This window comes from Apodemus sylvaticus, chromosome 23 (assembly GCF_947179515.1).
Source record: "Apodemus sylvaticus chromosome 23, mApoSyl1.1, whole genome shotgun sequence".
Taxonomy (NCBI): Eukaryota; Metazoa; Chordata; class Mammalia; order Rodentia; family Muridae; genus Apodemus; species Apodemus sylvaticus.
Window position 1 is genome coordinate 14,340,544 of NC_067494.1, and position 60,948 is coordinate 14,401,491.

A 60,948-nucleotide genomic window follows, 5' to 3' on the forward strand; every position below is an offset into this window, starting at 1 on the left:
CTTGGACATCATTTTATACTACATGACTACTGGATTGCTTCCATTTAGAGCAGGAACCCTGTCTGGATTGAGCACTAAAGTAATGCAAGGAAAATACCAAATACCTTGCAATCTCTCTAAAGACATAAGGAGCACGATAAGCCTCTTATTAACTATCAATGCAACGCAGTGGACAAAGGTACAAGACCTCCTAAGCCATCCATGGTTTCAAAACTTTCACATTTCATTAAAACAGAGACACTGCCTTCACAGAACCTGACATAGAGGGGCCATGGAAAGTAGTGGGTTTCATTCGCAGGAAATATGAGAATCATTAAAACATAGTTTAATGAAACTATGGCTACCTACTACCTCATGAAAACCTAGGCATGTCAAGACTATGGCAACTATATCCAAACAAATTTAATTAATTATTTAATTTAATTTAAAGTGACACCTTTCCCTTGAACAGCAGATCATAACATTTTCCCTCTGCCTCCCAGAAGAAGGGCCAGGAAACCTTTCCTTAAGATATTAGTCTCATCTACAGGAAAACATCCTCTAAAACAAAGTGGGGAGACAAATGTCCCTCTTCCACCCACGAAGGTGCCCCCCTAGGGGAGCCGTCACCAAAGATTAATGACAGCCCCTTGTGTTTTTTTAGGAACTCACACTGTGGTAGAAGTGATAGAGGTACTAGATAACAGCTTTTGCATTATCTTTCAGGCCGAAAAGGCCTCAAGTGACCCAGAAAGAAGGAGACCTTTACTTCCAAGATCCCCGCAGCCAAGGTGCTCTGAGAAATGGAAGAAGAGAATTTCAGCATGCATCCGGGCCATGTGTTGCTGCATGTCACTGACACAAGCAGTCGGAGGAAGGTATTTCCCCAAAAGCATGAGGACAACCCTAAGATGACAAGAAGTACAAGGCATGTTTCAGGTACATTTTTATATTTGCTTTATCTAGTTATTTTTACTAATGTTTTGGATATAGACAGTTCATGATTACGTTCTTGAAGTACACTGACTTATATCTAGTTATGTCTAGATAGTTTCGGATGTGGACTCTCATACAATTAAACACAAGTGCAATACTTTCTTAGTCCAGAAGTATAGAACCAGAAAACCATTGAATCAATTCAAATCAAATCAACTTTGATTAAAAAGAACAATATATTCCTCCTTAGCCTCCAAGGTCAAGTAGGATTGAAAGGTATCTCTTATAAAGTGTTATTTGTGTGGGAGGAATCACCGTTTCTGTTGTTCAGGGAGGCCGTGAGACTCCACCTGGTATTTTCTAACCACTGTCCACTCTACAAGAGGACAGTCCATACAGGACCCTCTATGGATCTTTCCTCCAAAGGAAAGACATGGCTAAGCATGGACTTAGAATTATCCTCACATAGAATGAGCACAGTTGTAAAAGAAGCTTAGATGCTCTCAAGCTCAAATAGCCCCCAAGGATCATATCTTCTACCAGACTTGATATTCAAAACACATAAATATAGTTAATTTTGTCCACCTGAATTGTCTCAAACACCCAGCAGAAAATTATAACCAAAAAATAAAATGATTGGTGTATTTCTTGAACAGTTTAAAAGACCATACTCCCTAGACATTAGATTTAAGACCACATGAGATGTTGTTCAGACAACCATTTCTCATTAGTGATTTTCTTCTTGATAAGAAAAATGCTGCCCAGATATAGAATGTCATGACCTTGGCACAACTCAGCACTGCATTATCTACCTGCAACCAAGAGAGATAATCCCCCTGGTTTTAACTGTCATTTGATTCTTAGGTTAAATTGATTTTCTTTCTCCCTCTTTAGAAGCCATGTGAAAAAGACCTCAGTGTGCGTCTGGTCATCCCAAGAGCTACCAAAGTGTCTGAAAGCAGATCCTGGGTTCATCACTGTTCAGACCAGCCTTAGATCAGTTGCTACTACAGGCAACACTTCAGGAAACAGTCACCTATTTTGTTTGTTATGCAGTGTCCTCTAGTTTTCTCCTCCTCCCCCTTCAGCCCTTCTACTTCTACAGATGGCCCTTTAAATGGAGCCTCAGATACATACTGTGTGTCAAAATAGGACCAGTTCCAGAACACCTCATGGGAGTCCCACCTCTCTTGGACTGACACTCCCATGGACTATGCCCCCTCACAGCATGAAGCAGCTAACGTGATCATCACCCCCTTTCCTGACAACACTTAGTGTCAGTCTCTGAGATGGGGCATGAAGGCAGTTTAGATGGACACAGGTGGACTAGAAAAGTGACAACAGGCTTCCTGACATAAGCCTTCTTATTCCCAGAAGACATTATGAGACTCAGTGTGGGAGCTGAAACTATAAGGGAAGGGAGGACACAGGGGCCCTATAAAATGCCTAAACCAGAAGCCTTTTAGAGGAATTCTAGCCTTAGATATCACCTATACTATATGAACCAAGCTGTTATTTTTACTATCTCCGTGGTTTCTGTCTTTCTGAGTATTCAGTTATTGTTCATGCAAGGGAACAGCTCAAGCATCTCCTAATTATATAACTCATCAGCCTCAATATCGAACTCATATATGTAACCTCCATGATGCTTCACAGGAAGTTTGTAGTTTGTCAAAAAATTACAATGCTATTTATTTTAATTTTATGCATCTGAATGCATGCATGCCTGAATGTATTATACTAGATGTATACTTGGTGCCCATGAAGGCTGTAAGATGGTGCCAGAACCCCAAGAATCAGAGATAATAGTGAGCTGCTGTGCGGGTGCCAGGAACCAAAGCTGATAGAAAGAGCAAGGGTTCTTAACCAGAGGGACATCTCTAGAGCCCTGTGAGTAACATTTTGTCTTACTTGGGGTATTGTTATTGTAAAGAGACATCATGACTAATGCAATTCTTACAAAGGAAAACATGTCCTTGGGGCTGGCTTACCATTCAGAAGTTCTGTTGATTATCATCATGGCAGGAAGCATGGTGGCATTCAGGCAGATATGTTGCTGAAAAAGGAGCTGATAGTTCTACACCTGGATCAGCAGACAGCAAGAAGAGACAGTGAGACACTAGGCCTGGCTTGAGCCTTGGAAACCTCAAAGTCCTCCCCCAATGACACACTTCCTCCAATAACGCCACACCTACTCCAACAAGGCCACACCTCCTAATAGTACCACTCCCTGGGGCCTATAGGGTCATTCTTATTCAGAACACCATACCTTTGTAAGAGTAAAGTTAAATGAAAGAAGCCAGATGTGAGAGAATCCACTGAATTATTCAAAGATGAGCACTGTTAACTGGATATTTGCTGTGGAAACATTATTTTGGCTTTGCATGGCCTTCTACAATGCTTAGCAGCAAGTTCACTTTGTGAGGATTTGGAGAACTACAACGACTTTGCTCTTTTTTCTCTTTGTATGTTATGCTTCAAGTTACAACTCTCTTTCAGGGCTGGGATTGAGCAGAAGGCTTTATAAAACCTAATCAAGCTTTTCTGAGGGATGTGGCAGACCTGTACCACATCTGGCATGGAGAGGGCCAAAAAAGCTTATACTCTCTCGAGAACCAACAGGAGCATGGCATTAGGTAGGAATCACTGCCCACCCCCTAGACACAAAGAACTGCTCTGCTCTGGGGACTTACTACCCAGCAACCTCCAGATCACAACTCCCCTACACCCCTTCTACCCTTCCCTCCTCCCCAGTCACTGTTCGTTTCTGTCAGATATGGTAGACCTGGGCCACATCTGGCACAAAGAGGGCCCAACTTCCTGATACTCTCTAGAGAATCGACAGGAACAGGGCATTGGAGAACTGACAGGAGCAAGGCATTTGAGTATTGGCAGGAGCAAGGCATTTGAGTATTGGCAGGAGCAGGTCACTTGAGAACTGGCAGCAGCAGGGCATTCGAACAGGCCGAAGTGGGGCATTCAAGAACCAGCATCAACAGGATATCCAAGATCCATTAGCAGAAGATCATTAGAGAACTAGCAGCCTTTAACGCATTTGACCTTAGCCAAGTCAGTCAGAGGGGAGATCCCATCACCTGATTCTTCCTGGAGAATAAGCAATTTTCAGGGCACTGGACAGAAAGAGAATCCCAGGAGTGCAGAAGCACAGGCCTGCAGAACAGAGAAGATGGAGACAGCAAGACCAGCTAGCAGCAGAGATAACTAGAGGGACAAAGGCAAACACAATATCATTACCAACAGAAACCAAGGCAACATGGCACCATCAGAAGCCAGTTCTCCCACAACAGGAAATCCTCCATACTAAATCACATCAGAAAAGCAAGAAATAGATTTAAAATCACATCTCATATCGCTGATGGAGGACTTCAAGAAGGACATAAATAACTCCCTTAAAGAAATGCAGGAGAACATAGGTCAACAGGTATAAGCACAACAATCCCTTAACGAAATACAAGAGAATATGGAACAAAAGGTAGAAACCCTTAAAGAGGAAACACAAAAATCTCTTAAAGAAATATGCAAGAACATGGGTGAATCGGTAGAAGCCCTTAAAGAGGCAATACAAAAATCCCATAGGGAATTATGGGAGACCATGGGTCAACATGCAGAAGCCCTTAAAAAGGAATCACAAAAATCCCTAAAAGAAACACAGGAGAACATGGGTCAACAGGTCGAAACACTTAAGGAGGAAACACAAAAATCCCTTAAAGATTTTCAGGAAAAAACAAACAAACAAGTGAAGGAAATGAACAAAAGTATCCAGAATCTAAAACTGGAAATAGAATCAATAAAGAAATTACAAAGTGAGACATCTCTGAAGATAGAAAGCCTAGGAAAGAATTCAGGAGTCATAGATGCCAGCATCAGCAACACAATACAAGAGATAGAAGAAAGAATCTCAGATGCTGAAGATTCCATAGAAAACATTGACTCAACAGTCAAAGAACATGCAAAATGCAAAATGTTTTTAACACAAAATATCCAGGAAATCCAGGACACAATGAGAGACCAAATCTAATGATTATAGGTATAGAAGAAAGTGAGGATTTACATCTCAAAGGGCCAGTAAATATCTTCAACAAAATTATAGAAGAAAACTTCCCTAACCTAGAGAAAGAGATGCCCATGAACATACAAGAAGCTTACAGAACTCCAGATTGGACCAGAGCAGAAATTCCCTCTGTCACATAATAATCAAAACACCAACTGCACTAAACAAAAAAGAATATTAAAAGCAGTGAGAGAAAAGGTCAAATCACATATAAAGGCAGACCTATCAGAATTACACCAGACTTTTCACCAGAGACTATGAAAGCCAGAAGAGCCATGGACAGAGGTCATACAGACCCTAAGAGAACATAAATGTCAGCCCAGACTACTATCCCCAGCAAAATTTTCAATTACCATACATGGAGAAAACAAGACATTCCAGGACATAAGGAAATTTACACAGTATCTTTCCACAAATCCAGTTCTTCAAAGGATAATTGTTGGAAAACACTAATACAAGGCAGCAAACCACACCATAGAAAAATCAATAAGGTAATGTTTCAACAAACCCAATAGAAGATAGCTATACAACCAGAATTTCACCTTTAACTAAGAAGATAACAGTAAGCAACAATCACTTTTCCTTAATATCTCTTAATAACAACAGTCTCAATTCCCCTATAAAAAGACAGACTAACAGACTGGACACATAAACAGGACCCAATGTTTTGCTGCATGCAAGAAACCCACTTCAATGACAAAGACAGTCACTATTTAAGAATCAAAGGTTGGAAAAAAATTTTCTAAGCAAATGTTCTCAAGAAATAAGCTGGAGTGACCATTCTTATATCAGATAAAATAAACATTCAACCAAAAGTTGTTAAAAAAGATAAGGGGAAATAAGGGGGGACACTTCATAACTTGTCAAAGGAAAAGTCTACCAAGATGAACTCTCAATTCTGAACATCTATGCTCTGAATGCAAGGGCATTCACATTCATAAACTAAACTTTACTAAAGCTCAAAGCACACATCGCACCCCACACAGTAATAGTGGGAGACTTTAACACCCAACTGTCAAAAACGGACAAATCATGGTATCGCAAAATAAACAGAGATACAGTAAAACTAACTGAAGTTATGGACCGAATGGATATAACTGATATTTATAAAACATTCCACCCTAAAGCAAAAGAATATAACTTCTTCTCATCACCTCATGGTACCTTCTCCTAAACTGACCATATCAGGCCTTAACAGATAGAGAAATAGTGAAATTATTTCATGTATCTTATCAGATCACCACGGTCTAAGTCTGATCTTAAGCTCAAACATAAGCAATGGAAAACACACATACACATGGACTTTGAATAAGACTCTTCTCAGCGATACCTTGGTCAAGGAAGAAACAAAGAAAGAAATTAAAAACTTTTTAGAATTTAATGAAAATGAAGGCACATCATACCAAAATTTATGGAACACAATGGAAGCAGTACTAAGAGGAAAACTCATAGCTCTGAGTGCCTCCGAAAAGAGAATGTTACAAAATAAGCACATTACAATTCACCCAGCACCGGAAGCTCAAGAAGGAGGAGGACTTAAGTGAGGGTGCTTTGGTTCCTCTGAGAAAGGGAACAAAATGCTCCCAGGAGCAATAAGGGAGACAGAGGCTGAAGTAAGGGCCACCTAGAGACTGAGCTACCTAGGCATTCATCCTATAAAGTCACCAAACCCCAATACAACAAGAAGAAGCATATACCAAAAGGAGCATGCCATGGATGTCTCAGGAGGGGCCCTGACAGAGCCTTACAAATACAGAGGCAGAAGCTAGCAACCAACTATTGGACTGGGTGTGGGGTACCCAATGGAGGAACTGGAGGGTGGTCCTAAGGAGCTGAAGGGGTTTACAGACCCATGGGAAGAATATTGATTTCGGCCACCCAGATGCACCAAGACTCCCAGGGACTGAACCATCAACCAAGGGATGCACATGGTTCCACCCAAAAATGTGGCAGAGGAAGGCCTTGTTGGGCATCAGTAGGAGGAGTGATCCTTGGTCAGGTAAAGGCTCAATAGATGCCCCAACAAAGGCAAACCAAGGGGGATAGGTGGGAGTGTGTCGGGCAGAGGGGCATATATGTGGAGGCAGGGGGTGGCAGGAGGGGTTTTGGGTCTTTTGGGAGAAGGGAACTTGGGAAAAGTTTTCTCATTGACAATATAAATGAAAACGATATTCATTTTTTAAAAAAAAGGGGGGGAAAAGCTAATCAAGTGCTCTACCACTGAGCATATCCAAGAATTACTCTATTAAGAAAAGCATAGCCTATTCCCCAAAAGAGAAGTGATTAAATACATTGGTTTTCTGAAAGAGTTGGAGGGAAAGGACTTATATAACTTTAGGTATTAGATTAAATTTGTATTTAGGTTGATGGTATAATGCAGAAACATTGCAAGGACTCTCTGGATTCCACACATAACAGATGATAAGACCCTGAAAAGACCCCAGGGACCACATCTGGCCTGGGTGCTTATTGACCACCTCCCTAAGACTCTCTCCTCTGCATTTGTAACCTGCCCTCCACCTGTTACAAATAACTCAATCTCACCAAGTTTCTCCTGTAACAACTTGCCCATGCAAGTTGACTTTAAAAGTAGTCACATTCATACAGACCTGCCTCTGGCTATACTTGATTTTCAGGAATGAGCATTTTTCTCCCATTCACTATGCAGTGAACAATCTAAAACCATAAATTAACAACTATAGGCATTTCAATTGACTTGTTCCTCTACATGGTTCAAACTCCAAGGTTATTCATTTCATTTTCTTAAATGTAAGCAGCAAAGAAGAAAACTGTTAAAGAAACAGACTTTGATATTAGAGTAAGGAGAACTCCATCCAGTTCCACTCCTCTTGCTCTTAAAGAAGGAACATGTTCAAGCCTGTCTGCTTTCCTTGAAACTCGGGGAATAAAACTACTTCATGGGATTCTTGGCTTTAAAGGAGTTAGCACATGTCAACTCCTTACTTAATATCTGACTCAAATGAAGCAATCACTAACTTCCTAGTATCAATATTATATACCATACCAGGTTCTCTAGTTTCACTTCAGTGGCTGTGATAAAATACCCTGGCAACAAGCAGCTTGGTTGTGGGATTTATTTCAGCACACAATTCAAAGTTAAGATCCATCACCATGGGGAAGTCAAGGTAGAAACTTTTAATGCAAGTTTCACCACATCCACAACAGAAAGATGACAGTAAACAATGTGTATATGCATACTTGCTTGTATCAACTGAAGTTCTCTGCTATTACACAGCGCTGAACACACTGCATAGGGAATGGTACTGCCCATAGTGGATTGGATCTACTACATCAATTATCTTAACACAGTCCCATACAGATATGCCCACAGATCAACCCAATGCAGACAATTCCTGATTTGAGACTCTCTTCCCAATTTGTCAAGTTGACAAAGCAAAGCCATGCCTGGAAACTACTTAGTATTTAAAATGGAATAGGAAAATGTATATTTTGTTAGTGTCTCTCTCTCTCTCTCTCTCTCTCTCTCTCTCTCTCTCTCTCCCTCTCTCTCTCTCTCTCTGTGTGTGTGTGTGTGTGTGTGTGTGTGTGTGGTGGTAGTGATGGAAGTGGGATTTTGGGGTGATGCTAACTAGGTCATGAGGCTCTTTTTGTTTTTTGTTTTGTTTTATAGAAAACCCAGAAACACTTAGTCCATTCATCTCATAAGATTTCACGGTGATAAATGGTAACACCCTGTTTGTATTATGGTTAAGTTGAAGAAAATACCTATGTGATTCTGTTGATTCTCAGATCTTTGGAGGATACACTGGAGTTTATTTCACCTCGGATGGATGGTTTCTCACACTGAATAACTCTTGGAAGTTAGAACGTATGAGTACAAAGGGCAAAGACCACAAAAATACTAAAAGACGCTAAACAAGTGCCCTAAGATGAGCTCTGGGTGACAGGTTTAATACAAGACGTGAAACTCTCCTCTCTGGTGCATGGTAAACTGCGATGTTTCCCATACATTGGAGAGGAGAGTTTGAACATAGTGAGTCTGAGGTCTATGACTCAGCCTTCCTGAGGACAGGAGGAGTCTGGTACTGAAGAAAGATCAGTCCTTCCAAGGGAATTCTGGATTGGCCCCCAGAGAGGGGAGGATATGGCTCTCTCCCAATCGCTAGCCTAAGAGAACAGGCTGTAGACACTCTCCCAATCAATATGTGTTTAAGTTGAGAAATCCAGGTATATGTCTGCTGGAGCTAGCCCCTTTAATTCACTGAGCTATGAACGAGTCATATTTAAACAGACATGCACACAAGTCCTAACACTGATATAAAAAGAATATATTGCTATCACACTGTCTTCTTACAGTTTTCAGGAATTACATATGAATCAGTAAGAGTCTAGTTTGCGCAGGAAAGTCAAGAAACGTAACAGGTATCTTAGCAGGCAGATGTCAGAGAACTGATGGCTGAAAAAGAAGCCGAAGGTGGAAACTAGTATATACTGACTGCAATTCCCACTCTTAGGGCTGGAGAAACAAAAGTGAGCCCTGACTACATAGACGGTAAAGGAAGTTCACTAAATGGCGATTCGGACCCCTGAGAATTGGGTTCGGCCAAGGGACAAACCCTTCGCATAGACGAAGACGCTAGAAACTAGGACCAAAGGCTGCTAGAACTAAGATGGGATGAGTCCAGGAATTACTAAGAGAACAGCAAGTAAGCAGCAAGCAGGTCCTGTCCCTCCCCTCCAGTGCCCCCTAGCGGTGAGAACTAGAAGCGCAACTGAGAAGCAGGACTTGCTCTGACCCTCCTTCTAGAAGCCTTCATCCCCAACCCAAGACTTCTCTTCCAGACAGAAGAACACAGGAGTGTAAGGCACTCTAAAAATGGTTGCATCTCTAACGGCCTCCACCACAAAACGATCCGTTTGTTTGTCTGTTTTGTTTTCTTTTAGTTACTGAAACACCTTTCTTCTTAATATCTGTTGTTCCAATTTCAGTTATTTCTCGTTTTTTGTGCATCTGCAACCGAAGTTTATGAAGGAAAGAGAGAACATGCCTGAAGCAAATGGTTAATTTGTTTATTTTCTCGTTGTGCTTAATATTTACAACTACCTAGAAAGGACGAGCCCTGAGATCTGTTTGCAGATCTTTGTCTCAGTGTTTCCAGGCGTTTCCTTTCTCTCTTCATTGGGGGATGGCCCTCTCTGGTTTGGGAGATTTCTATTTTGTTTTGAGGTTGTCTCTGCTCTTCTTTAAATGCAGACACCTGACTTAGGGGTGTGGGGAGGAAATCGCGACCAAGGTAAGGCAGCATGCCCAACAGTATGTTGAGAAATAGGTACCTTTTTCAGCCTTCCAGCTTCTTCCTCTTCCAGGATGAAACCTGACATTTCAAGCGGCTGAGAAGACTCTGCTGTGCTGGGCTGAGTCCTTATCCATGCTGACCTCCATCGCCCCTTGAAGCCTGTGGACTGGGAACTGAAACCCAGACAGCCTCCCTGGCGGGGACCCCTGCGGGGGAAGCGGGTTGAGCTCAGTGGACTCTGGGCTCCAACTGTCGCGGGTCTCGAGCTTGGAGAGGAGCCCTGGGGAGGTCACGCCGCGTTCCCCAGATGTGACCCGAGCTGACCGCCCATGCAGGGTCTCAGGACCCCGTGCCCGGCCACCCGGCCCCGCTGCCTCTGCTGCTGCTGCACACACTGCTTCTGCTGTTTGCCTCCTCGGGACCCGCAGGTAGGAGAGTTGCTCCCATGGGGCACAGGGCTACCTGGCAGGAGTCTGAAAGGGTTCACTCCTGGCTCCAGCTTGCCAGATCCGAGCTGGGGTGGGGGTACAGGGTCAGCCCTCCTGAGTGGCCCAAAGCTTGTCCCTGGAGACTGGTGATCCTGAAGGCGAGGGGGGAGGGATAGCACTAAAACCTCTGCAGGTCCAAGATCAGAGTTTGGAAAAGCCAAATCAGCCCCAAAGGGGTAAACCACATCCTTTCTCCTGGCAATCCTGACAGGTACATATATGTGATTCTGAGAAATAACAAAGCATAAAATACTAAGACAAAAGCACTGAAGCGATTTTTCTCTGTTGATTTAAAGTTTAAACCTTAACTGCTGGAATTCAGAAAGCCTGACTGAGTCACAGAATAAGGGAATAAAAAGGTTCTTTTTCTTTCTTTTCTTTTTCTTTCTTTCTTTTTTTGGGGGGGGGGGTCATTTAAAAACATACTCTCAGCAAGATATCTCAAGATTTTAATTAAATACAACAGCCACAATACTTCCAAAAATATCATTTGTAATTTTATAAAATTGATTCAGGCACCTGCCTGTGTCCTTTAGCCTGGAAAGAACAAGCGAATGGGGAAAGAAAGTTAGTGAGACTGCAAGCAGAGAAAATACCACAGAGCTCATTACGTTCTCAGAGGCAAGAAGCATGTACGCTGGCCTTGGAGCGGCTTCTGAGCAGTAGAGTCTACACGGGAAAAAAAAAGTTTATTTTCTAATTTCTAAATTTATGCAAATGTATGATTATAGTTTAATAATCCAAGATAAGCCAAATGTGAAGAGGCTTATTCAAATATCCCTGATTTGAATTTGGCTTTTTGTTTTTAAAGGACAGTTGAAGTTTATTATAAAAGGTTTAGACAGAGATTAAAGTACAGTAATCAAGGGGGATGACACACACACACACACACACACACACACCAGAGGGCTGTTGATCTATGAGACCCAGCATGTAGCATGGGACTGACCTCCACAGACACTCTCACAAATACTAGGAAAGCCAGTTAGAAGGTACATTAGGTGCTTGGATCCCATTCCTACACTTAATAACTGAACCCATGGATAATCCTCACTTCTGCACGAATGGGGACTTTTAAGAATTGTATGACATTACCACTTAGGAGTAGATACTACTTTAACTTTGGGACTTTTCTGCACGAAATTCAAAGCTATACAAGATAGTGTTGATAGGATCAGGCTGTATTATCCCAGAACATCCAAAGAGAAATAACATCCTATGTAGCATCAACATTTGATACACATTTTGATGTTTCATTTAAGGTAAACAACTACAGGAATTTTGAATGTCCCTGCTGTTCCCTGAGGGGTGTGTAACACTGCCAGTGACTCTCCTCCCTCTCTGGGCAAAGGGTTTACCAGATTCATCCCTATGGCCTATTAACCTCGATCCTATAGATCATTCCTGCATCTTCACGTCTGTGTGTCATTTCTGTATCTCCACAAGGATGAGGAGCCATGATCAACATCACATAAACAGACATTTTAAATCTAAAGGAGTGGGAAACAATGAATTCCTCAGACAGTATGGCCCTGGTCAACCCCACAAAGACTTCCTGGCTTTGGAATTTTCTAAATCCTGGAATTTTCTATGCCCCCATCTCTCTTTCTCTCTCTCTCTCTCTCTCTCTCTCTCTCTCTCTCTCTCTCTCTCTCTCTCTCTGCTCTGTCTCCTCCCCTCTCTCTTTCTTCCTGCAGTTTAGATTTAGCTATCATGATTGTGAGCCAATTTCTTCTTCTTCTTCTTCTTCTTCTTCTTCTTCTTCTTCTTCTTCTTCTTCTTCTTCTTCTTCTTCCTCCTCCTCCTCCTCCTCCTCCTCCTCCTCCCTCTCTCTCTCTACAGCCTTACTTTAATTACTCCCCTTCTTGTCTTTTCCCAATTCCCAGAGCAAGGATCCAAATGTCCCAGTATCCATATTTGCAGTTCCCTCTGATAGAAGGGTGCTCTGTCATCGATCATGGCTAACCTCTGCTGAGTCAGCATTTCACCTCAATGTGTCTTCCCCTAAGTGGAAAGCCAGACTTCATAGTACTTAACTGGTCCCCCTATCCAACTGCTGCTTCTTTGAATTACCCCTGCAACATCAGGGGGTAATTAACAACCTGTCCCCTGTTAGAGCAAGTCTCACAGGAAACTCACTACCCAGACAGGCAAGATGCCCCGCCCACTACTAAAAAAGTCCTTCCATAGACAGCTCCACACTTGCTCCTTGTTGTTCTCATCCATTCTCTGTGTTTATCTTGAGCTGAAAGGTCGACAGGATAAGAAGCACGTGTTCCAATGCAGGAGGCGGCTACCATACTTCAGCCTCTTTCTCAGCCTCCCTTCACAGTTTCCTGGGAGGCATCGTGCCACGCCCCCTTTCTCCATGTTATTTTCATGGTGTCTCCCAATGGTCTTGTGACCTCTTGGGCTGATTCCATGCAGAGCTTGATGAGGTGGTTACCTTATTACATGTGAAACCTGGCCAGACTCTCCTTCCCTCAGCCATCATTTCTATGACATACAAGGGCCCTCTTTTATCTAGTTTGTCTTCTGAAAGACAAATTCTGGCCAGATTCAGGATTTCACAATAGTACACTTTCTCCAGTCTAGCAGGGGTGACGTCCTGCTTGCCTCTTTGAGCTACAGAGGAAAAAAGTATGATTTTACTGTTCTCTCTAGAATCCCTGATATCTGTGATAGTGAGGTGTTAGTACAACCAAGGCACTCGCATAGAGTTCTTCCTGCTTTTCAAGAGAGGTTATCACATCCCATCTTGAGCCACCAAGATGGTGGCTCACCACTCTACCCACTAGCTGATCCGAAGCCAATTCTGCTTGTAGCTCAGAGGACTGGAATGCCTCCCTGTTGCCCAGACTTCGCCCAGTCCCACTTCCTTTCCTCATGGGAATGCCCTCCAGCTCCCTCTGCAGATGGAGAGTCAGTCTCCTCCCACTCAACTAAACAACTAAAAGGTTCTGTCAGCAATGGGTACAATCAGCTTATTGGTTTCCATGTTTTCACCAGTTCAATTTCCCCCTTCCCTACTTTCTAACTGTTCTCCCTACATCTGCCTCCTTGTTCTTCCTTCCAATTAATCTGTTAGTTCTTACAGAATTCTCTTAAATGAACAAGAAAATATATAACCACATCAACTATTTTAAAGCAGTCATAACAACGTACCACAAGCTGTGTGGCTTCAAAACTCATAGCTTTATTGCTCAGGGCTGTGGAAACTGGAAGTCCAGGGGCCAGGTGCTGGCTCACTCTTCCTAAGTACTGGGGGGAGGGGGAAAGGGGAGTTCAGTTGCTGACAGTGTCACCTGTTCCCAGACCTGCCCCAATCACTGCCTTGTCTGATCTCCCCTGCAAGTGGCCACATCTCTGTGTCCCTTCACATGGTCTTCTCGGAAGAGCCTGTCTGTCTTTGTGTTCAAGTTTTCTGTTTTTGCAAGAATTTCAACCCAGCCTATTGACTGGAAAGGTTCTGTTTCCAACTAAGGGCAGGTTTTGAGTTACTGGCTGGGGATGGGGGAGTGTCAGAGTCTCAGTTACTTTTCTTGGCAAGTACAATTCCACTCTCAACATCTACCATGCACCCCGAGATCTATCCACAGACAGCAAGATGGCTTATGTGGTGAAAAAAGGGGGTGGCTTCCCAACTGCAGATTCTCCTCTTGAACATCTTCCGTAGTCCTCGTCCACTACTGAAGGAATCCTGCAGAAGTGTCCGGCTGGGAACAATGAGGCACTGAGAAGGTTGGGAGCAGATGTGAGGGTTTCTGCCCTGTTTCCCACAGCAGAAGCACACAGGAGACCACATTGCACTCCCAGCACAGATGATGGTGTGCCCTGCATCTGAGATGCTCGCTCCTGAGACTGCTGTACCTCTGCACTCAATAGTTCATAGACGTTAAGTGCAAAATAGAATTTCATGTACACAGGGGTGAGGAATTTGAGGTGGTCAGATTACACAACATGAACTTAGTGTTTTATACAGCCACTTTGTGTTCTCAAAATTGTTAAACACATCCTCGCTCAGTGTGATTTTTAAATAATTTTTCTTTGTGGCTTTTCATTCATTTTTTCAGTGTCATTCATTTACACACATAAGTCTTCGAAACTCCTGACTGACAAGCAAAAGACTCTTTCTCCATGTGGTCTCCAGAGAAAGACAGAAATATGAGGGTGCAAATGCCAGAACTGAGAGTAAAGGTCAACAGAAACACAGAACAGGACATCTGATCTAGTCAGAGAGCAAGGTGAGCCTCCTACAGGAAGGACTCAATGTAAACATATGTATTTGTATCTGAATGCAATCATGTGGCACTTTGGATCTGAACTGTCCCCGGAAGGCTCATGTCTTGACTGCTCCTCCCCAGTCTGTAGGCCTGTCCTAAAGGCTGTCTGCTTAGGGAGTGGGCTTGGCTAGCAGAAGTAGGTCACTGGGGGTGGCCTTTACTGCCCCTGCTTCTGGCCTACTGTTTCTGCTTCCTGGTCTATGCCAAGGAGAGAGAGGCCACCTTTACCCCTCTACAGGCAGAGCAGCTCCCACCTCCAACCCCTCTCATTACATAAACGGAAACCCTCCAAAAAAAATCGTCATCCAAAACAAACCTTCCTCTTCTACATTCTTCTGCTTTGTGTCCTGTCACCATGGTACAAACTTTAACTAAGGCAATGCGCCATTTCACATTCTCCCTACCTCAGAAGGAAAGTTGCAACAAAGGACAAACATGTCTTTTATTTTTATAAATATTTTTATTTTCTATATTCTTTGTTTACATTCCAAATGATTTCCCCTTTCCCAGATGCCCCATCCCCATAGGACAAACATGTCTTAATAGAGAAAGAAACAGTACATGCTTTTAGAAAAATGCATGAAATTCAGAAAATTAAAGTTTCCTGTCTTATTTTTATATATTGCATCAAATATTTATATATATAAAATATCATAAATATATTATATACATAGATTTAAATATTTATAAATATTTATTTATGTCAAAATATTACAATTTTAATATACATCTAATCTTTTATAATTTAAATATTTACATAAAACCAAGGAAGATAAATCTCACACTAAACAGATTCTATCTCTATTTTACCTAGTACTAATAGTCTCTTTCACATACATTTCTTGGTTACAAACACATCTGAACAAAGAATCGCAGAAAGGATGTTCTTTCTGAAAGTGGTGGTTACCGAGTGGGTAGGAGTTGGGAGTTCTGTGGGTACAAACCTTCCTCCAGGTCACTGGCAGAAAGAGTCACTGTGCTCTGCAGCCCTCTGTAGCATCGCCACAGTGAATCAAACCACAAACAGGAAAAGGCACACCTGTTAAGCTGTGGTTTTTAATAAAGTTACCCTGTCCCACTTCCTGAGTCAACACAGCTCTTGAAAGGCCCTGCTAGTTTTAATGAATATGTGTGAGGTGGGTGTCTCATTGATCCAGTTTCCACCCTATTTCTGGAAAAGTGCCAACTCTGTCAGCGCAGCAGTGGATTGGTTGATGATTAGGGCTCTGCACACCCAGGTCACCCATGGCCCTTAATACAATATTAGGAAACGGGATCTTTGTGGCTATAACTTAAAGACCTCAGTACCCAGTCATTTTCAACTCCGACTGGTGCACTTACAGGAAAACAAGAGAACTCTGAAAGGCACCATGGAAGCAGAGATGTACAAAGGTTAAAGTTACAGCCACCATGAGCTCAGAAACCCCTCGAGCCCCAGAAACTGGAAGGAATGAGAGAGTAGGCTTTCCTAGAACCTTTAAAGAGAGCATAGCCATAGACACCTTGATTTGAGACGGATAGCCTCCAAAACTCCTCTTCTCTGTATCCTACAGCCGCCCCCCTTGTGATACTTTACCATGGCAGCCCTAGGAAACTGGCACTGGCTGCGGATTCTTCTCCATGAAGGGCACCATCTTGCTGCCTGCTTCTATACTGACTTTTTCTCATTTGAATACTGCAAAACAGTATGAGCACCTGAGTGAGGCAGCCTTCTTTGGGGCGTGCGGAGCAAGTAGAGCCCCCATTCATTTTATTGCATCTAGCTCTACAGCTTTCTCGAAGCATAATTCAACAATAAAAAGGTCTGCCCCTCATCCTGCTCACTCTCAGAAGCATCAAGGCACCAGCTTGCCACTCCAGAGGGGAGTCAGTCAGTCTATAGCAGTGGTTCTCAACCTGTGGGCCGTGACCTCCTTGGGGTCACCTAAGACCACCAGAAAACACAGACATTTACATTATAATTCATAACTGTTGCAAAATGACAGTTATGATGTAGCAGCAAAAATAATCTTATAGTTTGGGGGGAGTCACCACAACATGAGGAACGGTTTTAAAGGTTCACAGCAGTAGGAAAAGAATGAGAATCACTATCTATGGAAAAGTCCTTTCTGTCAGTGCTTGGAATAGATGTTATGCTCTGTCTCCACAGTGTTCAACTAAATGGCTCCTGGTACTTATTCAATTGTATATATTGAGCCATCCCTAAATCATCACATTTTCAAATTACGGATAGTGTGTGTGTGTGTCTGTGTGTGTTTGTGTGTCTGTGTGTGTCTGTGTGTCTGTGTGTGTCTGTGTCTGTGTCTATGTGTCTGTCTGTCTGTCTGTCTGTCTGTATCTGTGTATTCATGCATGTATGTGTGTGTTCATGCATGTATGTATGTGTGTGTGCATGCACATGCTGTATGCATAAGTGTGTGTGTGTATATGTGTGTGTGTGTGTGTTTTGAATCCAGACATGAACTCTTCACTATAATTCCTTGATACAAATGTGGGTGAGAGGGAGTCTCTTCTTCCCTCTCTTCCTCTACTGCCCTTGTCCATCTTTTCCATCTTTAAATCACTTCCTATTTTATTTCTAACTCTCAGTAGATTGTGGCTTTAAAGCTCCTTCACATTTTTCTGTTAATTTTTTTCACACTTTTCTCTTTTTGGCTCTCTGAAGATTTTAACAGTGCTGATCTCAGTGAAGAATTGTACTGCCTCAAGGATTGAGAACAGAAAGGAAAAGTTTCAAAGGGAGCTAGAAGTAAAATTGAAGATGTAAGCTGATGTTGAAAGGTGTCTATTAATTGAGCTTGGTATTTCCGATCACAATTCATTCCAGCACAGTAGTGATCCCAGATGCTTTGGCCTTCACTGTATTATTTCTGCCAGATTTTTCTCTCAGAGGCATATAATCAAGGATTAGAGACACCAGCCTATATTTAACTCTGCTACTCCACAAGTACCTTAAAAATCAATCTTCTTGTTAGCATCCTAAAATGTGGGGAAATTGGGCATTTGATCTTAGAAAGCTCCTTTTCAAAAGAGGCAGGGAAGGGGAAGATGGTCCAGGAGAAGCTGTGACAGTGGGCCAGGGTCTGTAACAGACCACAGAGCTGGCATATTCAAATTAACCACAGCCTCTCCCAAGGGGGTGCCTGGGGCAAGCTGTGCACAAAACCTCTCAATAGGGAGTGTCCTAAATTCCTTTTCTTCAGAGTGGCAGTTAAAGCACAACATACATGAGTCCAGAAATATAACTGTGGGCACTATAAGGGTAATGTGTAGTCTCAAATCCATTTCTCTTCATATTAGCTGCACGAACTTGTATATGAGTCAGTTGCCTTATCTGTATAATTAGGTTGATGATAGCATAGACCATAGGGCTTCTATGAAGACTAAGTTGATTGTATAAATGCAGAGAATTACTCAGTCAGAGGAAGGATTCTAAACCTTAGCAACTATTTCTAATAAGCCTGCCTGTCATCAACTAAATGCTATAAGATATGAAGGGGTTTTAAAATCTATGTTTTATGTAGTCTTATGCAAGTTGAGTTTTGTATTAATACTCTATCCACTATTAAAACAGAGTCTGGGGACTTACCATTTTCACTTGTCTCTAAAGAACCCTTATCTCCTGAAAGAGACCTGAAGCAAGAGAGCAGCCAGCTGTGAGACCCCTCATAACCCTTTGCAGAATGCTCAAATGTCACTGTAGTTAGAGCCATTGATTGTCATTGACCAAAGACAAATCATTAAAATTTCATGATTGACAAAGGTGCAACAGATACAGATAGACAAATTACACCAATCTGCAGCCACTGGTCAGCATCCACTTCTAGAAGTAAACAGTCTGTGAGCAGAGAAACAAAATGTTCTGTGCTCCAGAGAAGATGATTAGCATGGTTTAATGTGCCCTGATAAAAACGGTTTGGAAATGAGCAGGCCATGTCGAAAGAAGGAATAGAATCAGGATCCTGGGAGACAGAGAGACAAGATGTGACCTACTTTGTTCATAATGGGGCCACCCCCTGGATAATACTTTGATTCATTGACAAGGAGATGATCCAACACTGATACATTTTCTGCCTAAGCAATAAGGCAAATAATATCGGTCACAATGACAATTCTGCAGAATGAGATTGCAGTGTTACTTTGAGAAATGATAAGCCAGTGTGTGTGTGTGTGTGTTTCCTGGATTTCTGTTTTTGTTTGGTTTGGTTTGATTGGGTTTGGTTTGGCTGGGCTGCTTTTGTGGTTTTTTTGCTTTGTTTTTCTGTTTTAGGTTTGGATTTCTCTGTGTAGCCCTGGCTGTCCTGGAACTCATTCTGTAGGCCAGGCTGGTCTCGAATTCAGAGACTTGCTTGCCTCTGCCTCCAGAGGCCTGAAATTAAATGCCTACACCATCTAGTTTCATTTGGTTACTTAAGTTTCTTCATAACGATAAAAAGAAGTAATAATAAAAATCTTTCAAGGTTAGTAATGCTTCATACATATACTCACTTATAGCTAAGCATGAAGGGGGCACTCTCTGCCTCTCCTTTATTTTTCTTCTATCAGTGACTAGTACCCTATTTTCCTTCAGTTTTATATATTTTTTTAAGTTTGTTCTCTATTGCTGTGTAAAGATCACTTCAAATTGAGCATCTGAAAGAATTTCACATTATTTCACACAGTTTCTGAGGACCAGGAAACAGCAGAGACTTCTCCAAGTAGTAGCTAAGAACATCTTATAAGCATCTACTCAAGAAAACAACAAGGCTGCCCTTGTCAGGAGATTAGCCCAGGGCCAGGGAATCTGTTCCAGAGCATGTTAAGGTGTCTTGGCACAAGATAACATTCAGGTCTTCAATAACAGTGAGCTGGGCGAGTGACTGCATTGACCTCTCCTTAGATCTGCTAGTAATCTGCTCGGTTTGCCCAAAAGAAAGAAAACGAGAAAGAAAGAAAGAAAGAAAGAAAGAAAGAAAGAAAGAAAGAAAGAAAGAAAGAAAGAAAGAAAGAAAGAGAGAGAGAGAGAGAGAGAGAGAGAGAGAGAGAGAGAGAGAGAGAGAGAGAGAGAAGAGAGAAAGAGAGAGAGAGAAGAAAGGAAGAAAGGAAGGAAGGAAGGAAAGGAAGAAAGAAAGAGAGAGAGAGAGAAGAAAGGAAGAAAGAGAGAGAGAGAGAAGAAAGGAAGAAAGGAAAGAAGGAAGGAAGGAAGGAAAGGAAGAAACAAACAAAGAAACAAAGAAAGACAAACAGAGCATTTTATAACCTAATTCTGGAAGTCTTAGATTCTGTCCAGTGTTCTGATTACACAGACCATCCTAGCTATGCTCTGGGTGTTAGCTTCTGAGTGTCATGAAAAAGTTAGTGTGTGAGCACCCCGCAGGGAAGTTTGCTTGTGCAGGGCAGGCATATATATATATACAAGATGCACAGTATTTATCAAATCCACTTTCTTTTCAAAGAGTGGAATGGCATGGTAAGGATATTTAGGAACGATGAGGAGCCTTAGTGGGAAAAGCATTTGCCACACACACCTGACAACTTGGGTTTCAACCCTGACACCTACACAGTGAAAGGAAACCAGTTCCTACAGTGATCCTCTGATCTTCACACAGGCAGCAAGGTACATGCATGCCCATGTTCACATGCACACATGGCACACACACACACAATAATAATAATAATTTTAAATTTTATTTTAATGTATACTATGAATTATATTGTACGAATTATATATATATAATATAATATATATATATTATATATATATATATACACACACACACACACAAACACAAAATTATTTTAACCATATGTACTACCGACCCCTCCAACTCTTTCCAGACATCCCCTCAACTCTTCATGACTTCTCTTTCCTTGTATGACAGTTTAATCAGTGCTGCCTGGATTCACATGGTTGTGGGGCTATCCACCAGAGCAACGTAACAGTGGGCCATACTCCATACTCCCAAAAACTTTTCTGTCCCTCCCCCAGCTGTCTTAGAGGTAAGTCAACTTCCCAAGATGGGTAGAACTGTCTCAAGGCCAGCAGAGGGTCCAATCAGTTGCATCATGGTTAGCACAGACTCTAGTCAACAAAAATTCCCATCAGTGGGTACTCCATCCACTAGGGACATCATTTGGTGGGAAGTCTAGTCACATGCTGCTCCATTCAGCAAGGATTCCTGTGACTCCAGTGAGCATAGGTCCTAGACAGTGGGGTTTCTGGTTTGTGGGGCATCCAGTGAATGGTCCCCACAGTCAGTGAGGATAGCAGTTGGAGGGACTTCAGTCAGCTTTGGTTCCAGCTAAAGAGGACCACAAACCCCCAGGGATTCCATTCATCTGGTCCTCTAGTGGGTATATCCCTGGAGTCAGCAGGATCACTAGTCACATCAGACTTCGGTCACCTGGGACTCCAGTCAGTGGTCTTCACCTTTCCAAGCATCTCTTTTGTGGAGAGGCATTAGAAGGTTCTAGAGACAGAAGCTGTCATCCCTGACTGGGTCACACCTAATTGCTCTTCCTGGAATTCTTCATCTTTCTCTCCTCTGGGCTGTACAGTGGTAAAAAATAAGAGGGCCCCACAGTGGATTGTCTCATATGTGTTTTTCACAGAATTTTAATAAACGTGATGTGTTTCGGGAAATGTATTTTTTAAAATGACTGCCATCAAGTTGGGGAGTAAAACTGCTTATTTGGTGGTAATAAACAACCTAAAAATGGTTTGATATAATATCGGTGACCTTTTCCTGAGACATTGGAAGCCTATAAATGGATTATTCATTGAGTCATGATGTTGGATTATTCATAATCTGGTCACACAAGGCCTCAACTTTGAATGCTGCTACACTGATGACTGAGCTTTAGACACATCAAAGTGAGGACATTGACCATACAGATTGTCACACTCCATCTCTGGCCTACAAGCACTTGTCCATGTCACAATGCAAATTATAGAGCATCTTCCCGAGAGAGTCCATGGTCTTAACAGTTCGAGAATTATTTTAAATCTATACCCAAAGGCCCCTCTGAGACTCAGTACAAACTCTTTGCTATGATTCTCTAAGATAAGTTGTAGAATATCATGATACAGGGGCCTGGAGAAAGCACTAAATTCCAAAAGTGAGGACCAGAGGATGGCAATGAAGAGTCAGAACAAAGGAATAGCAGTGGCAGGTAGGGAGTCATTCATTCATGTAGTGCTAAGTCCTTCAGTGTCTGAGAGTTTTTCTATTGGTGTGACAAACCCACAGGGGTAGCCCCCCCCCATAAAAATCTGGTGCCTTCCCACATCAATCATCAATCCAAAGGATGCATCACAGATTTGACCACGGGCCAATCCTGTGGGTACATTTTCTCAGTTGAGTTTCTATTGCCCCAAAAATAGTTCCAGCTGGTGACAAACAGACCTAAAGCTAGCCAGATCATCCAGGGCACCTGATGGGTAACGCTTTTAGACAAAATCCTGCCAGAATCCTGTTTTCCAAGATATCAATGACCAAGGTGAATACAGCTTCTTTCCTTCCAATATCAACTACCAATGTTAAATCTCTGATCACACATTTTATATCACAGAAAAAATGTGTTGTGCATGTATATAAATACATACACAGACTATATATACTATATGCACATATGAATTATATACATGTACATCATCTACATTTACATACACACCTTTTTTATTCCATATATTCTTTATTTACATTTCAAATGATTTCCCCTTTCCTGGATCCCTCCTCCCCAAAAGTCTCATAAGCCCTCCTCCTTCCCCCCCTGCTCCCCCATCCACCCCTTCTGAACTCCCTGTCCTGGTATTTCCCTACACTGCTGCACTGATCCTTTCCAGAACCAGGGGCCACTCCTTCCTTCTCTTGGAAATCAATTGATATGTGGATTCTGTCTTGGGTATTCCAACTTCTAGGCTAATATCCATTTATCAGTGAGTATTGACTCGGTTACCTCAGTGATGTTCTCCAGCTCCATTCATTTGTCTAAGAATTTCATGAATTTATTCTTTCTAATGGCTGAATAGTACTTCATTTTGTATATATACCACTTTTTTTTTATCCATTCCTACGTTCATGGACATCTGGGTTCTTTCCAGCTTCTGGGTATTATGAATGGGGCTGCTGTGAACATAGTGGAGCATGTATCCTTATTACATGCTTGGGAATCATCTGGGTGTATGCCCAGGAGTGGTATAGCAGGATCATCCAGAAGTATTGTGCTCAGTTTTCTGAGGAACTGCCAGAATGATTTCCAGAGTGGTTGTACCAGCTTGCAATCCCACCAGCAGTGGAGGAGCATAGAATGTCATGACCTTGGCACAACTCAGCACTGCATTATTTACCTGCAACAAAGAGATAATCCCCCTAGTTTAAACCATTATTTGATTCTTAGGTTAAATTGATTTTCTTTCTCCCTCTTTAGAAGCCTCACTGTGCGTCTGGTCATCCCAAGTGCTACCAAAGTGTCTGAAAGCAGATCTTGGGTTCATCACTCTCCAGACCAGCCTTGCATCAGCTGCTGCTACAGGCAACATTTCAGGAAACAGTCACCTATTTTCTTTGTTATGCAGTGTCCTCTAGTATTCTCCTCTTTCCCCCTTCAGCCCTTCTACTTCTACAGATGGCCCTTTAAATGGAGCCTCAGATATATACTGCCTGGCAAAATAGGACCAGTTCCAGAACTCCTCATTGGAGTCCCCCCTCTCTTGGACTGACACTCCCCTGGACTATGCCCCCTCAAAGCATGAGGCAGTTAGGGGGGTCATCACGACCTTTCCTGACAACACTTAGTGTCAGTCTCTGAGATGGGGCATGAAGGCAGTTTAGATGGATATAGGTAGACTAGAAAAGTGAGATCAGGCTTCCTGACATAAGCCTTCTTATTCCCAGAAGACATTATGAGACTCAGTGTGGGAGCTGAAACTATAAGGTAAGGGAGGACACAGGGCCCTACAAAATACCTAAACCAGAAGCCTTTTAGAAGAATTCTAGCCTTAGGTATCAACTATCCTATAGGAATAAAGGTGTTACTTTTACCGTCTCCGTGGCTTCTGTCCTTCCTAGTGATCAATTCTTTCTTCATGCAAGTAAATACCTCAGGCATCTTCTAATTATATAACTCATTAATCTCATTATAGAACTCATATGTGGCCTCTATGATGCTTCAAAGGAAGTTTCTAGAAGTGGCTTGCGTTTGAAGGTCTATGACATCTATTAACTTTGTCAAAAATTGCAATGCTAACCTGGCTAAACCACTCAATAGTTTAACAACAGGTTAACACAAACACACAGAAAAGGGAGGACATTTCAGAGTCAGAGAAAGAGTATGAATGAATGAATGAAGGTGATCAGGGAATCTCAGGAAAGTATGCAGAATGTAAAAAAAATTAAGCAAATCTATTATAGAAAGGGGTGTGTGAACTTCCAGTCTGGGCTGGTTTACCTTGGATACAAACTCTGCAGCCAGTCCCATAACAAACACCCAGAGGAAGTGACACTTTCAGGTTCTCTAACACATCCAGGATCATAGGATCAGAGGTGAGGAGAACATAACATCTGTCCCTACACCATCAGGCTTAAATGGAACCATCGGAATCCAGGACATAGGAACCTTCTAATCTCGGGTGGATTATCTAGACATGACTTCTGAAGGAAGTCCCATAACATGCACAGGAATCTCCACTCCTAGGCACTCTAACACACCAAGGATCATAGGATCACAGGATCATAGGATGCCATGAGCTTGGTCACACCAAGATCTCAGGGCACAAGAGGCATTTTGTCTCCCAGGAGCTCTGACAAACTGAGGATCAGAGGATCACAAGATCACAGAATCACAGGACCACAGAGACAGCTGGCCTCTGAGGAGTTCTGAGACCAGCAGGATCAGAGGCTGCAGGCAGATATAAAGAGGGCAGGTAGCACCAGAGATAATCAGATGGCAAGAGGCAAGTTTAAGAACATAAGCAACAAAAACCAAGGTAACTTGGCAACATCAGAACCCAGTTCTCCTACCATAGCCAAGTCTTGGGTACACCATCATAGCAGAAAAGAAAGATTTAGGTGTAAAATCACTTCTCGTGGTGATGATAGAGGACTTTATAAAGAACATAAATAACTCCCTTAAGGAAATACAGGAAAATACAGGTAAACACCTAGAGGCCCTTAAAGAGGAAACAGAAAAACCCCTTAAAGAATCAGAGCAAGACACATTCAAACAGGTGAAGGAAATGAACAAAACCATCCAAGATCTAAAAATGGAAATAGAAACAATAACAAAATCTCAAAGGGGGACAACCCTGGAGTGAGAACACCTAGAAAAGATATCAGGAGTCATAGATGAGAGCATCACGGACAGAATACAAGAGAAAGAACAGAGACTCTCAGAGGCAGAAGATACCAGAGAAAACATTAACACAAAAGTTAAATCCATTTAACTTTCCATTAACCTAACATCCATCCACTACGTAAACAAACTCAAAAAAACCAGTTAACCATTTCATTAGTAGCTGAAAAAGCATTTGAGAAAATTCAGCATCTCTACCTCCTATTCTGTTAGGTTCAGTGTGTCTGGGTTTATGTGGAGGTCGTTGATCCACTTGGACTTGAGCTTTGTACAAGGAGAAAAGAATGGATAGATTCGCATTCTTCTCCTTGCTGACAGCCATTTGAACCGGCACCATTTATCAAAAAGGCTATCTTTTTTCCACTGGATGGTTTTAGCTCCTTTGTGAAAGATCAAGAGACCATAGGTGGGTAAATTCATTTCTGGGTCTTCAATTCTTTCAACTGATCTACCTGCCTGTCACTGTACCAATACCATGCAGTTTTTATAACTACTGCTATGTAGTACTGCTTGAGGTCTGGAATGCTGATACCCCAGTCCTTTTATTGTTGAGAATAGTTTTTACTATCCTGGGTTTTTCGTTATTCCAAGTGAATTTGAAAATAGCTTTTTCTAACTCCATGAAAAATTGACTTGGAATGTTGATGGGGATTGCATTGAATCTGTAACTTGTTTTTGTCAAGGTGGCCATTTTTATTATATTAATCCTGCCAATCCAGGAGCATGGAAGATCTTGCCAGCTTCTGAGGTCTTCTTTGATTTCTTTCTTCAGAGACTTGAAGTTCTTGTCATAGAGACCATTCACTTGTTTGGTTACAGTCACACCAAGATATTTTATATAGTTTGTGACTATTACAGAGGGTGTCGTTTCCCTAACTTCTTTCTCGGCCTGTTTGTCCTTTGAGTAGAGGAAGGCTACTGGTTCATTTGAGTTGATTTTATATCCGGCCACCTTGCTGATGTTGTTTATCAGCTGTAGGAGTTCTCTGGTGGAGTTTTGGTGATCACTTATATATCCTATCAAAGCATCTGCAAATAGTGGTAGTTTGACTCTGTCCATTCCCCCATGGAAGGAGATACAGAGACAAAGTATGGGGCAGAGACTGAAGAAAAGACCATCCAGAGACTGCCCCACCTGGGGATCCATCCCATATACAGTCACCAAACCCAGACACAATTGTGGAGCCAGCAAGCACTTGCTGAGAGGAGCCTGACATAGCTGTTTCATAAAAGGCTCTGCCAGAACCTGGCAAACATAGAGGTGGGTGCTCTCAGCCAAACACTGGACTGAACACAAGGTCCACAATGGAGGAGCTAAAGAAAGGACCCAAGGATCTGATGGAGCTTGTAGCCCCATAGAAGGAACAAGACTATCGTTTTAGTCAGGGTTTCTATTCCTGTACAAACATCATGACAAAGAAGCAAGTTGGGGAGGAAAGAGTTTATTCAGCTTACAGTTCCAAATTGCTGATTATCACCAAAGGAGATCAGGACTGAACTTCAAGCAGGTCAGGAAGCAGGAGCTGATGCAGAAGCCAAGGAGGGATGTTTCTTACTGGTTTGCTTCCCCTGGCTTGCTCAGCCTGCTCTCTTATAGAACCCAAGACTACCAGCCCAGGGATGGTACCACCCACAAGGGGCCCTCCCCCCTTGATCACTAATTGAGAAAATGCCCCACAGCTGGATCTCATGGAGACACTTCCCCAACTGAAACTCCTTTCTCTGTGATAACTCCAGCCTGTGTCAAGTTGACACACGAAACCAGCCAGTACAACTATGAACCAGCCAGTACCCACAGAGCTCCAAGGGACTAAACTACCAACCAAACAATACACATGAAAGGACCCATGGCTCCAGCTACAAATGTAGCAGAGGATGGACTTGCTGGACATCAAAGAGAGGAGAGGCCCTTGGTCCTGAGAAAGCTTAATGCTCAAGTATGTGGGACTACCAGGACAGGGAAGCAAGATTGGATGGATTGGTTTGCAGGGGTCTGGGAGCATGGGATAGGGTGTTTTCAGGGGGGAAACCAGGGGAAGGTATAACATCTAATTGTAAATAAAGAAAATATCTAATAAAAAATTCAGCATCCTTTCATGTTAAAAGTCTTGGAATGGTCAGGAATTCAAAGCCTGTATCTAAATATAGTAGAAGCAATATACAGCAAACCAGTAGCCAACATCAAACTCAACAGAGAGAAACTTGAAGCAATCCCAGCAAAATCAGGAACTAGACAAAGCTGCCCACTCTCTCCCTATCTATTCAGTATAGTACTTGAAGTCCTAAGAAAACAATAGGAGCGGCAAGAGGCAAGAGGGGCTTCTGGGCGGCCAGCGGAGAGAAGTCGGTGTGCTCAGGTGAATCCAGCGGGCCCCAGCAGGAGACTTCAGGTGCCTGCTTTGGGATCTGAACAGCCTGGGCCAAAGCACTCGGTCTCCAGGAAGTGCGGGAGACCTGGTGTGCACCCAGAGGCAGTGTGGGAGCTCACAGCACCACTTGCTCCTGTGGCACAGAGCTTAGGCCCTAGTCCGGAGGCCTCTGGTGGTAGCCCTCAGACCTCTCCGATTCCAGATCCAGATCAGCCTGGGCAGCAACACCACATCTCCAGGTCCTGCAAGAGGCAAGAGGGGCTTCTGGGCGGCCAGCGAGAAAAAGTCAGTGTGCTCCGGTGAATCCAGCAGGCCCCAGCGGGAGCCTTCAGGTGTCTACTTCGGGATCTGAACAGCCTGGGCAACAGCACCCTGTCTCCAGGCAGTGCAGGAGGTAAGCTGTCCACCAGAGGCCACCTGGGAAGGGGCAGCTTGCACTGGTGAGTCCAGCATTGACAAGACCAACTAACACCAGTGAGAACTAGATGGCAAAAGGCAAACGCAGGAACGTCACTAACAGAAATCAAGGCAATATGGCAACATCTGAACCCAATTCTCCTTTACCACCATGTCCTGGACACCCCATCACACCAGTAAAGCAAGATTTGGATTTAAAATCACTGGTCATGATGCTGGTACAGGAACACATGAAGGACATACTTAAAGAAATTCAGGAGAAAATGGATCAAAAGTTAGAAGCCCTTGCAAAGGAAACACAAAAATCATTGAACGAAATCCAGGAGAATGCAAAAGCCAATAATGAGGAAACGCAAAAAACACTTAAAGAAATACAGAAGAACTTTGGTCAACAGGCTGAGGTCATGAAAGAGGTAACACAAAAATCTCTTAAAGAATTACAGGAAAGCACAAACAAGCACAAACAACAAGTGAAGGAGCTAAGCAAAACCATCTAGGATCTAAAATCAGAAGTAGAAACAACTTGATGGTGTCCTTTACCTTACAGAAACTCTGTAACCTTATGAGGTCCCATTTGTCAATTCTTGCTCTTAGAGCATACGCTATTGGTGTTCTGTTCAGAAACTTTCTCCCTGTACCGATGTCCTCAAGGGTCTTCCCCAGTTTCTTTTCTATTAGCTTCAGAGTGTCTGGCTTTATGTGGAGGTCCTTGATCCATTTGGATTTGAGCTTAGTACAAGGAGACAAGGATGGATCAATTCGCATTCTTCTGCATGATGACCTCCAGTTGAACCAGCACCATATGTTGAAAAGGCTATCTTTTTTCCATTGGATGTTTTCAGCCTCTTTGTCGAGGATCAAGTGGCCATAGGTGTGTGGGTTCATTTCTGGATCTTCAATCCTGTTCCATTGATCCTCCTGCCTGTCACTGTACCAATACCATGCAGTTTTTAACACTATTGCTCTGTAGTATTGCTTGAGGTCAGGGATACTGATTCCCCCAGATTTTCTTTTGTTGCTGAGAATAGTTTTAGCTAATCCTGGGTTTTTTGTTGTTCCAGATGAATTTGATAATTGCTCTTTCTAACTCTGTGAAGAATTGAGTTGGGATTTTGATGGGTATTGCATTGAATCTGTATAGTGCTTTAGGCAAAATGGCCATTTTAACTATATTGATTCTACCGATCCATGAGCATGGGAGGTTTTCCCATTTTTTGAGGTCTTCTTCCATTTCCTTCTTCAGAGGACAGATCGGCAACCAACAAATTGGGAAAAGATCTTCACCAATCCTACATCAGATAGAGGGCTAATATCCAATATATATAAAGAACTCAAGAAGTTAGACTCCAGAAAACCGAACAACCCTATTAAAAAATGGGGTACAGAGTTAAACAAAGAATTCTCACCTGAAGAACTTCGGATGGCGGAGAAGCATCTTAAAAAATGCTCAACTTCATTAGTCATTAGGGAAATGCAAATCAAAACAACCTTAAGATTTCATCTTACACCAGTCAGAATGGCTAAGATTAAAAATTCAGGAGACAGCAGGTGTTGGAGAGGGTGCGGAGAAAGAGGAACACTCCTCCACTGCTGGTGGGGTTGCAAATTGGTACAACCACTCTGGAAAGCAGTCTGGTGGTTCCTCCGAAAACTGGGCACCTCACTTCCAGAAGATCCTGCTATACCACTCCTGGGCATATACCCAGAGGATTCCCCACCATGTAATAAGGATACATGCTCTACTATGTTCATAGCAGCCCTATTTATAATTGCCAGATGCTGGAAAGAACCCAGGTATCCCTCAACAGAAGAGTGGATACAAAAAATGTGGTATATCTACACAATGGAGTACTATTCAGCCATTAGAAACAATGAATTCATGAAATTCTTAGGCAAATGGATGGAGCTAGAGAACATCATACTAAGTGAGGTAACCCAGACTCAAAAGGTGAATCATGGTATGCACTCACTAATAAGTGGTTATTAACCTAGAAAACTGGAATACCCAAAACATAATCCACACATCAAATGAGGTACAAGAAGAAAGCAGGAGTGGTCCCTGGTTCTGGAAAGACCCAGTGAAACAGTATTTGGCAAAACCAGAACGGGGAACTGGGAAGGGGTGGGAGGGAGGACAGGGGAAGAGAAGGGGGCTTACGGGACTTTCGGGGAGTGGGGGGGGGGGCTAGAAAGGGGGAAATCATTTGAAATGTAAATAAATTATATCGAATAAAAAAATACAGGTATATTTATAATAACCTATAAAATTTATAATATAAAAAAAAAAGAAGTAGAAACAACTAAGAAAACTCAAAGGGAGACAACTTTGGAGATAGAAAGCCTTGGGAAGAAATCAGTGGACATAGATGCAAATATCAACAACAGAATACAAGAGATAGAAGAAAGAATCTCAGATGCTGAAGATACCATAGAAACCATGGACTCAACAGTTAAAGAAAATGCAAAATGCAAAAAGCTTGTAACCCAAAATATCCAGGAAATCCAGGACACAATGAGAAGACCAAACCTAAGGATTATAGGCATAGATGAGAGTGAAGATTTACAACTTAAAGGGCCAGCAAATATCTTCAATAAAATTATGGAAGAAAACTTCCCTAACCTAAAGAGAGAGATGCCCATGAATATACAAGAAGCCTACAGAACTCCAAACAGACTGGACCAGAACAGAAATACTTCCCGTCACATAATAATCAAAACACCAAATGTCCTAAACAAAGAAAGAATATTAAAGGCAGTAAGAGAAAAAAGCCAAGTAACATATACAGGAAGACCTATCAGAATCACAGCAGACTTTTCACCTGAGACTATGAAGGCTAGAAGATCCTGGGCAGATCTCATGCAGACTCTAAGAGAACACAAATGCCAGCCAAAACTACTATATCCAGCAAAACTCTCAATCACCATAGATGGAGAAACTAAGATATTCCATGACAAAACCAAGTTTACCCAATATCTATCTACAAACCCAGCCCTACAAAGGATAATAGGAGGAAAACACCAATACAAGGAGGGAAAATTCACCCTGGAAAAAGCAAGATAGTAACTTTTCATCAAACCCAAAACAAGTTAACCAATCAAATTTAAAAAAATAATGTCAAAAATGACAGGAAGTAACAATCACTATTGCTTAATATCTCTTAACATCAATGGACTCAATGCCCCAATAAAAAGACATAGACTAACTGACTGGATACATAAACAGGACCCTACATTTTGCTGCTTACAGGAAACACACCTAAGGATCAAAGACAAACACTACCTTAGAGTAAAAGGCTGGAAGACAATTTTACAAGCAAATGGTCTCAGGAAACAAGCTGGAGTAGCCATTTTAATATCAGATAAAATTGACTTTCAACCCAAAGTCATCAAAAGACTCTGAGGAACACTTCTTGCTGGTCAAAGGAAAAATACAACAAGAAGAACTCTCAATCCCGAACATCTATGCTCCAAATGCAAGGGCACCCTCTTTCATAAAAGAAACTTTATTAAAGCTCAAAGCACACATTGCACCTAACACAATAATTGTGGGGGACTTCAACACTGCACTTTCTTCAATGGACCGATCAGGAAAACAGAAGCTAAACAGGGACACAATGAAACTAACTGAAGCTTTGGACCAATCAGATCTAACAGATATATATAGAACATTCTATCCTAAAGCAAAAGAAAATAACTGTTTCTCAGCACCTCATGGTACCTTCTCCAAAATGGACCATATAATTGGTCACAAGACAGACCTCAACAATTATAAGAATATCGAAGTAATCCCATGCCTCCTATCAGATCACTATGGAGTAAAAGTGGTCTTCAATAGCAACAAAAACAACAGAAAACCCACATTCACATGGAAACTGAACAATATTCTACTCAATGATACCTTGGTCAAGGAAGAAATAAAGAAAGAAATTAAAGACTTTTTAGAACACGATGAAAATGAAAACACAACATACGCAAATCTATGGGACACGATGAAAGCAGTGCTAAGAGGAAAACTCATAGCCCTGAGTGCCTCCAAAAAGAAAATGGAGAGAGCATACATTACCAGCTTAATGACACACCTGAAAGCCCTGGAACAAAAAGAAGCTATTTCACCCAGGAGGAGTAGAAGGCAGGAAATCATCAAACTCAGGGCTTAAATCAATCAAGTAGAAACAAAGAGAACTATACAAAGAATCAAAAAAACCAGGAGCTGGTTCTTTAAGAAAATCAACAAGATAGATAAGCCCTTAGCCAGACTGATCAAAGGGCACAGAGAAAGTATCCAAATTAACAAACTTAGAAATGAAAAGGGAGATATAACAACGGAAACTGAGGAAATCCAAAAAATCATCAGATCCTACTACAAGAGCCTGTACTCAACACAACTGGAGAATCTGGAGGAAATGGACAATTTCCTTGACAGATACCAAATACCAAAATTAAATCAGGATCAAATAGATCATCTAAACAGTACCATAATACCTAAAGAAATAGAAGGAGTCATAGAAAGTCTTCCAACCAAAAAAAGCACAGGACCAGATGGTTTCAGTGCAGAATTCTATCAGACCTTCAAAGAAGAGTTAACACCAATACTCTTCAAACTATTCCACAAAATAGAAACAGAAGGAACACTACCCAATTCCTTCTACAAAGCCACAATTACGCTGATACCAAAACCACACAAAGATCCAACAAAGAAAGAGAACTTCAGACCAATTTCCCTTATGAACATCGATGCAAAAATACTCAATAAAATTCTTGCCAACCGAATCAAAGAACACATCAAAACAATCATCCACCATGATCAAGTAGGCTTTATCCAGGGAATGCAGGGTTGGTTCAATATACGGAAATCCATCAATGCAATCCACTGCATAAACAAACTCAAAGAAAAAAAACCACATGGTCATTTCATTGGATGCTGAAAAAGCATTTGACAAAATTCAGCATCCTTTCATGCTTAAAGTCTTGGAAAGAACAGGAATTCAAGGCCCATACCTAAACATAGTAAAAGCAATATACAGCAAACCAGTAGCCAGCATCAAACTAAATAGAGAGAAACTTGAAGCAATCCCACTAAAATCAGGGACTAGACGGGGCTGCCCCCTTTCTCCTTATATTTTCAATATTGTACTTGAGGAACTAGCTCGGGCAATTAGACAACAGAAGGAGGTCAAAGGGATACAAATTTGAAAGGAAGAAGTCAAACTATCATTATTTGCAGATGACATGATAGTCTATCTAAGTGACCCAAAAAACTCGACTAGAGATCTCCTATAGCTGATAAACAACTTCAGCAAAGTGGCAAGTTATAAAATCAACTCAAGCAAATCAGTGGCCTTCCTATACTCAAAGGATAAGCAGGCTGAGAAAGAAATTAGGGGAATGACCCCCTTCACAATAGCCACAAACAGTATAAAGTATCTTGGGGTGACTCTTACCAAACATGTGAAAGATCTGTATGACAAGAACTTCAAGACGCTGAAGAAGGAAGTGGAAGAAGACCTCAAAAAATGGGAAAAACCTCCATGCTCATGGATCGGCAGGATCAATATAGTTAAAATGGCCATTTTGCCAAAAGCAATATACAGATTCAATGCAATACCCATCAAAATCCCAACTCAATTCTTCACAGAGTTAGAAAGAGCAATTCTCAAATTCATCTGGAATAACAAAAAACCCAGGATAGCTAAAACTATTCTCAGCAACAAAAGAAAGTCTGGGGGAATCAGTATCCCTGACCTCAAGCAATACTACAGAGCAATAGTGTTAAAAACTGCATGGTATTGGTACAGTTACAGGAAGGAGGATCAATGGAACAGGATTGAAGATCCAGAAATGAACCCACACACATATGTCCACTTGATCCTCGACAAAGAGGCTGAAAACATCCAATGGAAAAAAGATAGCCTTTTCAACAAATGGTGCTGGTTCAACTGGAGGTCAGCATGCAGGAGAATGCGAATTGATCTATCCTTGTCTCCTTGTACTAAGCTCAAATCCAAATGGATCAAGGACCTCCACATAAAGCCAGAAACTCTTGAAGCTAATAGAAAAGAAAGTGGGGAAGACCCTGGAGGACATCGGTATAGGGAGAAAGTTTCTGAACAGAACACCAATAGCGTATGCTCTAAGATCAAGAATTGACAAATGGGACCTCATAAAATTACAAAGTTTCTGTAAGGCAAAGGACACCATCAAGAGGACAAATCGGCAACCAACAAATTGGCAAAAGATCTTCACCAATCCTACCTCAGATAGAAGGCTAATATCCAATATATATAAAGAACTCAAGAAGTTAGACTCCAAAAAACCAAACAACCCTATTAAAAAATGGGGTACAGAGTTAAACAAAGAATTCTCACCTGAAGAGCTTCGGATGGCGGAGAAACACCTTAAAAAATGCTCAACTTCATTACTCATTAGGGAAATGCAAATCAAAACAACCCTGAGATTTCACCTTACACCAGTCAGAATGGCTAAGATTAAAAATTCAGGAGACAGCAGGTGTTGGAGAGGGTGTGGAGAAAGAGGAACACTCCTCCACTGCTGGTGGGGTTGCAAATTGGTACAACCACTCTGGAAATCAGTCTGGCGGTTCCTCCGAAAACTGGGCACCTCACTTCCAGAAGATCCTGCTATACCACTCCTGGGCATATACCCAGAGGATTTCCCACCATGTAATAAGGATACATTCTCTACTATGTTCATAGCAGCCCTATTTATAATTGCCAGATGCTGGAAAGAACCCAGGTATCCCTCAACAGAAGAGTGGATGCAAAAAATGTGGTATATCTACACAATGGAGTACTATTCAGCCATTAGAAACAATGAATTCATGAAATTCTTAGGCAAATGGATGGAGCTAGAGAACATCATACTAAGTGAGGTAACCCTGACTCAAAAGGTGAATCATGGTATGCACTCACTAATAAGTGGATATTAACCTAGAAAACTGGAATACCCACAACATAATCCACACATCAAATGAGGTACAAGAAGAAAGGAAGAATGGCCCCATGTTCTGGAAAGACTCAGTGAAGCAGTAATTGGCAAAACCAGAACGGGGAAGTGGGAAGGTGTGGGTGGGAGGACAGGGGTAGGGAAGGGGGCTTGCGGGACTTTCGGGGAGTGGGGGGCTAGAAAAGGGGAAATCATTTGAAATGTAAATAAAAAATATATCGAATAAAAAAATCCAATTCAAAAAAAAAAAAGAAAAGAAAACAAAAGGAGGTCAAAGGGATACAAATTGGAAAGGAAGAAGTGAAACTATCACTATTTACAGATGATATGGTCATATACTTAAGCAACTCCAGAAATTCCACCACAGAACTCCTAAAGCAGATAAACAAGTTCAGCAAAGTGGCTGGATATAAAGTTAACTCAATCAAATCAGTAGCCTTCCCTAACTCAAAAAATAAACATACTGAGAAAGAAACAGTAACAACACCCTTCAAACAGGCCCAAATAATATCGCATACCTTGTTGTGACTGCAACAAAACAAATGAAAGATTTGTCTAACAAGAACTTCACGTGTCTGAAGAAAGAAAATGAAGAAGATCTCAGAACATGGAAAGCTCTCCCATGCTTATGGATTGGCAGGATTCGTGTAGTAAAAATGGCATTCTGGCCAAAAGCAATCTGCAAATTCAATGCAATCTGCATCAAAATTCCAACTCAAGTCTTCACAGAGTTACACAGACCAATTTTTAAATTCATTTGAAATAACAAAAAAAAAACCCAGGAGAGCAAAAACGATTCTCAAAACTAAAAGAACTTCTGAGAGAATGACCATCCCTGAAATCAAGCTGCATTACAGAGCAATAGTGATAAAAACTGTACAGTATTGGTACAGAGACAGGCAGGGAGATCAATGCAATTGAATTGAAGACCAAGAAAGAAACCTACACACCAATCATCAGTTGATTTTTGACAAAGGAGCTAAAACCATCCAGAGGAAAAAAGACATTTTTAACAAATAGTGCTTGTTCAACTAGTAATCAGCAGGTAGAAACAGCAAATCAACCCATTTTTATCTCCTTGTACGATGAAACTCAAGTCCAAGTGGATCAAGGACCATATAAAACCAGATACACAGAAACTCATAGAGGAGAAAGTGGGGAAGGTCATCAAACACATGGGTACATGGGAAATTTTCCTGAACAGAATACCAGTGTCTTAGGCTCTCAGATCAAGAATCAATGAATGAGACCTTATAACATTGCAAAGCTTCTGTAAGGCAAAGGACATTTTCAATAAAACAAAATGGCAACCAACAGATTGGAAAAAAATTCTTTACAAATCCTACATCTGATAGAGGGTTAATATCCAATATAGGCAAAGAATTCAGAGAATCAAATAACCATATTAAAATGGGGTAGAGAACTAAACAAAGAATTTTCAACAGAGGAATATTGAATGGCTGAGAAGCACCTGAATAAATGTACAACATCCTTAGTTATCAGTGAATTGCAAGTCAGAACAACCCTGAGATTCTGCCTCACAGCTGTCAGAACAGTAAAAAATAAAAAACTTGGGTGACAGCAAATGCTGGCGAAGATGTAAAGAAAGAGGACAACTCCTCCATTGTTGGTTGGATTGCAAGCTGGTCCAACAATTCTTGAAATCAGTTTGGTGGCTCCTTAAAATTGGACATAGTACTTCCTGAGTTCTGAGCTATGCCATTCCTGGGCATATACCCAGAAGATGCTCCAACATGTAATAAGGACACATATTCCATAATATTCCACTATATGCATAGCAGCCTTATACATAAAAGCCAGAAGTTGGAAAAAACATACATGTCCTTCAACATAGGAATAGATACAGAAAATGTGGTAATTTACAAATGGGGTACTACTCAGCCATTTAAAATGAAGAATTCCTGAAATTCTTAGGCAAATGGACAAAACTAGAAAATATCATCCAAAGTGTGCTAACCCAATCACAAAGAAGACACAGGGTATGCACTCACTGATAAGTGTGGATATTAGCCCAGAAGCTCAGAATACCTGAGATACAATAAACAGGTAACGTGAAGCTCAAGAGGAAGGAAAACCAAAGAGGGAAACAACTGTAACATTTGGCTAGCAAATGATCTGATTGTAGAATTTACACAGATCAATTCTGAGAAGAAACAGAAATCTGGCGGACAGCAGCAAATGCATACACTGGGGCATACTAAAACCCTAACCCTAACCATAACCCCTAACCCTAACCCTAACCCTAACCCTAACCCTAACCCTAACCCTAACCCTAACCCCTAACCCTAACCCTAACCCCTAACCCTAACCCCTAACCCCTAACCCTAACCCTAACCCTAACCCTAACCCTAACCCTAACCCTAACCAAGGAATCCAAGCTCCATATTTTCATGAGTCGAGATGGTTTGTCTTTCTGAACAAAAGGGCATTAGCCTGTCACAGATCATCTGCTTCGTAGCTGACTCGGTATCTCCCATGTCCTAAGGTGTTAGACTTGGCACCAGTTGTTTTCATGATGAGGAAAATAAAAATTATGTCTTTCATTGCCAAAATTATCTGTTCTATGGAATTCCACAGAGTTACTTTACCCTTTAGCTACTCTGGAGAATTTATTCAATATCTAAAGAACATATTCACATTGAAGAGGGAGGTTTCTTTCTTTCTCTGAGAAGAAAGGAGTAGCAGTTAAGCAGTATGTGGCTTCTAGAATCCCCCAAGCTCTCTCACTATATCTGGCTTCATCTCCCATGCAGTATGATGTGTTCCATGTGTGTGACAAGATCCATGCTGTGTGATGTGCTCCATGCAGTATGATGTGTGACATGCAGTGTGATGTGTGCCGTGTGTGATGTGCTCCATGTGTGTGATGTGTTCCATGTGTGTGATGTGCTCCATGTGTGTGATGTGTTCCATGTATTTCATGTGTTTCATGGAGTATGATGTAATCCATGGAGTGTGATGTATTCCATGGAGCGTGATGTGTTCCATGTGTGTGATGTGTTCCATGTGTGTGATGTGTCTGTCTAGATCATCCCATTATCTCAGAAGAGGAAGAACAGGATAGGTATGGAAATATTTTCATTTTTGCTTTTAGACTAAAAGAAGAAGAAATAGAGACAATACATTTCTTAGAATGCTGGACATGGTAGCACACACTTTTGATGGAAGTATTTGAGAAGTTGAAGTAGAGGATCAGAGTTTAAAGCCAGCTTAGAACACTACAAGTTCAAGGCTTGCCTGGGTATATTCTGAGATGCTGCCTCAGAAAAGATAAAGGTTATGGTGGTAAAAAGGGCAGCACATCTCAATGATCCAGGAATATAGAAGGTCACATAGGAGAAACATAAGTTGGAGACTAGTCTGGGATATGTAGCAGTATTCTATTATAAAAAGAAAAAAGTTTATAAAACACACTAACAGGGGACTGCAGAGATGGCTCAGAGATCAAGAGCATTGACTGCTCTTCCAGAGGCTCTGATTTTAATTTCCAGCAACCACAGCCATCTGTAAGGAGATCTGGTGCCCTCTTCTGGCCTGCGGGCCTACATGCAGGCAGAACACTGGATTCATAATAAAAAATAAATACAGTTTTAAAAAAAACATTAACAATAAAAGAATGATAAAATTATGTATGAATAAAAAGACACCATATTTGTAAATAGGTTTGTGTATGGGCAATGTTTTGTTCTACTTATCTATTATTATGTTAATACACAACACTTTATCTTTATGGCAACAGAACAATTCCCTTTATGTTGTCTAAGTACTTTAAGTATTTACACATTGAACTACTTTCTTTTCCTCCCACTGTAGACATTTTTGTCTTCATCTGATCATTTTTTACTTCCTATAAATGAGCCAGCTGAAATTATTTTTTTTATTTTAAATTAAGATGTAATATAGATAATACACATAGAGCACAGTGATTTCAGGATTTCCTTTGGATACACACTGAAAAGTGTTACCAAACCTAGATCCTACAAGGAGCTTGTAGCAGCCAGGGCGTACAGCAGCTGTTCACACTGTGCCTACGTGCTGTTCACTGTCTCATTCTCAGGCAGTTGGCACCACACCACCTGGGATGATGCCTCCCACTGTTAGGGTCATTCTTCTTCAGTTAAACCTCCCTGAAAATGTTCTCACTGACACAGAGGTTTGTGTCCTGGGAATCCATTGGAGATGGCAATCAGAAGTCAACTTCACATTTAAATGGGTAGTACATTTATTCAGAAAACTGAGAGCTCCCCTTGGGGCTCCCCTCTAGAACTAGACAGGAAGACCCCATTGCAGAAGACACTACTCACTGTGGATGTAAGTGTTTCTCTGTGAAACCAAGGTGGAAACGGCTCTGGAAGCTTTCTCCCTTTTGGCTAGTGTTTGGAGTGCCAGGAGGTTCCCTGCAGGCTGTGGGTGGGGATGAGGCAGCATTGATGATCTCACTCAGCTGTGCTCCCTGTGTGCTCCAGAACTATTCTGCCATGTAAGGTACACTCATTGTTGCAAAAACGGCATTATGGTTCCAGGGGGTAAGCAACCAACTCTACACTGAGCTTGAAATCTGTTCCACATGCTTGCTACTGTAAAACTGGTCAAAATCTTGTAGCTAGAGAGGTACAGGTCAGACAGGAGCGATCTACTATTGATGCTTCATAATGCAGACAGAGTTAAATTACTTTCCAGATATTTATGATTATATCCTTAAGCGAATACAATTGTCTGCCCTAGTTAGAGAAACGTCTTCTGTGAATGAATCAAAGCAGAGACTCACAGCTGGTCAAAGTCCTAACAGGATATCTTCATGACCCACTTTAGACACCAGGAAAATTTCAGAAAAGGGGATGGAAAGTCTGTGAGAGCCAGGGGGTAGAAAAGAACGCTACAAAATGCTACCTGCTTGACACCACATGGCAACACAGAGTCACAAGCACACAGCAGCTGTGAGCTCCTGCATGAGATCTAGACACACAGAGTGACACAGAAGGAGGGGAACTCTTAGGAAAAGAACAGAGCTGAGTAGGAAAGGGAGAATAAAGGCTCGTAAGGCAGAGAACACAGTCACGGTGCATTGTATACAAGTAGGACATGGCTAAAACTGAAATCTTTTAGGAAAATTCTCAGTGTCATTCATCACCAGAAAAATGTATACGTAACTCACAGTGCATACCATTGTCTGCCCTCTAAGATATCCAGAGTTCAGAAATAAATGGGACATTCAGGCAAAGTTGTGCAAGAACTGTCTTCCATCACTGATGAGAATGCAAATTGGTAATATGTCTTTGGAAGCCCAGTTTGGCACAAATTATTTAAGTTAAAATTGTATCTGACCCATGGCTGTAAAACTGTATCTCTAATTATATGGAGGATGAAAATACACATACATGTGCGCATGGAATGTGCAAGAATGCTCAGAAGGGAACCATGGCTGAGAGACCCAACTAGAAACTACATCAGCAAAAAGTGAATGGGTGTGACACCTGACAGATGGTCATAAAACACAACTTTCTACAGCTATAAGCAACAACATGGATTAGTTTAAAAATACATTTTAAATATATGAATGCATGCATGTCTGAATGTATTGCACCAGATGCATGTTTGGTGCCCGTGCAGGCCCTAAGATGGTGCCATATTCCCTAGAATCAGAGATAATAGTGAGCTGCCGTGCTGGTGCCAGGAGCCAAAGCTGAGAGAAGCAGCAAGAGTTCTTAACAAGAAGGACCTCTGTCTGCCCCGACATGAATAGCATTTCCTCTTCATTGAGATATTATTAGTGTAAAGGGACATCGTGACTACAGCAAATCTTACAAAGGAAAACATGCCCTTGGACCTGGCTTACCGTTCAGAAGTTCAGTGGATCATCATCATGGCAGGAAGCATGGTGGGATACAGGCAGATGTGGTGCTCAAAAAGGAGCTGATAGTTCTACACCTGGATCAGCAGACAACAAGATGAGACAGTGAGACACTAGGCCTGGCTTCCTCCAACAAGGCCACACCTCCTAATAGTACCACTCCCTAGGGCCTATAGGATCATTCTTATTCAGACCACCACACCTTTGTAAGAGTAAAGTTGACTGAAAGAAGTCAGATGTGAGAAAATCCGCTGAATTATTCCAAGATAAGAGCTGTTAACTGGGTATTTGCTGTGCAAACATTTCGCTCTACTTGGCCTTGCACGATGCTTACCAGAAAATTCACTTTGTGAGGATTCGGAGAGCTACAACTACTTTGATCTTTTTTCTCTTTGTGTGTTATGCCAATTTTCCAACTACTATGAGACATCAAGTCTTGCTGCTCACCACAGACTGACTGCTACAAAGCAGACTTGATGGACAGCCCCACACTTGCCACTACACACACACACACACACACACACACACACACAAAGAGAGAGGGAGAGAGACAGAGAGAGAGAGAGAGAGAGAGAGAGAGAGAGAGAGAGCCATCAGTACTATGGAAGAGTGGACAAATGGAGCCTTGCAGAAGCAATCAAGTCAGGACACACCCATTTACTTTCCTCTACTCTTGACTGTGTATGCAATGATACTAATGGAGGTTCCAGACTTGACTTTTCCACAATGCTAGAAAATAACCGGGAATTGTAGCCTCAAATTAACTTACTATCTTCAAAGTTGCTTTTTGTCAGGGTATTTGGGGAGTATTTTTTTTTATTTTTTTTATTTAGCATTTTTATTGATATATTTTTTATTTACATTGCAAATGATTTCCCATTTTCTGGGTCCCTACTCCCCACAAGTCCCATAAGCCCTCTTCTGTCCCCCTATTCTTCCATCCACCCCTTCTCACTTCCCTGTTCTAGAATTTATTTCCCTTAAAAATCCCCATAATAGTCCACCACTGAAAGACGACAGAGCAGGAATTCAGAGAGAGGCAGGAACCATGGGGGAACACTACTTGATGGTTTTTTCCTTCTTCCTTTTATCCTTTCTTCATTCTTTCCTTCCTCTCTATATTTCTTCATTCTTTCCTTCTCTCTCTCTCTCTCTCTCTCTCTCTCTCTCTCTCTCTGTCTCTCTCTGATTTCTTATTCACTTTACACTCCACTAACTGCCCCCATTCCTGGTCACACCCCCATACTTCCCCTTCCCTCTTTCCATTCTCTGAGAGGATGGGACACCCTGGGTATCCTTCTCCAACCTTGTCTGGGTATTTTGTTTAACAAAGGAATGACACTAGGACACCAATCAATGCCTGGCTCCTCTACACTGCTAGGAATCTGCATGTGCCCTTTAATAGTAGGGGCAGTGGGGTATTTAGCAGTTCCACTATCTAGCTGTCTATGTGGATGATTCTCTGGGTACACTGTGTCCCACTTTAATTTCTAAAACACTAAATGTTGCTCTGCAGAGCCATCCTGACTCAGAAGCTTTGAAGCCATCTCAGTCCCTGTGAGTTTGAACAAGTATGATCTGTGCATGCCCTACTGTGACCTCATGAGGATCCATTGTGAGAGTCCACCGAGCAGATATAAATAAGAGAGAGGCCTGACCTGGATCTCCGAGGGTATAGAGAAGTAGTGTGGTTATTTACTTGTGAGATATACATTAATGAGGTTTTGAGATTCTTTCTTTTTGTTTTATTCAATATATTTTTTATTTACATTTCAAATGATTTCCCCTTTTCTAGCCCCCCACTCCCCGAAACTCCCGTAAGCCCCCTTCTCTCCCCCTGTCCTCCCACCCACCCCTTCCCACTTCCCCGTTCTGGTTTTGCCGAATACTGCTTCACTGAGTCTTTCCAGAACAAGGGGCCACTCCTCTTTCTTCTTGTACCTCATTTGATGTGTGGATTATGTTTTGGGTATTCCAGTTTTCTAGGTTAATATCCACTATTAGTGAGTGCATACCATGATTCACCTTTTGAGTCTGGGTTACCTCACTTAGTATGATGTTCTCTAGCTCCATCCATTTGCCTAAGAATTTCATGAATTCATTGTTTCTAATGGCTGAATAGTACTCCATTGTGTAGATATACCACATTTTTTGCATCCACTCTTCTGTTGAGGGATACCTGGGTTCTTTCCAGCATCTGACAACTATAAATAGGGCTGCTATGAACATAGTAGAGCATGTATCCTTATTACATGGTGGGGAATCCTCTGGGTATATGCCCAGGAGTGGTATAGCAGGATCTTCTGGAAGTGAGGTGCCCAGTTTTCGGAGGAACCGCCAGACTGATTTCCAGAGTAGTTGTACCAATTTGCAACCCCGCCAGCAGTGGAGGAGTGTTCCTCTTTCTCCACACCCTCTCCAACACCTGCTGTCTCCTGAATTTTTAATCTTAGCCATTCTGACTGGTGTAAGATGAAATCTTAGGGTTGTTTTGATTTGCATTTCCCTAATGACTAATAAAGTTGAGCATTTTTTAAGATGCTTCTCTGCCATCCGAAGTTCTTCAGGTGAGAATTCTTTGTTTAACTCTGTACCCCATTTTTTAATAGGGTTGTTCGGTTTTCTGGAGTCTAACTTCTTGAGTTCTTTATATATATTGGATATTAGCTCTCTATCTGATGTAGGATTGGTGAAGATCTTTTCCCAATTTGCTGGTTGCCGATTTGTCCTCTTGATGGTGTCCTTTGCCTTACAGAAACTTTGTAATTTTATGAGGTCCCATTTGTCAATACTTGCTCTTAGAGCATACGCTATTGGTGTTCTGTTCAGAAACTTTCTCCCTGTACCGATGTCCTCAAGGGTCTTCCCCAGTTTCTTTTGTATTAGCTTCAGAGTGTCTGGCTTTATGTGGAGGTCCTTGATGGAGGTCCATTTGGATTTGAGCTTAGTACAAGGAGACAAGGATGGATCAATTCGCATTCTTCTGCATGCTGACCTCAAGTTGAACCAGCACCATTTGTTGAAAAGGCTATCTTTTTTCCATTGGATGTTTTCAGCCTCTTTGTCGAGGATCAAGTGGACATAGATGTGTGGGTTCATTTCGGGATCTTCAATCCTGTTCCATTGATCCTCCTGCCTGTCACTGTACCAATACCATGCAGTTTTTAACACCATTGCTCTGTAGTATTGCTTGAGGTCAGGGATACTGATTCCCCCAGATTTTCTTTTGTTGCTGAGAATAGTTTTAGCTATCCTGGGTTTTTTGTTGTTCCAGATGAATTTGATAATTGCTCTTTCTAATTCTGTGAAGAATTGAGTTGGGATTTTGATGGGTATTGCATTGAATCTGCATATTGCTTTTGGCAAAATGGCCATTTTAACTATATTGATTCTACCGATCCATGAGCATGGGAGGTTTTCCCATTTTTTGAGGTCTTCTTCCATTTCCTTCTTCAGAGTCTTGAAGTTCTTGTCATACAGATCTTTCACATGTTTGGTAAGAGTCACCCCAAGATACTTTATACTGTTTGTGGCTATTGTGAAGGGGGTCATTTCCCTAATTTCTATCTCAGCCTGCTTATCCTTTGAGTATCAGAAGGCCACTGATTTGCTTGAGTTGATTTTATAACCTGCCACTTTGCTGAAGTGTTTATCAGCTGTAGGAGCTCTCTAGTGGAGTTTTTTGGGTCACTTAGGTAGACTATCATGTCGTCTGCAAATAATGATAGTTTGACTTCCTCCTTTCCAATTTGTATCCCTTTGACCTCCTTATGTTGTCTAATTGCCCGAGCTAGTACCTCAAGTACAATATTGAAAAGATAAGGAGAAAGGGGGCAGCCTTGTCTGGTCCCTGATTTCAGTGGGATTGCTTCAAGTTTCTCTCCATTTAGTTTGATGCTGGCTACCGGTTTGCTGTATATTGCTTTTACTATGTTTAGGTATGGGCCTTGAATTCCTGTTCTCTCCAAGACTTTAAGCATGAAAGGATGCTGAATTTTGTCAAATGCTTTTTCAGCATCCAATGAAATGACCATGTGGTTTTGTTCTTTGAGTTTGTTTATGTAGTGGATTGTATTGATGGATTTCCGTATATTGAACCAACCCTGCATTCCCTGGATAAAGCCTACTTGATCATGGTGGATGATCGTTTTGATGTGTTCTTGGATTCGGTTGGCAAGAATTTTAATGAGTATTTTTGCATCGATGTTCATAAGGGAAATTGGTCTGAAGTTCTCTTTCTTTGTTGGATCTTTGTTTGGCTTTGGTATCAGCGTAATTGTGGCTTCGTAGAAGGAATTGGTTAGGGTTCCTTCTGTTTCTATTTTGTGGAATAGTTTGAAGAGTATTGGTGTTAACTCTTCTTTGAAGGTCTGGTAGAATTCTGCACTGAAGCCTTCTGGTCCTGTGCTTTTCTTGGTTGGAAGACTTTCTATGACTCCTTCTATTTCTTTAGGCATTATGGGACTGTTTACATGGTCTAGTTGGTCCTGATTTAATTTTGGTATTTGGTATCTGTCAAGGAAATTGTCCATTTCCTCCAGATTCTCCAGTTGTGTTGAGTACAGGCTCTTGTAGTAGGATCTGATGATTTTTTTGGATTTCCTCAGTTTCCATTGTTATATCTCCCTTTTCATTTCTAAGTTTGTTAATTTGGATACTTTCTCTGTGCCCTTTGGTCATTCTGGCTAAGGGTTTATCTATCTTGTTGATTTTCTCAAAGAACCAGCTCCTGGTTTTGTTGATTTTTTTGTATGGTTCTCTTTGTTTCTACTTGATTGATTTCAGCCCTGAGTTTGATGATTTCCTGCCTTCTACTCCTCCTGGGTGAAATAGCTTCTTTTCGTTCTAGGGCTTTCAGGTGTGTCATTAAGCTGGTAATGTATGCTCTCTCCATTTTCTTTTTGGAGGCACTCAGGGCTATGAGTTTTCCTCTTAGCACTGCTTTCATTGTGTCCCATAGATTTCGGTATGTTGTGTTTTCATTTTCATTGTGTTCTAAAAAGTCTTTAATTTCTTTCTTTATTTCTTCCTTGACCAAGGTATCATTGAGTAGAGTATTGTTCAGTTTCCACGTGTATGTGGGTTTTCTGTTGTTTCTGTTGCTATTGAAGACCACTTTTACTCCATAGTGATCAGATAGGAGGCTTGGGATTAGTTCTATCTTCTTATATTTGTTGAGTTCTGTCTTGTGACCAATTATATGGTCGATTTTGGAGAAGGTACCATGAGGTGCTGAGAAAAAGGTATATTCTTTTGTTTTAGGATAGAATGTTCTATATATATCTGTTAAATCTAATTGGTCCAAAGATTCAATTAGTCTCATTGTGTCCCTGTTTAGTTTCTGTTTTCCTGATTGGTCCATTGAGGAAAGTGCAGTGTTGAAGTCACCTACAATTATTGTGTTAGGTGCAATGTGTGCTTTTAGTTTTAATAAAGTTTCTTTTACGAAAGAGGGTGCCCTTGCATTTGGGACATAGATGTTCAGGATTGACAGTTCTTCTTTTTGTATTTTTCCTTTGACCAGCAAGAAGTGTCCCTCAGAGTCTCTTTTGATGACTTTGGGTTGAAAGTCAATTTTATCTGATATTAAAATGGCTACTCCAGCTTGTTTCCTGAGACCATTTGCTTGTAAAATTGTCTTCCAGCCTTTTACTCTAAGGTAGTGTTTGTCTTTGACCCTGAGGTGTGTTTCCTGTAAGCAGCAAAATGTAGGGTCCTGTTTACGTATCCATTCAGTTAGTCTGTGTCTTTTTATTGGGGCATTAAGTCCATTGATGTTAAGAGATATTAAGGAATAGTGATTGTTACTTCCTATCATTTTTGACGTTATTTTTTAAATTTGATTGCTTAACTTCTTTTGGGTTTGATGAAAGGTTACTATCTTGCTTTTTCCAGGGTGATGTTTCCCTCCTTGTATTGATGTTGTCCTCCTATTATCCTTTTTAGGGCTGGGTTTGTGGATAGATATTGGGTAAACTTGGTTTTGTCATGAAATATCTTAGTTTCTCCATCTATGGTGATTGAGAGTTTTACTGGATACAGTAGTTTTGGTTGGCATTTGTGTTCTCTTAGAGTCTGCATGAGATCTGCCCAGGACCATCTAGCCTTCATAGTCTCAGGTGAAAAGTCTGCTGTGATTCTGATAGGTCTTGCTTTATATGTTACTTGGCCTTTTTCTCTTACTGCCTTTAATATTCTTTCTTTGTTTAGAACATTTGATGTTTTGATTAATATGTGACGGGAAGTATTTCTGTTCTGGTCCAGTCTGTTTGGAGTTCTGTAGGCTTCTTGTATATTCATGGGCATCTCTCTCTTTAGGTTAGGGAAGTTTTCTTCCATAATTTTATTGAAGATATTTGCTGGCCCTTTAAGTTGTAAATCTTCACTCTCATCTATGCCTATAATCCTTAGGTTTGGTCTTCTCATTGTGTCCTGGATTTCCTGGATATTTTGGGTTACAAGCTTTTTGCATTTTGCATTTTCTTTAACTGTTGAGTCCATGGTTTCTATGGAATCTTCAGCATCTGAGATTCTTTCTTCTATCTCTTGTATTCTGTTGTTGATATTTGCATCTCTGTCCCCTGATTTCTTCCCAAGGCTTTCTATCTCCAAAGTTGTCTCCCTTTGAGTTTTCTTAGTTGTCTCTACTTCTGATTTTAGATCCTGGACGGTTTTGCTTAGCTCCTTCACTTGCTTGTTTGTGCTTTCCTGTAATTCTTTAAGAGATTTTTGTGTTTCCTCTTTCATGACCTCAGCCTGTTGACCAAAGTTCTCCTGTATTTCTTTAAGTGTTTTTTGCATTTCCTCCTTGTTGGCTTTTGTATTCTCCTGGATTTCTTTCAATGATTTTTGTGTTTCCCTTGCAAGGGCTTCTAACTTTTGATCCATTTTCTCCTGAATTTCTTTAAGTATGTCCTTCATGTGTTCCTGTACCAGCATCATGACCAGTGATTTTAAATCCAAATCTTGTTTTACTGGTGTGATGGGGTATCCAGGACATGCTGGTAGAGGAGAATTGGGTTCAGATGTTACCATATTGCCTTGATTTCTGTTAGTGACGTTCCTGCGTTTGCCTTTTGCCATCTAGTTCTCACTGGTGTTAGTTTGTCTTGTCAGTGCTGGACTCACCAGTGCAAGCTGCCCCTTCCCCGTTGGCCTCTGGTACCTCAGTCTGTCCGATCCCTGGAGTCTGAAACCAAGATGGATGAGCCTTTCCTGACTGGTGGGAGGCCGAGTTCTGAAGTGGCTTCCGTGCAGGAAAGGCGCCGCACCACCGCAGCTGCTTGCCGCCCGGATGGTCAGCGAAGGTCAGTGGTCGTGGGCTCAGGGCCTAACTGGACCCTGTGTCGCCTTGGTTCCACTGCTGATGGCCCTTCAGCTGGACCAGCCACTGCTGCACTGCCGCCCTGCCGCCGCCGCCGCCGCCCCAGTTTCTAATTCTTTACATTTCTCTGGCTTGCTTTTTTGCTTCAAATTAATGAGATTTACATGCTTCTCTTTGTGTTTTGATTACTTGAGGGGTCCTGGTTTTGCTTTGATTTCCTGGGTATTTTAATTAGTTGGCCTGGTTTGGGGTATTGGTCTTCAATTTTTAAGTTATTTTGTAAATATTTTCTCAATCATTTCTTTCTTCCATTCATTTTCATTCTGATACTCTAGTTGTCTTCTCAGTTTTATCAAATAGCATCCAGAACATTACTGAGCTGTGGTCTGTCTATTTTACTAGATTGTGAGGTTGGTCCTGGTTTAGGGATCAAGACTGGGTTCCTCTGCCTGTGTCACCGTGGGTCTAGGTTAAAGCTTCTTGTTTGTGTGGTTTTCACTTTGTCTTTTGTTTTTACTTTGAATCCCACTACCTTTGTTACTCTCATCCCTCATGTCTCTGTAAGTTTCTTTATATCTCATTTCCTTTCTCCCCAGGCCTCACTGCCTTTGGCAGTAGCACTGCTACCAACTATGTACTCAGATAGTGACTCAGAGTCATCAGAGTCCGACACTGTGTTCAGCATGTTCGATGAGGAGGTGTTCACCAGGCAGTACACAGTGTTGAAGACCTTGAGCCAGAGTGGCACTTCCGATGTCAAGCTATGCTCCCACCTCCTTACAGGTGCCCCAGTTGCTGTCAGGGCTCTCTTGAGGGAGAGGTGGTTGGAGGCAACAGTGCCCGAAGTGGACATTATGAAAATGCTCAGTCACCCAAACATCGTCTCACTTGTGCAAGTAATTGAGACAGAACACAGAATTTATTTAATAATGGAAGTTGCCAGAGGAGAAGAATTACTTAAACGAGTCCAGGACGCTGGATGCCTAAAAGAAGATGAAGCTAGGAGCATATTTGTTCAGTTGCTCAGTGCCATAGGCTACTGTCATGGTAAAGGTGTGGTTCACAGGGACATAAAGCCTAACAATGTCATAGTGGTTGAGGATGGAAAGGCTACACTTATTGACTTCAGCCTAGGAGCCAGATTCATGCCTGGGCAAAAACTGGAAAGGCTGTGTGGAGCCTTCCAGTTCATTGCTCCAGAGATCTTCCGAGGACTACCCTACAATGGCACAAAAGTAGACACGTGGGCCTTGGGGGTCATTTTATATTATATGACCACCGGATTCCTGCCATTTGGAGCAGGAACCCTGTCGGAACTGAGCAGTAAGGTAATGAATGGAAAATACCAAATACCGGATCATCTCTCCGACGATATTAGGAGCATGATTAGCCTCCTGCTAACTGTCAACCCAAGGCAGAGGCCAAATGCACAAGAACTCTAAAGCCATCCATGGCTTCAGCAAGGGGGAAAGACTTTGACATTCCATTACAACAGTGACACCAGATTCCCAGACCCTGACATAATGGGGGCCATGGAAAACATTGGGTTTCATTCCCAAGACATCACAGAAGGTTTACAACACAAAGAGTTTGATGAAACTAGGGCTACCTACCATCTCATGAAAACCTAGGCATGTAAGGATGATGGCAATTACGTGCAAAGAGAGGTAACTAACCCAGGAGTGACACCTTTCCCTTCAGCAACAGATCCTGACACTTACCCTCTGCCTCCCAGGAGAAGGGCCAGCGAACCTTCCCTTAAAATACTAGTGTCATCTACTGGACAACGTCCTGGGGAGACAAATGCCCCTGTTGCACCCAAGAAGACACCCCCATAGGCAGTCGTCAGCAAAGAAGAATGACTGCCCCTTGCATCTGCATCGCTACTTACACTGTGGTGGAAGTAATCGAAACCCTCCATAACACCTTCTCCTCTAGCTCCCAGTTCTAAAAGGCCTCAAGTGAGCCAGAAAGAAGGAGACCTTTCACTCCAAGACCCCTGCAGCCTAGGGGATGGGCCAAATGGAAGAAACGAATTTCAAGTTGCATCAGGACTCTATGCTGCTGCTGCATGTCACCTGACACAACAAGCCGGAGGAAGGTGTGCCCCCAAAAGAGAGAGGACACCCTGAAGATGAGAAGTACAATGCATCTTTCAGGTACATTTTTATATTTGCTAAATCTATCTTTTTTTACTAATATTTGCGTATAAACAGTTCATGATTAGGTTCTTGAAGTACAGTGACTTAAATCTAGTTCTATCTAGATAGTGTGGGATGTGGACCCTCCTACAATTAAACACAAGTACAATACTTTATTATTCCAGAAGTGTAGAACCAGAAAACCATCAAATCAAATCAAAACCAAAATACACTCAGTTCCTGTGGCCCAGCTCAGTGTCCCAAGCACAGGACTCTGGATCTTCTGAGATGCAAATGGTTTTGGGCCACACCCCCTCTGGGTTTCTTTTGTCTACAGCCCACATATCCTGTCTTCTCATGTCAGATGGAATCAGTCCACACCTATCATTGATATGGTTGGTTATCACTCAGTCTTGGCATCTCCAGTGTGTTCAGGGCTGCACTGTAATGAGGCTACACCTTCAACAATGGACTCTTCTGGCCTCTCACAGCACCAAGCTGGAGCTGTTTTCTACCTCCCCTTTGACCCCTCAGCTTTCAGGCTGCCCAAACCAATACCACCCGGGAAATTCTTACACATGATCTTTTTTGACTTCCAGCATGAGAAGCAGACTTTGCCACCATTCAAACAGACTTCTCTTGAGATATACCAAGGAATTGCTTTTGAGAAGATTTTAGCTCTATGGTGCCTCTGTCTTCTTAATCACATCCAGTGTCTCAGACAAAGATGAGTTGCAGCAATTGTCCTGGCTCATCAAAGTTTCCCTTTAATGTCCTGCTCTCTTGTTAATCAAAGCTGGTTCTTTGCCCCATGTCCCCCACTGATCAGTATCCAGAGATTACCAAATCAAATACACTGCAAACTACAGTGGCCATCCTATTTAAAGCACCTGGGCCCTCAACTTCAATCATTAATAAAATGGCCAACAAACTTGCCCACAGGTAATCTGATCAAACAAATTTTTTCAGCACTTTTTCTGTTCCAGGTGATAATAGTTCATGTCATTCTAACAAAAATCTAACCAGCACACCTGTGAAGTGTAGTTCCACCTAAACTTCAGAACAAAGCATATTTTTTTAGAACATCCTTTTTGAGACTTTGACATTGGACTGGTCCTTTAATTCCTAGAACAGGGAGAAAATAAGAGCAAAGTAGCCCAAGAATAAGATTATCCTCTGAATCCTACTAGGAGGTCCATTTCCATGTACCGCAGTTTTGACTACTGTTTTTCCCGTGATATAAAAACACATATACTGGGAATGGGGAGCCAGAATTTCCCTCAGTGAAGCTCATTCAGGTTAAAGGTGAATTGGACGCTAATGTGGCTGCCTGAAAGGTTGTTCCCACATGACTTAGCTTCGTGTTGTGTGCCTCCTGATTTGATGCTGTTACACCCCACATACTTTTGCCACACCTCTCACATTCTCCTTGGGTTTTACAGCTTTGTCCTGATTGGCCTCTCCTCACCCCAGCACATGCAAGAAGCCACACCCATCAGCAGATAAGTCTACATTTTCTGTCTGCATTTTAATGGCTCTTGCTTCTCTGGCTGATGACCCAAGGTACCTGACATCAGAGGAGAATGGAGACTTCGGAGCCAGACCCATAAGCCTGCCTGCCAAAGAAAGGAGGGAGGCTGTTGCTGCTGTCAAGACCTTCTGGAAGTGGACCACCCCAGACTTGATGTTCCAGCTCAGGCTGCGAATAGTGATAGTTATATCAAATAAAGAGAATTTGCTTATTCTCAATGATTTTCAAAGGTTGTTAGGATATATTAATTGGTATTATCTTATAGTAACCTCATCTTAAGCTTGACACAGGAGGACTTAAATCTGTTTTCCATGTAGATAAAAATTAACTGGCAAAGGGCAAATAACTTTACAGATAGTAGAGAAGGCTACTGAAATCAGCTGTTTATGATATGTGTTCACTGCCATTCCTTGGCAAAGGGAACATTAATGTAGAATCACCTTTCTCATCTCCACGAAAAGTTTTAACATTCTCCAATAAATATACTGGTGTGTTAATAACCTGTTGTAATACAAAATCATAAAAGTATGTTAAAAGGAATGTTTTAAGGACCTGATGAAATATTTGTTCCTTGTTTCAAACCGCAATCAAATTGGTTATTGCAGAAGACTGATAATTCAGAAGCCATATCCAGCACATGGTACCTTCCCAGAAGCAGACCACACCCAACATTTTCCTCTGCAGCCAGCCACAAGGTATTTAGTGAATCATGTCAAATGAACTGCGCCTAGAAAGCCCCCATATACTTAGAGCTATAAATGAAGTGGGAAGTCATGGTTTCTTTGGAAAGTCAGTTGTGGTAGACAGTGTTTTGCTGGAACAGACATGGAAGGAGTATTGTCTGAAGCAGACACAGGTGAAAGGAAGCTTTGCTAAATCAAGCATATGAAAAGATGCATGAGAGAGGATTCTTCTCTAAACACATGCATGTATTGGTTCACCTTACATTACCTAGCTGAGCTCCATTTGTCATGACTCCATAGAGAGAAATGCACCAAAATCCTACTGGTGGTGTTCAGGTGGCTTCTTGCCACTTCCTCAGACTTGTGCCAATTGCTAGAGTGACGTCAGCTGATACAGACTTACAGGGAGTGTTGCTAAGACAGACTCAATGTGCTGAGGCAAGACACATGGTGAGGCAAGGCCCCTGGAGGACACATGATGTGTTGAGGGAATATAAATAGGACTGAATGGACAGTGACAGGGCCTTTACAGTGCTTTTTGGTCTCGTGACTTCCATGATTGTCCCTTCAGTGAGAGAGGCATGACAGAGAGCATCTGCTGGCATTCCTGTTAGTCTTGGTCACTCCTGCTGGCTCCAACCCTGAGTTACCAGTTTTAAACTAACTTTTTGTTACCAACATTATACCTTTTAAATCATGCCCAATAACTTATAAGCCAATACTTTATAGTCAAGACATGCAAAAATGTATACCTTTAAGACCAATTAGACATAAAAATAAAGTGACAACAGGAATCTTATAAAATTAAACCAATTTTTTTTAGCTGTAATTTCAAGAGAAAAAAGTACTTTGAACCCGTAATCACAATTGTAGAGATTTCTGTAGGAAAAATAACCATCAATCCATTTGCCCTAGAATTTGAGATGCTGCTGGCTCTTTTAAAAGCAGCTTTTCACTCCAAGTTTAATGTGAGGTACTTTAAATCAACCCCTGCCGTGTAAACTGAGACTGAACGGGTCACCAGCAGATGAAGTTTTACCATTTTTTTTTAAACATGAAAGATGAAACATTCAAAGAACGAAAGAGAGACAGACACAAATGGACAAATTGGTGCACCAAAGCCAGACAATACACAGAGCAGTAAGCACACTTGTATAAATATGTAAGTGCTTACAGTTACAAGGATCCTGTTACCTTCATGGGAGTTGTAGCTTCACTCAGGGTGGCAGAGAGGGAATCCATAAGGGCTAGGTTGCCATTCTTGCTGTGAGGCATGTATGCTCTGAGGGGAAATGTCACCGCAGGGGCCAGAGGTGGGGACAACTTGTCAACTTCAGTCCCCATAGCTTGTCCAGAACCAACCTCAGGAGATGGGGCTTTAGGGGTGGGTGGTATCCTCTGTGAATTCAAAGATAGAGGGTAGGGAGAAGGGTCTAAAAGGAGATCGGCATCAGGATCTGATAACACTGTCCCTTGGGGGTCTCCTGGAGAGCATAAGTCCCCAACAGCAGAGGTCCTGTGGAGGAAAAGAAGCAATGGGCCCAGGAGGGCAGAAAGGTGGCTAAGTCCTCCCAGACAATGATATGTGGGACTTGGTCTGAGTGACTTGCAGACCCAGTCCTAAAGATTTGTCAGAGTCAGAGTAGAAGCAGCCTGTCCCATGGATTCAAACAGTCATCAGTCCAAGTCCAATAACAAAACAGAGGACACTAAGACAGTAAAAAACAACCGCCCAACAACCTCCACAAAAGAAAAACAGACTCAGATGGCTGTGGGCAGAATCCCCCTTTGCCCAGATGGAGATGAACCCTATTAGATTCTTTCTCCCAGTGGGAAACCAGAACATCCTCCCAGTCCCCCAATGTCCCCACAGCATTCCAACCCTTCTGCCTCCCATAATGGCAACTACAAAAATAGACTCAGATGGCCAATGGCAGAATCCCCTTTTGTGCAGATGGAGAAGACCCTATTGGATTCTTTCTCCCAGCGGGAGACCGGAGGGACCTCCCAGTCCCCCAATATTGCCACAGCATTCTGGCAAGTCTGACCGCCATTCTGGCAACTACATATCAAAACCAAAACTACAGACCGAATGTGGCCATTAGGAGAAAAAAAGAAAGAGGCACACAACACAAACACACAGACAAAAATGACAGACAAGTATCCCATGTTACCTTGCTTGAGTAAACCTCCCCATACACAGTGTCTGGGGCTTGAGGAGGGAAACTTCCTGGGCCATACATCATATGTAAGAGTCTGTTGGAAGACACCGCCACACTCAATAAGGCCACAGAAACCAGAATCACTACAATCAGCATGAGATTTATTGTTCCAATGTACATGGGCTCCCTCAGCACGCAGGCACGAGGAGACCCTGAACTCACAAAGACTACCCTTTTTATAAACATTTTGGCAGGGAGTTCAGGGGTCCCCTAAGTTGGACAACTGTGACTGGTTACCCTAAGCAACATTTAAAATTATTGGTCACCTCGAGAAGGGAGGTTGTCTCTGCAATCTGGCCCTGTCCTGCCCACCTTGAAGCAGTTGTGGTGTTTCCTGGCTTTGTCTTTTTGTTGATTCACTTCCCTCTCTGGCCTCACCCTAGGCAGGCTGCTTCTGTATAGGCCTTATCCTACCCCAGGCAGTCCTGGGCAGAATGCAAAGTTTCAGTCCAGCTTTGAGCCCCCATTCTGGGTTGTGGGGAGCTGGCCTGCTGTTTCTGACAGGGTTCTCACAAGGTCTCACCTGACCAAGCCCGCTCACTCAGTCAACAGGTTCTCCAGTGCAGGAGTGAGGATTGAAAAGAAAGAGACAATTAGACAAAACTGCAGTATGACCTCAGTCAATTCTGAGACTGAAGGCAGGTTTAATAATTCTCAATCCATTTTTGTACCAATTTAATTACATGCAGGAATTAAGATCAATAGTAGTACAATGAAGAACAAGCAAGACAGTAAACACAAAATTGTCAAGGCAATAAGCAAACTTCTGTGACACTTGTTTCCCTTTATCAGAATGACCAAAACACCTAAGCCTGCTTCCTTGTCCAAGCCCAGAATCTTGCCTGAAGCTTGTTTCTCTTGTTCCACTCTAAGTTAAACATTCCTGACATAACCTACGTCCCTCTAATGCCCAAATGTCAGATTCCTGCCTGAAGCCCATGTCCCTGGTCAATGTCAAGTTCCTTCCAGGCAGCACAGCACCCCAAGAATGCTCTGCACATAGGTTAAAGCTTCTTGTCTCAGTGGTTTTCACTTTGTCCTTTCTTTTTACTTTGGATCCCAGTGATTTGTTACTCTCATCCCTCATGTCTCAGTAAGTTGCTTTATATCTCCTTTCCTTTTTACCCAGGCATCAATGCCTTGGGCAGTTGCATTGCTACCAACCATGTATTCAGACAATGAGTCAGAGTTATCAGAACCTGACACTGTGGTCAGCATGTTCAATGAGGATGTGTTCATGATGCAGTACACAATGTTGGAGACCTTGGGAGAGAGTGACACTTCCGACATGAGGCTATGCTCCCACCACCTAAAAGGTACCCCAGTTGCTTTCAAGGCTCTCCTGAAGAGGGAGAAGTGGTTGGAGCCAACAATGCTGGAAGTCTAAATCATGAAAATGCTAAGACACCCAAATATTGTTTCCCTTGTACAAGTTACAGAGACAGAACACACAATTTATTTAATAATGGAACTAGCCAGGGGAGAAGAGCTACTTAAACGAGTCTGGGACGCTGGATGTCTGAAGGAAGATGAAGCTAGGAGCATATCTGTTCAGTTCCTCAGTGCCATAGGCTACTGTCACGGTGAAGGTGTGGTTCACAGAGACTTAAAGCCTGACAGTGTCATAGTGGATGAGCAAGGAAAGGCTACAATTATTGACTTTCAGCTTAGATGCCAGATTCACGCCTGAGCAAAAACTGGAAAGACTGTGTGCAGCTTTCCAGTTCAATGCTCCAGAGATCTTTGGAGGCATAGCCTATGATGTCCCCAAAAGTAGATATGTAGGCCTAGGGTGTCATTTTATACTACACAATGACCCGATTTCTTCCATTTGGAACAAGAACCTTGTCTGAATTGAGCATTAAAGTAATGCAAGGGAAATACCAAATATCTTACAATCTCTCTAAAGACTTAAGGAGCATGAAGCAAGTCTTTCACATTACATTCCAACAGAGGTACCAGCTTCCCAGACCCTGACATAATGGAGTCCATGGAAAACATTGGGTTTCATTCGCAGGACATCAGAGAATCATTAAACAAAAATAGTTCAATGAAACTCTGGTTACCTACCACCTATTAAAAACCCAGGCATGTCAGGACAATTGCTTGGACATCATTTTATACTACATGACTACTGGATTGCTTCCATTTAGAGGAGGAACCCTGTCTGGATTGAGCACTAAAGTAATGCAAGGAAAATACCAAATACCTTGCAATCTCTCTAAAGACATAAGGAGCATGATAAGCCTCTTATTAACTATCAATGCAATGCAGTGGACAAAGGTACAAGACCTCCAAAGCCATCTATGGTTTCAAGACTTTCACATTTCATTACAACAGAGACACTACCTTCACAGAACCTGACATAAGAGGGGCCATGGAAAGTAGTGGGTTTCATTCGCAGGAAATATGAGAATCATTAAAACATAGTTTAATGAAACTATGGCTACCTACTACCTCATAAAAACCTAGGCATGTCAGGACTATGGCAACTATATCCAAACAAATTTAATTAATCCAGGAGTGACACCATTCCCTTGAACAGCAGATCATAACATTTTCCCTCTGCCTCCCAGAAGAAGGGCCAGGAAACCTTTCCTTAAGATATTAGTCTCATCTACAGGAAAACATCGTCTAAAACAAAGTGGGGAGACAAATGTCCCTCTTCCACCAACGAAGGTGCCCCCCTAGGGGAGCCATCACCAAAGATCAACGACAGCCCCTTGTGTTTGTTTAGGAACTCACACTGTGGTAGAAGTGATAGAGGTACTAGATAACAGCTTTTGCATTATCTTTCAGGCTGAAAAGGCCTCAAGTGACCCAGAAAGAAGGAGCCCTTTACTTCCAAGATCCCCGCAGCCAAGGTGCTCTGAGAAATGGAAGAAGAGAATTTCAGCATGCATCCGGGCCATGTGTTGCTGCATGTCACTGACACAAGCAGTCGGAGGAAGGTATTTCCCCAAAAGCATGAGGACAACCCTAAGATGACAAGAAGTACAAGGCATGTTTCAGGTACATTTTTATATTTGCTTTATCTAGTTATTTTTACTAATGTTCTGGATATAGAGAGTTCATGATTACGTTCTTGAAGTACACTGACTTATATCTAGTTATGTCTAGATAGTTTCGGATGTGGACTCTCATACAATTAAACACAAGTGCAATACTTTCTTATTCCAGAAGTATAGAACCAGAAAACCATTGAATCAATTCAAATCAAATTAACTTTAATTAAAAAGAATAATATATTCCTCCTTAGTCTCCAAGGTCAAGTAGGATTGACAGGTATCTCTTATAAAGTGTTATTTGTGTGGGAGGAATCACCGTTTCTGTTGTTCAGGGAGGCCATGAGACTCCACCTGGTATTTTCTAACTACTGTCCACTCTACAAGAGGACAGTCCATACAGGACCCTCCATGGATCTTCCCTCCAAAGGAAAGACATGGCTAAGCATAGACTTAGAATTATCCTCACATAGAATGAGCACAGTTGTAAAAGAAGCTTAGATGCTCTCAAGCTCAAATAACCCCCAAGGATCATATCTTCTACCAGCCTTGATATTCAAAACACATAAATATAGTTAATTTTGTCCACCTGAATTGGCTCAAAAACCCAGCAGAAAATTATAACCAAAAAATAAAATGATTGGTGTATTTCTTGAACAGTTTAAAAGACCATACTCCCTAGACATTAGGTTTAAGCCCACATGAGAGGTTGTTCAGACAACCATTTCTCATTAGTGATTTTCTTCTTGATAAGAAAAATGCTGCCCAGATATAGAATGTCATGACCTTGGCACAACTCAGCACTGCATTATCTACCTGCAACCAAGAGAGATAATCCCCCTGGTTTTAACTGTCATTTGATTCTTAGGTTAAATTGATTTTCTTTCTCCCTCTTTAGAAGCCATGTGAAAAAGACCTCAGTGTGCGTCTGGTCATCCCAAGAGCTACCAAAGTGTCTGAAAGCAGATACTGGGTTCATCACTCTTTAGACCAGCCTTGGATCAGTTGCTACTACAGGCAACACTTCAGGAAACAGTCACCTATTTTGTTTGTTATGCAGTGTCCTCTAGTTTTCTCCTCTTCCCCCCCGCCCCTTCAGCCCTTCTACTTCTACAGATGGCCCTTTAAATGGAGCCTCAGATATATACTGTGTGTCAAAATAGGACCAGTTCCAGAACTCCTCATGGGAGTCCCCCCTCTCTTCGACTGACACTCCTATGGACTATGCCCCCTCACAGCATGAAGCAGCTAACATGATCATCACCCCCTTTCCTGACAACACTTAGTGTCAGTCTCTGAGATGGGGCATGAAGGCAGTTTAGATGGACACAGGTGGACTAGAAAAGTGACAACAGGCTTCCTGACATAAGCCTTCTTATTCCCAGAAGACATTATGAGACTCAGTGTGGGAGCTGAAACTATAAGGGAAGGGAGGACACAGGGGCCCTATAAAATGCCTAAACCAGTAGCCTTTTAGAGGAATTCTAGCCTTAGGTATCACCTATACTATATGAACCAAGCTGTTATTTTTACTATCTCCATGGTTTCTGTCTTTCTGAGTATTCAGTTATTGTTCATACAAGGGAACAGCTTAAGCATCTCCTAATTATATAACTTATCAGCCTCAAGATAGAACTCATATATGTAACCTCCATGATGCTTCACAGGAAAGTTGTAGTTTGTCAAAAAATTGCAATGCTATTTATTTTAATTTTATGCATCTGAATGCATGCATGCCTGAATGTATTGTACTAGATGTATACTTGGTGCCCATGAAGGCTGTAAGATGGTGCCAGAACCCCAAGAATCAGAGATAATTGTGAGCTGCCGTGCTGGTGCCAGGAACCAAAGCTGATAGGGTTCTTAACCAGAGGGACATCTCTAGAGCCCTGTGAGTAACATTTTGTCTTACTTGGGATATTGTTATTGTAAAGAGACATCGTGACTAATGCAATTCTTACAAAGGAAAACATGTCCTTGGGACTGGCTTACCATTCAGAAGTTCTGTTGATTATCATCATGGCAGGAAGCATGGTGGGATTCAGGCAGATATGTTGCTGAAAAAGGAGCTGATAGTTCTACACCTGGATCAGCAGACAGCAAGAAGAGACAGTGAGCTACTAGGCCTGGCTTGAGCCTTGGAAACCTCAAAGTCCTCCCCCAGTGACACACTTCCTCCAATAACGCCACACCTACTCCAACAAGGCCACACCTCCTAATAGTACCACTCCCTGGGGCCTATAGGGTCATTCTTATTCAGAACACGATACCTTTGTAAGAGTAAAGTTAAATGAAAGAAGCCAGATGTGAGAGAATCCACTGAATTATTCAAAGATCAGCACTGTTAACTGGATATTTGCTGTGGAAACATTATTTTGGCTCTGCATGGCCTTCTACAATGCTTAGCAGCAAGTTCACTTTGTGAGGATTTGGAGAACTACAACTACTTTGCTCTTTTTTCTCTTTGTATGTTATGCTTCAAGTTACAACTCTCTTTCAGGGCTGGGATTGAGCAGAAGGCTTTATAAAACCTAATCAAGCTTTTCTGAGGGATGTGGCAGACCTGTACCACATCTGGCATGGAGAGGGCCAAAAAAGCTTATACTCTCTCGAGAACCAACAGGAGCATGGCATTAGGTAGGAATCACTGCCCAACCCCTAGACACAAAGAGTCGCTCTGCTCTGGGGACTTACTACCCAGCAACCTCCAGATCACAACTCCCCTACACCCCTTCTACCCTTCCCTCCTCCCCAGTCACTGTTCGTTTCCATCAGATATGGTAGACCTGGGCCACATCTGGCACAGAGAGGGCCCAACTTCCTGATACTCTCTACAGAATCGACAGGAGCAGGGCATTGGAGAACTGACAGGAGCAAGGCATTTGAGTATTGGCAGGAGCAGGTCACTTGAGAACTGGCAGCAGCAGGGCATTCGAACAGGCCGAAATGGGGCATTAAAGAACCAGCATCAACAGGACATCCAAGATCCATTAGCAGAAGATCATTAGAGAACTAGCAGCCTTTAACGCATTTGACCTTAGCCAAGTCAGTC

General features: G+C 42.0%; 1 pseudogene; it reads left to right on the forward strand.

The window, feature by feature from the left end:
* The first annotated feature begins 48,946 nt into the window (after positions 1-48,946).
* On the forward strand, positions 48,947-56,278 carry LOC127673497 (sperm motility kinase Z-like; annotated as a pseudogene).
* Positions 56,279-60,948: the final 4,670 nt, after the last annotated feature.